General features: G+C 48.8%; 2 protein-coding genes across 2 annotated transcripts; both read left to right on the top strand.

The window, feature by feature from the left end:
- Positions 1-17909: 17909 nt before the first annotated feature.
- On the top strand, positions 17910-38913 carry LOC144491789 (uncharacterized; the record flags this gene model as incomplete). Its single annotated transcript, XM_078210085.1, has 8 exons — positions 17910-17986; positions 25371-25445; positions 26792-27130; positions 27216-27765; positions 28360-32432; positions 33977-34274; positions 34408-35076; positions 36019-38913. Coding segments are annotated over exons 1-8 (8976 nt in total), but the record flags the coding sequence as incomplete, so codon positions are not given.
- Positions 38914-40434: 1521 nt separating this feature from the next.
- LOC144491788 (uncharacterized) lies at positions 40435-46884 on the top strand. The gene is made up of 3 exons (XM_078210084.1): positions 40435-43016; positions 44478-44953; positions 46766-46884. Exons 1-3 carry the CDS (start codon positions 40435-40437, stop codon positions 46882-46884), a joined length of 3177 nt encoding a protein of 1058 aa, XP_078066210.1.
- The last annotated feature ends 25205 nt before the right edge of the window (positions 46885-72089 follow it).

Raw genomic sequence — 72089 nt, 5'->3', positions numbered from 1 at the left:
TAATCGCATCATAATTACCTCTCCCCCAATTGTAAACCTTGCCCTGCCGTACGGCCCTATCCCTCTCCATTGCAATAACAAAAGACACCAAATTATGGTCACTATCTCCAAAGTGCTCTCCCACAACCAAATCTAACACTTGGCCCGGTTCATTTCCCAGTACCAAATCCAATGTGGCCTCACCTCTTGTCGGCCTATCCACATATTGTGTCAGGAAACCCTCCTGCACACACTGCACAAAAACTGCCCCATCCGAACTATTTGACCTACAAAGGTTCCAATCAATATTTGGAAAGTTAAAGTCCCCCATGACAACTACCCTGTGACCCCCACACATATCCATAATCTGCTTAGCAATTTCTTCCTCCACATCTCTATTACTATTTGGGGGCCTATAGTAAACTCCTAACAACGTGACCGCTCCTTTCCTATTTCTAACCTCAGCCCATATTACCTCAGTGTGCAGATCCCCCTCGAAGTGCCTTTCCGCAGCCGTTAAACTATCCTTGATTAACAATGCTACTCCTCCACCTCTTTTACCAGCTTCCCTACTCTTACTGAAACATCGATACCCCGGAACGTCCAACAACCATTCCTGTCCTTGTTCTACCCACGTCTCCGTAATGGCCACAACATCGTAGTCCCAAGTACCAATCCACGCCCCAAGTTCATCTACCTTGTTCCGGATGCTCCTTGCATTGAAGTAGACACACTTCAACCCACCTTCCTGTCTACCGGTACCCACCCTTGACCCTGATACCTTCCCCAATACCTCACCACCCTCACTGACCTCTGGACTACAATTCCTTTTCCCACCCCCCTGACAAATTAGTTTAAACCTCCCTGAAGTAAAGCTGCACTTTCAAAATGAATAGAAAATGAAACTTCGAAGAACGCATTGACATGAAGCAAGCAAACCTGAAATCACACCAATACCTTGTATAAGCTAATTTTTAACCAGATTAAATGAATATATTACAGGAGAAAGTCCATTTAGATGTTTGAATAAATCAAGTCAATATCTATTAAAAGAGCATAATAAAAACATATTTATCTGGCTTTTGAAAGGCAACATTCAATGCGCATTTACTCGACCATGGCTTGACTGTTCTGTCTGTAACAGCAATAGCTTTGGAAACACTTCTTTAGGAAGACCTCATGCTGAAACACTGCAATGGCGACATATCCTAAACATTTCTGTGTGCTGACCTTGCAATTTCTGGTAAGATTGCTCATTTTTGTTCAGTTGAAATACTTAACTATTTTTGCTTTCATTAATGCTCTAAACACTAAACATTATACAAGTATATGTTAATTTTCCTTTAATATGCTTTGCAAGTGGGTTTAAAGTTAAGCTCCCTTGAAATGCTTTAGATGGTTTATTGTTGGTTCTTTCACTTCTTAAATTCTTTCAGGGAATGTTGTTGTTGGTGGCAATGCCGACCCTTATACCCATTCCCTTCTTTCAGAAGGTGGTGATGGGCCACCTTTTTGATCCAGTGCAATCCAAGTAGTATAGGTCCAATCAGAGTGCTATTCGGAAGTACGTTTCAGGATTTAGACCCAGAAACACTGAAGGAATGGTGGTGTAGTTCCAAGTTAGGATGATTAGCGGCTTGAGGGCAACTTACAGGTGTTGGTGTTGCCATGTGTTTGCTGCCCTTGCCCTTCTAGGTGATAGAGATCATGGAGGGGGGATTTTCCACGCACCTGCTGCATGTTTCTGGTCCATGGGGGGCACTTGCTGTTGGCAGGTGGGGGTCCTGCTGCTGTCAATGGGATTTTTCCATTGATTCCGCTCCACGTCTTCGGGAAATCCATGGCGGGTGTGGGCCTTCGGCGGGACTGGAAGATCCTGCTGGCATGAACAGACAGAAGATTTTGCCACATGGGTTTGGAAGGAGCTATCAATGGAGTGTTGAGGGTTCCTATATTATGTCTTGTACTGCAGTGCCATTGTGCGCTGATAGCAGAGGGAGTAAATATTTAAGATATTGGGTAGGATGTTGATGAAGTGGGTGCATTGTCTTGGATGGTGTTAAGTTCCTTGAGTATGTTTGGAGCAGTAAGAGTTTTAACAACACCAGATTAAAGTCCAACAGGTTTATTTGGTAGCAAATTTTAACCTGGTGTTGTTAAAACGCTTACGGTGTTTACCCCAGTCCAACGCCGGCATCTCCACATTATGTTTGGAGCTGCATTCATTGAGGCAAATGGAGAGTATTCCATCATACTCCTGACTTGTGTCTTGTAGACGTGAACAGGCTTTGGGGATTCTGAAAGTGAGTTACTGGCCGCATGATTCCTCAACTCTGACCTGTTCTTGTAGCCACAGTATTTATATGCCTGATCCAGTTATGTTTCTGGCCAATGGCAACCCCCAGAATGTTGATGACTGAAACATGGCTAAGGGAGGGACAGGACTGGCAGCTCAATGTTCCAGGGTACAGATGCTACAGGAAAGATAGAACAGGAGATAAGTAATGGTATCAGGCAGGAACTTTCAAAAGTTATTTGGGGGAGTCTGTGGGAAGGCAAAGGGATGTCTGGTAAGTGGCAGGCTTTCAGAAGTGTGTTAACCAGGGTTCAGGGTAAGCACATTCCTCTTAGAGTGAAGGGCAAGGCTGGCAGAAGTAGGGAACCCTGGATGACTCGGGATATTGAGGCCCTGGTCAAGAAGAAGAAAGAGGCACATGACATGCATAGGCAGCTGGGATCAAGCGAATCCCTTGAAGTGTATAGGGGGTGTAGGAGTAGAATTAAGAGAGAAATCAGGAGGGCAAAAAGGGGACACGAGATTGTTTTGGCAGATAAGGGAAAGGAGAATCCAAAGAACTCCTACAAATACATATAGGGCAAAAGAGTAACAAGGGAGAGAGTAGGGCCTCTTAAGGATCAACAAGGTCATCTACGTGCGGATCCACAAGAGATGGGTGAGATCCTAAATGAATATTTCTCATCCATATTTACGGTTGAGAAAAGCATGGATGTTAGGAAACTTGGGGAAATAAATAGTGATGTCTTGAGGAGTGTACATATTACAGAGAAAGAGGTGCTGGAAGTCTTAAAGTGCATCAAGGTAGATAAATCCCCAGGACCTGATGAAGTGTATCCGAGGACATTGTGGGAGGCTAGGGAGGAAATTGCGGGTCCCCTAGCCGAGATATTTGAATCATCGATAGTCAGGTGAGGTGCCTGAAGATTGGAGGGTGGCAAATGTTGTGCCTTTGTTTGAAAAGGGCTGCAGGGAAAAGCCTGGGAACTACAGGCCAGTGAGCCTCACATCTGTGGTGGGTAAGTTGTTGGAAGATATTTTGAGAGACAGGATCTACAGGCATTTAGAGAGGCAAGGACTGATTAGGAACAGTCAGCATGGCTTTGTGAGTGGAAAATCATGTCTCACAAATTTGATTGAGTTTTTTGAAAGGGTAATCAAGAAGATAGATAAGGGCAGTGCAGTTGATGTTGTCTACATGGACTTTAGCAAGGCCTTTGACAAGGTACCGCATGGTAGGTTGTTGCATAAGGTTAAATCTCACGGGATCCAGGGTGAGGTATCTAAATGGATACAAAATTGGCTTCTTGACAGAAGCCAGAGGGTGGTTGTAGAGGGTTGTTTTTCAAACTGGAGGCATGTGACCAGCGTTGTGCCTCAGGGATCAGTGCTGGGTCCACTGTTATTTGTCATTTATATTAATGATTTGGATGAGAATATAGGAGGCATGGTTAGTAAGTTTGCAGATGATACCAAGATTGGTGGCATAGTGGACAGTGAAGAAAGTTATCTCTGATTGCAACAGGATCTTGGTCAATTAGGCCAGTGGGCTGACGAATGGCAGATGGAGTTTAATTTAGATAAATGCGAGGTGATGTATTTTGGTAGATTGAACCAGGGCAGGACTTATTCAGTTAATGGTAGGGCATTGGGGAGAGTTACAGAACAAAGAGATCTAGGGGTACATGTTCATAGCTCCTTGAAAGTGGAGTCACAGGTGGACAGAGTGGTGAAGAAGGCATTCAGCATGCTTGGTTTCATCGGTGAGAATATTGAATACAGGAGTTGGGACATCTTGTTGAAGTTGTACAAGACATTGGTAAGGCCACACTTGGAATACTGTGTGCAATTCTGGTCACCCTATTATAGAAAGGATATTATTAAACTAGAAAGAGTGCAGAAAAGATTTGCTAGGATGCTACCTGGACTTGATTGTTTGAGTTATAAGGAGAGGCTGGATAGATTGGGACTTTCTTCTCTGGAGCATAGAAGGCTGAGGGGTGATCTTATAGAGGTCTATAAAATAATGAGAGGCACAGATCAGCTTGATAGTCAATATCTTTTCCCAAAGGTAGGGTAGTCTAAAACTAGAGGGCATAGGTTTAAGGTGAGAGGGGAGAGATACAAAAGTGTCCAGAGGGGCAATTTTTTCACACAGAGGGTGGAATGTCTGGAACAAGCTGCCAGAGGTAGTAGTAGAGGCGGGTACAATGTTGTCTTTTAAAAAGCATTTAGACAGTTACATGGGTAAGATGGGTATGGAGGGATATGGGCCAAATGTGGGCAATTGGGATTAGCTTAGGGGTTTGAAAAAAAAGGGCGGCATGGACAAGTTGGGCTGAAGGGCCTGTTTCCATGCTGTAAACCTCTATGACTCTAAGTTAAAAAATTTCTTCAGAGTTCCAGGTTACTGGCCTGGCCTCCTGAATGTATTTCACATCTTCTATTGCGGAGATGGGAATGCCTCATCTCACTGTCATTTACAGATCCATTGGGCCAGATTCTCCAACCTCACCTGCAGCTGGGATTCTCCAGTCCTGCTGCAGTGAACCGTGGTTTGGCCAAATTCACCATTCTCGCTGGTAATGACGGGGCGTGAATGGCCAGAGAATTCTGGACATTGGCTGCCGACTGATCCTTTCGAGTGGAAAATCTTGGCAAAACGAATCCACTATCTTGACTCCTTTACCATTTGCCTTGTAAAAGATTGATGGCGTTTCTGTAGCGTGTGTATTCATATACATATGGCCATGACCTTTACACAGGAAGTGATACGTTAGTGCGGGAGTGGCGACAGGAAGGGTGTATAAGAGTAGCTGAAGAGCTTATGGTGAACAGTTTCAGTTGTAATCCTTGCCATTACTGCTACACAACCCAGCAACTTTACAATTTCCATACCTTATATGGTAAATAGGAAAGTAACAGAACAGGCAGAGAGATGCAGTGCAACTGTATCTATGCCATATCTGCAGTATTGTGGGTGGGTGGGGCAGTGCAGTGAGGTGTGGTTGGGCTGGGGAAGCTGTGTCAGGGAAGAGGTTAGTTCCATTGGTTTCCTGCTGAAGTCGGCTGGATAATAAGAAGGGGATGATGTGGAGATGCCAGTGTTCGACTGGGGTAAACACAGTAAGAAGTTTAACAACACCAGGTTAAAGTCCAACAGGTTTATTTGGTATTTGCTACTTTGTTAAACTTCTTACTGTAATAAGAAGGGGAGCAGGCCATTCAGCTCCTGAAGCTTTTTCTGCCATTGCAGGAGACCATGGCTGAAGTGCATCCTAAATCCATTACACTCCTTGTCTCCATATCCCTGAATACTCTTGTCTAGTGAAAATCTATCAATCTCAGATTTAAACTTCTTCATTGAGCTCGCATTTATTGGTTCTTGTTGGGGTGGTCCCTGTTAGGAATGGTGTTGCCGCATTTGCCGCACTGTCTGTTTTAACCCTTATAACCCTTATAAAGTGGACAAAGAATTGTGAGTAGACCATGATAGTAAAAGTTTTTACAAGTATATGAAAAGGAATAGAGTGGCTAGAGTGAATGTTGGACCCTTGGAAGATGAGAAGGGGGATTTAATAGTGGAAAACGAGGAAATGGCTGAGACTTTAAATAAGTTCTTTGTGTTGGTCTTCACGGTGGATGACACAAATAGTTTGCCGAATATTAGAGATCGAGAGTTGGTGGGAGGGGAGGTCCTTAATACAATTACTGTTACTAAGGAGGTGGCGCTTGGTAGACTAATAGGACTGAAGGTAGACAAGTCCCCGGGCCCGGATGGAATGCATCCCAGGGTACTGAAAGAAATGGCTGAGGTAATAGCAGATGCGTTAGTAGTAATTTATCAAAATTCGCTGGACTCTGGGGTAGTGCCGGCTGACTGGAAAACAGCGACTGTTACACCGCTGTTTAAAAAAGGAAGTAGACAAAAGGCGGGTAACTACAGGCCGGTTAGCTTAACGTCCGTAGTTGGGAAGATGCTAGAGTCCATTATTAAAGAGGAAATAACAGAGCACCTGAATAAGAATGGTTCGATCAAGCAGACGCAGCATGGATTCATGAAGGGAAAGTCGTGTTTGACGAATCTACTGGACTTTTATGAAGATGTCACTAGTGCGGTTGACAGAGGGGAACCGGTGGATGTGGTGTTTTTAGATTTCCAGAAGGCGTTCGATAAGGTGCCTCATAAAAGGTTGCTGCAGAAGATTGGGGTACACGGAGTTAGGGGTAACGTGTTGGCGTGGATTGGGGATTGGCTATCTAACAGGAAGCAGAGAGTTGGGATAAATGGGTGCTTTTCTGGTTGGCAGTTGGTGACCAGTGGCGTGCCGCAGGGATCGGTGCTGGGGCCTCAATTGTTTACCATTTACATAGATGATCTGGAGGAGGGGACTGAATGTAGGGTATTCAAGTTTGCTGATGACACGAAGGTGAGTGGGAAAGCGAATTGCGTGGAGGACGCGGAAAGTCTGCAGAGAGATTTGGATAGGCTGAGCGAGTGGGCGAGGATCTGGCAGATGGGATATAACGTTAGCAAATGTGAGGTTATCCACTTTGGAAGAAATGATAGTAAATTGGAATATTATTTAAATGGAGAAAAATTACATCGTGCGACTGTGCAGAGGGACCTGGGGGTCCTTGTGCACGAATCGCAAAAACTCAGTCTGCAGGTGCAGCAGGTGATCAAGAAGGCGAATGGAATGTTGGCCTTTATCGCGAGGGGGATAGAATATAAAAGCAGGGAGGTCTTGCTGCAACTGTACAAGGCACTGGTGAGGCCGCAACTGGAGTACTGTGTGCAGTTTTGGTCCCCTTATTTGCGAAAGGATATATTGGCCTTGGAGGGAGTGCAGAGAAGGTTCACCAGGTTGATACCGGAGATGAGGGGTGCAGCTTATGAGGAGAGATTAAACAGATTGGGTCTGTACTCGTTGGAGTTTAGAAGGATGAGGGGTGATCTTATAGAGACATATAAGATAATGAAGGGGCTGGATAGGGTAGAGGTGGAGAGATTCTTTCCACTTAGAAGGGAAACCAGAACTAGAGGGCACAGCCTCAAAATAAGGGGGGGCCGGTTCAGAACAGAGTTGAGGGGGAACTTCTTCTCTCAGAGGGTAGTGAATCTCTGGAATTCTCTGCCCATTGAAGTGGTGAAGGCTTCCTCGTTGAATATGTTTAAATTACAGGTAGATAGTTTTCTGATCGATAAGGGAATTAGGGGATATGGGGAGCAGGCGGGTAAGTGGAACTGATTCGCTTCAGATCAGCCATGATCTTGTTGAATGGCGGGGCAGGCTCGAAGGGCCAGATGGCCTACTCCTGCTCCTATTTCTTATGTTCTTATGTTCTTATGTTAGTACACTAACATTTATTCACACAAAAATTATTAATCACTCACCCAATCGATACTAAGTTATCTTACAGAATACTAATGTTCAAGTCCAATACTAGGCCTTGACGTAACTTTTGCGTGACTGGCAAGTACCCAGGCAGATATTGGCCTTTATCCGTGTGTTGGTCTCCGTAGTCCTCTGTGTAGTCTGGTCCTTCGGTCTGGTCTGATATTCTGCCTCTGGTCTTCCTTCCTTCCTTTGGTGTGGTGGCTCTCCTCGTGCTGGTCATTGCTGAAGAAGCGTCATCCAGACTTGAAACGGGCTCTTTTCTCTCTCCACAGATGCTGCCAGACCTGCTGAGTTTCTCCAGCATTTTCTGTTTTTGTTTCAGATTCCAGTGTCTGCAGTATTTTGCCTTTGGCTTTCTATTATGTTAGTTAAGTCATTAATAAATATGCTGAGTAGTTGAGGCCTTCTGACACACTGCTGGTTACTCCCTTTCCATGCAAGGATTTGCAGCATTTCAGAGTCATTGTCTGTGTATGAATTAACATCTACTGGTTTCCTTTTACAGATCTGGGTTACAACAGCAACAATTCAAACTGAGCCTGTCACCACTAACCCAGCTGTTTACATGAACATGACTATAGAACATGTTGATATGTTTAATTCTGAGAAATCTTCATCAACCCGTCTGTCAACATTTTCACAAAAGCCAGGGTACACAACAATAAAGCAAAAGTTAAAAGCAGAGAGGACTGGTATCTATTCATTACTAGGTCATTCAAAGAAAACTGAATTTCAAACAAGAAGGGGTAAAGAGAATAAAGCTTTCCTGATAACTACAGCACCATCAACACTGCAAGAAAACCAGAAAACAACGATTAAACCTTTTGCACCAACCCCCCGAACTAATACACAGAGAGAAAACCAGACATCAGTGAATACAACTTTCCCATCAACCAACGAAACAACTGAACAGAACAGAAACCGAACTTCACCATCACCATCACTTAATGTTACAACATCAGCTCCCACCACCAAAATGCAGAACAAGACCTCGCCCAATACAGCAAAGCCTGTAACCTCCGGAGGCCTGACAGGTACAGTAAGAAATTTGAGCAAGGAGTGAAATATGTATTCTAGGATATGCACTTATTTCATCTGTTCTTTTTTTCTTTCCAACAGAATGCCAGTTCTTGTGTTTTGCTGAATGTCTATTTGTAGAACAATCTGTACCTGTGCTGTCTGATGTTTGGCCAAGTTTTAACTTAGCAAATGTGCACCTTCTTTCTATTTCCTCTGCTGTTCATTTTACTCCTTTTGAATCACTCAACATCCATTTCTTGTGATTAAAATCTCTTTCACATCACTTTTTCTTGACAACTTTGTAGAACGTTTCAGACTTTTGTCAGTTAGTGCCAACTTAGCCAACATTAAACCATCCTCTGTTGAGAACAGCACCCTCGAGAACTTTAATTGTGTCCATTTTATTTCTATAGGATGGGTTGGTGTTCACATTGATTATTTTACTGTTGTATTTGCTCCTGGAAAACACATCAATAAGATTATCCACCCCACTATGATCCTGGTATTTCAATGGATTCTAGATTGTTCTAACACAAGCTGCACGTTATTCACATCACCTCAAATCCATACCAGATAATTGAATGAGAATTGCAGAGTCTTTGGAGTTCTGAAGAAGGCATTCAGCCCATCAAATGGCACTGGCTCCCTGATAGTCATAGAGACAAATAGCACAGAAAAAGGCTGCGCCGGTCAAAGATAAACCACCTAACTATTCTAATCCCATTTTCCAGCACTTGGCACATAGCCTTGTGTGCCTTGGCATCACAAGTGCACATCTAAATAATTCCCTGAAAGAGCATTCTACTTAGCCCCATTCCCGTTCCTTATCCCCATAACCTTGCACGATCTTTCTTTTCAGATAGCACCCAGTTCCCTTTTGAATGCCTCCATTGAAGCTTCCCTCCATCACCCTCTGAGTGAAAACAATTTTTTCTCAGATTACTTCTACTCCTTTTGCCAATTATTTTGAATCTGTGCCCTGTGCCCTGTGCCCTCTTATTCTTGACGCTGTCTTGAAAGGGAACAGTTTCTCACTATTTTCCCTGTCCATACCCTTCAGGATCTTGAATACCTCTATCAAGTCTGTTCCCAGTGTTCTTTTCCCCAAGGAAAACAGACCCAACCCCTCCAATCTATCCTGATAGCTATAGTCCTTTATCCCCGGGATCATTCTTGTAGTGAGCCGACAGGTAAGTGGAGCTGAGTCCACGAAAAGATCAACCATGAGCTTATTGAATGGCAGAGCAGGCTTGAGGGGCCAGATGGCCTACTCCTGCTCCTAGTTCTTATGTTCTTATGTTCATATCATCTCCTCTTTTCTCTCTCCAATCCCTTCACATCCATCCTCAAGTTGGGGACAAAGCAAGCAGTCCTCAAGCCATTAATTTTGCCAGATTTTCCACTCAGACAAGAAGGTAACACCCAACTCTTAAGCTGGGTTGCTACCTGGAAGTGTTGGTTTACTTGTAATTTTCTTTGTTCTTTAGTGACTTTTAAGGGGCGTCTATGCAAATACATGAATAGGATGGGAATAGAGGGAAATGGTCCCCGGGGGAAGAGTAGGGGGTTTTAGTTCAGTCAGGCAGCATGGTCAGTGCAGGCTTGGAAGGCCGAAGGGCCTGTTCCTGTGAAATAATTTTCTTTGTTCTTTGTATGCTGCCCAAAACTGGATGCAGTATTCCAGATGAGGCCTAACTAGTGTCTTATACAAGTTCAACATGACCTTCTTACTCTTGTACTCAGTGTCCCTATTAATAAAGCCTAAAATAATATATGCTGTATTAACTGTTCTCTCAACATGCTCTACCACCTTTGAAAGAAGCCTTGCTGTAGTTAAATGAGGATACCACTTTAAACTGACAAAAATTAAAGCTGTCACTATACAAGCAGGAACAGCAGAACTAAATCGCTGAGATTCTTACATAGATTTCCACACAGTATGAAGCCACGAACAGGCCATTCAGTGAAACCAATTCTGAACTGTTTGTGCTCCACATACGCTTCCTCCCACTCAACATCTTCTCCCTTTATCAGCATATCCTTCTCTTCCTTTCTCCCTCATGTACTCATCCAGTTTCTCTTAAACGCATCAATGTTATTCACCTGATCTACCCCATGTGGTAATTAGTTCTATATTCCCATTGCTCTCTGGGTAAAGACGTATCTCCTGAATAACTTATTGGATTTTTAGTGTCCATCTTATATTTAAGTCCTCAGGTTTTATACTCCTTCATAAGTAAAACTATACTACTTTATCAAACCCCTTTATAATTTTAAAGACCTCTATTAGGTATTCCCTCAGCCTTCTCTTTTCTGGAGAAAATGCACTAGCCTGTTCAGTCTTTCTTTTCTGTTCAGACATCTTCCAGTTCTCTGGCTCCTTTACCTTGGTCTTGTGGTACCAAGACCAATAATATGCACTGTACTTGAAGTATGGTCTGCCCAAGGTTCTATGTAAGTTTAATACCGTAAGAAGTCTCACAACACCAGGTTAAAGTCCAACAGGTTTATCTGGAATCACAAGCTTTCAGTTGAGTCTCATCTGATGAAGGAGCAGTGCTCCGAAAGCTCGTGATTCTAAATAAACTTGTTGGACTTTAACCTGGTGGTGTGAGTCTTCTTACTGTGTCCACCCCAGTCCAATGCTGGCATCTCCACTTCTTATGTTTAACACAACTAGCCTGCTTTCCAATTCTATTCCTCTAGAAATTAAAACCAGTGCTTTGTTTGTGTTATCACTCTGTCTGCCTGCTTTGCTACTTTAAGTGATTTGTGTATCTGAATCTTTAGATCCTTCAACCAAATTTAGGCTCTTATTTGCCAAGGAGAATATTGCTTCTACGTTCATCATACCAAAATGTACGATTTCGTACTTACTGAAATTGAAATTAAATTGTCATTCTACAATGACAAACCCATTCTACAATGTGGGTACCTAATTAGTAATCTTTTGAAATCCACTTCATCTGCTCCAATACACAGGTCTACTATATCTGTTCCCTCTTGAAAGTATTTGATAAGTTTGGTCAAGTATAATCTTCATTTTTGGAATCCATGCTGACTATTCTTTATTCATTTTTTCCACAACTGCTTTGAAAGTTGTGTGTGTTATAATGATATAAGTGCACCAATCGCTCATAAGGGATTATACAAAAAGTTTGTGGGTTCATTTATTAATTTGAGACACATGTGAACAGATGGACAGAAGGACATGGACAGAAAGCTTGAGGACATCAGAGCTGTGTGCATGTGCTCTGCTCCAGGCCAAAGTGAAACTGAAGCTGAATTACATGAAAGTGATTTCATGCTGCTATCCCTTAAAGGCATGTTTATAACATTGAGTAAATCTATAATTATATTTTCTACCACTAATATTAATCTAACTAGTTTATAATTCCCTGAACTTGTTTTATTTCCCTTTTTAAATATAGGAATAAGATTAACTGTCCTTTGACAATATTCTTTTTTCTAATGAACTAACACCTCTGCTAGCTTTTCCTTGACATATTTGAAAGAATTGGCCATGCACCCATTCACCATTGTTCAACATTTGGTTCCATTCTTATTTATTCAGTCATATCCAAAGGGTCATTTGCAATGGTTTCTCTTTCTGCTCCCACACTGTTACTTCTGACATTTCCAACGATCTTTTCTTATTCATGGCGAAAAGATTCAAGTACAGAGCAAGGATGTATTGCTGCAATTATAGATGGCCACACCTGGAATATTGTGTGAAGATTTGGTCTCTTTATCTGAGGAAATATGTTCTTGAACTAGAGGGAGTGCAGAGAAGGTTTACCAGACTGATTCCTGGGATGGCAGGACTGACGTATGAGGAGAGATTGGGTTAGTTTGGATTATATTCGCTGGAATTTAGAAGAATGAGGTGGGGGGGTGGGGGGGTGGATCTCATTGAAAACATAAAATTCTAACAGGACTAGACAGGGTAGTTGCATGAAGCATGTTCCCAATGGTGGGGGTGTCCAGAACCAATGACCACAGTCTGAGGATACATAGAAAATAGGAGCAGGAAATGGCACTGAAATACCTCCAGAAACACAATGCTGATTCTACCTGTGGCGAGCCATAGCCTACTAACACCAAAGCTTTGTCATCTCCTACAGCTCTCTTCGTTTCATTATTTGTAGAACTCCATCTCCTTGCAAGCTCAGGATTTTCAGCATTACTGTTCCTCTTGTTGTGGGAAATTTACCACTACGGAGTCAGACGTGGAGGTTCAATAAAACAGTTTTATTTCGGACAAAGCTTTGGGAGAAAGCACTGGTACTCCGCAGTACTTGGCAGCTACCTTCTCAACTACACAATGGTAGTTGAGCATCTTTTATACTTTTTAGATAATAGACAGTATGGACATTAGCCATTAACACATTAACACGTTAACCCAAGTTGAGTAGACAGATATGGACATCGTTACAAGCAGACAGGTACGGACATTGACAGTTAACACATCATTGTACATAGAGTGGATATATTTATGCAGTTATGTCCTCTATCAATGACTGGTTTCGATATGTACATTTATGCATTTATGTCCCCATCAGTGGCTGATCTTGTTATCAAACTCATTGTTCTGGATCTGCTCTTATCTCAAGTCTTAAAGTGCCTCAAGGTCTGACCAGTTTCCTGCAGCAATTCAGATACTGCAGGTTTTAACTCTTTGTGTAATGTCTGTGCCCAAAGTCAGTGCCTGTTAATGTTCCTTCCCAGAGTCCTTTTTGTGTGCCAGGTAACCATTTTGTGTCCATCATTTTAATTTCACCATAACAGCTCCCCCTTTTGGTCAGGAATATTATTTAATAATCCACAGACCAACAACAGCATCATCTTCACAGGCAGCTGTTCATCGTCTTCTTTCTTTCCTTGTAGCTTTCGATGTCTTCAGGGGTTCCCATCATGTATTCTTCCTCGATGGTTACACTGGCTCCTGGCACAATTCGTGTCACCATTACTTTGCAACAGACATTAAGGCATCCAACAATTAGGCAACAGACAATTACTATTGCAATGAGAATGATCAGTCCATGCATTAAATAGGATCCCCAGGATCCCCCCACTAGCCATTCCAGCCAGCTACTGCCTTTCTTGGGTCCTTGTCTGAAATGATCAAGCTGTTTTCTGATGTTATTAATGACTTGGGTAATGTTATAGGATTCGTCTGTGACATGGGTTATGCATTTGTCTCCTATGATTCTACATACTCCCCCTTGTTGTGCTAACTGATAGTCTACTGCATATTGTGTCTGCTGTGCGTACAATCTCAATTCAGCCATTTCTTGGTTGACAGCCTCCAATGCTTTTGATGTGCTGTTTCCCAGGACTGTTAGTCCACAGATTATATGATTCCTATTTTTTGCACGAATTACTCCTGCTGCCCCCCCTCCCCAAGAGATAGGGCTCCAAGGAACCCGTATCCCAGTGATGAACCAATTGTGCCTGGGGTTTCCCAATCAGCACAGAATTCTTTGCTGATAGCCCGGGTTACTATCTTTCTCCAGATATGCCCCTTCTGAGGGCATGGAACAGTGAGTGGTCCTATTGTTCCTACTGCAAAAAGGATCGGGAGGGCTGGTGTTGCTGTCGTGTAGGTACCGTTGAAGAGGAATACAAATCCTTTCTTTGCCCGGTAGCATTTAGTGTCCTGATTATGAGTTTGTGTATACCGCCAATTGCTTGGTTTACTTGACTCCCCGTTTGATCCCACCACCTAGTAAGTATCAAACGGGTGTGTCCATTCGGCTGAGCTGACATGAGTCCCATTACACTGTCCACAAATGAGCTGCCTCCCCGCGGTTACATTCAGGCATTTCTGCTCATCACAGGTGCAAGTAAACTGACCTCTATTTACCCGACAATGCTGACGGACATACTGCGTCTGTACGCAGGAATCATTCTTGGGGACCAAGGCATGTGCACATCCTCACCCCTGCCCCGAAAAACAAAGCGGATAGCTTGCATTATCCGAGCAAGCTCTTCCTCCCACCTGTTGGAGCCCCCTGCACACAGGATCTGTGGGATTTACAAGTTCCACACATCTTCCCTGTATACCCCTTTTATATTTGCCAATTTGTCCCTTACAGGGTGCGTCTAATGTATCTACTGTATATAAGTCATGGGGGGTCCACCCAGGGGTGGCCACAAATAGGGCTTCTACGGATTGGGCTAACGGGTAACATACAGTTCGATTCCCGTGTAAGTGTATATGAGCCTTGTAAAATAGGTTATCCTCCAGCCCAGTCAAGCTTACAGTCGCGACAACGCAAAGTAATACAGTTACATACGCGATTTCATACATGTCCGCAACAAGCAAGTATCAATCCTAATACTTTAAGTTATACAATTTTCCAAAGTTATACTGTTAACCCGAATGCGTCACTTACTCTTGCTTGCAGTCTTCACCTGTTTTGGGGAAAGCAATCTGGTCACTTTAATTCATAGAATCATAGAATCATAGAAACCCTATAGTACAGAAAGAGGCCATTCGGCCCATCGAGTCTGCACCGACCACAATCCCACCCAGGCCCTACCCCCATATCCCTACATATTTACCCACTAATCCCTCTAACCTACGCATCTCAGGACACTAGGTAATTTTTAGCATGGCCAATCAACCTAACCCGCACATCTTTGGACTGTGGGAGGAAACCGGAGCACCCGGAGGAAACCCACGCAGACACGAGGAGAATGTGCAAACTCCACACAGACAGTGACCCAAGCCGGGAATCGAACCCAGGTCCCTGGAGCTGTGAAGCAGCAGTGCTAACCACTGTGCTACCGTGCCGCCCTTAAAGGGGTGTCTGATCTCACTCAGTATCCACACATACAATCCTATATAACAGCCAGCACCTTGTAGTTCATTTATTATTGCCCATCCCCTAGTTGCCCGAGGGCAGTTCTGAGTCAACCACATTGCTATGGCTCTGGAGTCACATGGAGGCCAGACCAGGTAAGGATGACAGATTTCCTTCCCTAAAGGACATTAGTGAACCAGATGGGTTTTTCCGACAATGGTTTCATGGTCATTTCAATTCCAGATATTTTTTTTTTATTGAATTCAAATTCCACCATCTGCCGTGGCGGGATTCGAACCCCGGGTCCCCAGAACATTAGCTGAGTTTCTGGATTATAGTCCAGCGATAAAACCACTAGGCTATCACCTTCATTCATTCATTTCTTTGTGTAATTTCAGCTGGGTCCAATGTTTCCATATACCTTACCCTCTAATGTCTAGACAGGCACAGGTGTCTCCACTAATTATAACTTCATATGGCCCATTCCATTTTGGTGCAAACCCTGGTTTTTCGGGTAATGTTTTTACTAGGACACGACTTCCTACTGTTGGGACGTCAGGGAGCATTTCAAGCTCTCTATGTGCGTCTCTTTCTTCCTGATTATCTTTTACCAATTTGTGCATCCCTTTTAGTTGGGTGCTTAGTTCCAAAGCATATCTTCTGATTTTGTCTTTTCGTGAACCTACATCGGTCTCACCTGTTATGATGCTTTCTGGTAATTGCATCGTCCATCCTGTCATTAGTTCATAAGGGGTTAATCCGGTTGTCCGGTTTGTGGTGGCTCTTAGCCTGATTAATATAGTGGGCAATACCTCTGTCCACATTTTTCCTGACGATTGTATGGCTTTAGCCAATGCATTCTTAAGTGTTCTATTCATATGTTCCACCATTCCAGAACTCTGTGGGTGGTAAGGGATGTGGAATTTTTGTTTTATCCCCATCAATTGGCACACTGTTTTTACCACCTTTCCGGTGAAGTGCATCCCTTGATCTGAATAGATTTGTAGGGGTACTCCCCATCTAGGGATTATCTCTTCTGCCAATATTCTAGCCACCGTGGTAGCAGTACAATTTGTAGTAGGGAACGCTTCTACCCACCTGGTGAACTGGTCTATAATAACCAGACAATAGGTTTTGCCGTGGGATTGTGGTAGTGTCCCTGTGAAATCCATTTGCAGATGTTCCCAGGGTCCCTTTGGTCGGGGCTGGTGTCCCATCTTAATTTTTATGGGTCGACCAGGGTTGTGTTGCGCGCACGTCACGCATCGGTGACAGTGTCGGGCTATGTCCCTTCCCATTCCTTTCCACCACCATTCCTTTCCTATATTAGTTATCATGGCCTCTCTTCCCGCATGTGAGAGTCCATGGTGTAGTTTCAATAGAGTGTTTTGTATGCACTCTGGTGCCATTACCTTATCTTCTCATCTTCAGACATTATCAGTCCCTTTGCTCGCTCTCTGTGCTTCCCACTTCCCCTTTTCCTCTTTCGAGGTATCCTCGTGTAAGTCCCGAATATCTATTTAGTCTCCTGTCTGTTCCGTTACTGCTATTGGCAGCTCGCCAACTGTCTCCTCTTCTAAGGCTAACTGTGCTGCTCTATCTGTGGCTTGGTTCCCTTTGAAATTTAACCAGTCTGGGTTATCTCTTCCTGGTTCTTTCTGGTGCGCTTTAATTTTTATTACTGCGGCTTCTCGGGGTTTCTCACTAGCTTTTAGCAATGCCTCAATTTTTTGTTGGTGTTTAATAGGAGTTCCTCCCGTGGTTATGAACCCCCTTCTACCCCATGCTGTCATATAATCGTGTATTACCCCAAATGCGTACCGACTATCTGTATATATGTTTACCGTCTTGCCTCCAGATAACTCTAGTGCCTTTGTGAGTGCCACTAGTTCTGCCACTTGCGCAGATAAACCTCCGTCAATCCTTTCTGACCTTACTGTTTCTAATTTGTCATTTACTACTACCCACCCTGTCTGGGGTGATCCTTCCACATATTTGCGTGAACCATCTACAAAAAGGGTCTCCTCAGCTGTTGTTAAAGGTATATCCTTTATCCTACCTTCTTCTACATCCATATCTATTGTGTGGCTCTCCTGTGTCCAAAATCCCTTCTGCTGGGTTATTTCCTGTGTCCCTTATTATTATTATGGATTTGCTTGGAGGTAGGAGGACAGTTTCCCAATTAGCCCTTCTCATGTTTGAGACGGACCTTAACTTTCCCGTGTTCAGCATTTCCACCAAGGTGTGTTTGGTGTGGAGGATTATATTCCCTGTCATTATTATTGGCTCGCTAACCTTTACAGCCCAGCCGGCGCAATCCAAGGCGGCTATGCACCTTGGCAGTCCAGTGACTACCAGCCCTTCTGCTGTTGAATAGTAACCCATGGGTCTCCTTTTGTCGCCATGGTCCTGTGTTACTACTGCGGAATAGAATCCTCCTTCATTACTACAATGGATGTGGAAGTCTTTATTGGAATCTGGTAATCCTAGTCCAGGGGCTGATATCAGTTTGGTTTTTAATTTGTTATAAGCCTCTTCCTGCTCGGGTTCCCATTCTACGGGATTTAAAGCTAGTTTTCCCCTTTGACGAGTCGTTGTATAGGTTCTGCCAATTTTGCGAATCCCGGGATAAAACTTCGGCTATAGTTAAACAGTTCCAGCACCTTCCTGACCCCTCTTACGGTGACTGGCCGCGGCATTTGTTGTACCGCCTTCTTTCGGTCTGTTGGCATTTCTTTAAGCCCTTGGGATATAAGATGTCCTTGGTACAGGACTTGTGTTTCCCGATTTGTGCCTTTTTGGGGCTTACCTTTAACCCTGCGGTTTTTAGTTCGTTTAATACTAGATATAGTGCTTCCTGATTTGGATTCTGAAGCTATTAAGATATCATCTACATATTGTAGGATGGTGCTACCCTCTGGCGGTTCTACCCTGTTCAGGATGTCACTCATTACTCGATGGAAGATAGCGGGGCTGTTGTGGAATCCCTGTGGTAGGCGAGTCCAAGTGTACTGTTTGTCTCCAACTGTAAAGGTGAATTTGTCTTGGGATTCGAGATCCAAGGGTATATCCAATACTGTAAATATTTTGTGCTCCTGTGACAGTCCATTCAGGATTGTCGAGGGGCTTGCTACAATGGGGTGCAGCTTGGACGTGATTTTATTGAGTCCGGTGTAATCTATCGTGAGCCTATAGCTTCCGTCAGGTTTGCTCACCGGCCAGGTTGGGGAGATAGTGGTACTCGTGGTTTCCCTCAGAATCCCTCTTTCCACGAACCCTTTAACTATCTCCACTACAGCTTTCTCTGCCTCTGGTTTTATTGGGTATTGTCGGTGGGGCTTATGCTCCGGTCCAGGTACCTTTATTGGGTCCATTTTAGTTAAGCCGGTATCTAACTTTGTTTTAGCCCATACTCCGGGGACGGAGGCACAGATGGCTCCGAACCCTTCTGTCTCTAATTCCCAATTTCTGGTGGTGGTGTGGCCACCTTAATAGTTTCGAGGTGACTTGTGAGTTTCCCTATTCTAGTTTTCCAACCATCCTGTCTTGGACAGATTAATTCTCCCTTTCCACAGTCTATCAAAATCTCATATTCTTTCATTAAATCATTTCCCATTATTGTACCCTCGTTATTTTTACACACATAGAACCTCATTGGTATCTACAGATTATTTATTTCTACTAACGTGGTCTCGCTCAGGTAGGCGGGTGTTTTGTTCCCTCCTATCCCGGTTAGGGAAACCATCCTACTTGTAGTGGGTAAGGGTAGGTTGGTGACAGATCTGGATGCTCCTGTGTCCACCAGCATCTCACATTGCCTGCCCCCTACTAGTGCAGACACATAAATCCTTCCCTCCTTCTTATCCTTATGAATGGGGGCTGCAGACCGTCAATCTTGCTGACCCCGGAGGTTCCTTGGTTCCTCCGGTTCTGCTGTGGTCATGGATCGGGTCGGGGTCTCCCATGTTTGTCCCAAAACACTGCTTCTTATTACAGTGACTACAATGTTTCCCACTTCTCCCAAATTTGTTTCCTTTCCTTGGGACCTCGCAATCCCTCGCAAAGTGCCCTTGTTGGCCACAATTGTGACAGGTCTGTTTGGACTTAATTCCGTTCCCGTTACTGTAAGCGGCTGCTCTTTCTTGTGTTACTCTTGTCTGGGATTTCTCCTCTCCACCTCCCGGTACGCCACTAGCCCATTCTGCTTGTTCATCATAATCCTGGGACATAATCACTCTCATTTTTAGGATGGTTTGGTGAGCACTAGAGAGCCCATCCTTGAAAGCCTGGATGAACGCTCGATCCCCGCGACCTGGGTTTCCTTGCCCTGAGCATTCCTGGTATACTTGGAACAACCGTTCCCCGTACTCAGAAGCTCCTTCCCCCTTTAGCTGCTTTGTCGTAGTAATTCTGCTCCAGTTAGTAGGAGCATTTCCTAAAACTCTCTGAATTTCTGTTTTAAACTGGGTGAAGGGTGCCTGTTGGGCATCTATTTCTGCTGTTAGGGCGACTACATGTGTCCAACGTCCCCCACTATAACCTTGTGCTGGAGGAGCGGCAGGTCCACCTGCTACCTGTCTCCACTTATCTGCTGGACAGACTGCCCTGACCGGTTGGTGTATGTCCCTCAGGTGTAATTGGTGGCCGACCGAAATTGTATCTAATTCTTCCCAGAATTCAGTGTTTACGCTTCTAGGTTGTAATTTACCCCGGGAAGCCATTATCTGCTGCCTTTCGCCTGGGGTGAATGGTTTATAATTTGCTTTTGGCTGCGCATCTGTTCCCCCTCGGGTTACTGGCACTAAGTTGTGTTCTAGCGCTTCCCACTTCTCTGGAGGAGCGGTTGGTCCCTGTCGTGTGGACTCAAAAGGGGGTAGAGGAACAGTTTCCCCTCCCCATCGATTCTCTTCTAACACTTGGTTTCGTTTCTCCAGTTCCCTTACTCTGGATTCTAACTCTCTAATCTTCTCTTTATCTTCACTCCACTTTTTAGTAGAGGCGACTACTTGCTCAATTAGTCCAGCTAACTGATATATTAATAATACCCCTGTCTTCTTTGTCTTGTTTCTCTTTTCCCCATCTATCCACTTTCTCTGCTGTTCTAAGGTCTGAGAAGCATCCTTACCATCCCTTTGCATTCTCTTTATTAACGCTCGTCTGTCTATCATGTACACTTCAATAAGAGATCCTGCAGGTCCTCTCTTAACTTCTTTATCTGCCATCTCACAGACTTCACTACCCCCGGTCACTATTGCCTCCTTGGCAACGAGTTTTAGGCACCGTACGGCCATGATTACTTCCTAGTAATGTGTTCTCTCTACCGTAGGGACTTCATTACCCCCGGCCACTATTACTACTCCAGCACAGTGTTTCACTACCATCTCAGGGTTTCAATTTATACTCACGGCTCCACTATTACCGTCTCGGCAATGTGTTTCTCCACCGGAGTCCGGCTCTAGGTCAGAGTTGATCAGCTCCTTTTCCGCACCGCTTTGACAACATTGACAGTCCAGTACCCAACTATACAAACTTTCATGCAAACAGGTGGCAGAGTCTGCGTTTGTTCGCCACTACAGAGTTTGATGTTAACCGAACTTTGCCACTTGTGCTTCACAATCCTAAGTGCCCTTGGTGCCTCTACGCCCACTTCAGGGTCCTGACCTTCGCATGGGGAATTTCCCCTCTTAACAACCGGTCTAAGGCTGTACGTTTGAGACAGGCACTTCCTTGTCCTCTAGTCGGTCAGCACAAGTAACAGTCAAGCAATACTTATCACTATATCATCAGCAGTTAGTACTTATCACTATAATACCATATACAATCAATACTTATCACTATAAATACCCCTTAATTTTGCCCCTTTTAAACTGTATTGCTGACCTCGTCTGACTCCGACAGATTCAGTGATCTCTAGCCCGGCTTTCCGATCGTGGCCAATCGATCAAACTTACCAGCAATGAGATCCTGCCGACTACGCCAATTGTTGTGGGAAATTTACCACTTCGGAGTCAGACTTGGAGGTGCAACAAAACAGTTTTATTTCGGACAAAGCTTTGGGAGAAAGCACTGGTACTCCGCAGTACTTGGCAGCTACCTTCTCAACTACACAATGGTAGTTGAGCATCTTTTATACTTTTTAGATAATAGACAGTATGGACATTAGCCATTAACACATTGTTACAAGTTGAGTAGACAGATACGGACATCGACAGTTAACACATCGTTACAAGCAGACAGGTACAGACATTGACAGTTAACACATCATTGTACATAGAGTGGATATATTTATGCAGTTATGTCCTCTATCAATGACTGGTTTCGATATGTACATTTATGTATTTATGTCCCCATCAGTGGCTGATCTCGTTACATTTATGCATTTATGTCCCCATCAGTGGCTGATCTTGTTATCAAACTCATTGTTCTGGATCTGCTCTTATCTCAAGTCTTAAAGTGCCTCAAGGTCTGACCAGTTTCCTGCAGCAATTCAGATACTGCAGGTTTTAACTCTTTATGTAATGTCTGTGCCCAAAGTCAGTGCCTTTTAATGTTCCTTCCCAGAGTCCATTTTGTGTGCCAGGTAACCATTTTGTGTCCATCATTTTAATTTCATCATAACACTCTCATAGTCACATTCCTTTCACAATATTTTTGATTTTTCCGTGGTATAACTGGCAAGATCAACATGTATTTCTCACCCATATCATCTTTGAGAGGCTGGTGGTGAGCTCCATTCTATGTGATGTAGGTACACCCACAGTGCTGGCAGGGAGCCTGTTCCAGGATGTGTATCCGGTGCCTCGGTCCATCGAGGGTGTTTTATCCATTCAGAAGGCAATTAAGAGTCAGCCACATTGCTGTGGGTCAGGGAGTCAGATGTAGGTAAGGTCAGTAAGGATGATAGATTTTCAACCCCAAAGGACATTAGTGAACTGGATGGGTTTTTATAGCAACACAGTAGTTTAATGAGATTTCGCCAGCTGCCTTGGTGGCATTTGAACTCATGTCTCTGGAGCATTATTCTGACCCCTTGGATTATTAATCCAGTAAAATTACCACCATCCAATATTCCTGTTACTGGTTATGCATGACTTCTTAATTTACAAGTACAGAACACAATATTAAAGAACTTGCAATCAGGTGGATGTAACTTTTTCCTAAATGACTGCATGTACTTCACAATGATAAGATCTGAGGGTGCACTGACCCTTTAAATCAAATATTCTCCACTACCCAAACTCTTAATAGTTTGAGTTCTCGCAGTGCGAATGAGTTAACATGGTAGTCACTCTTGAGAGGTCATTGAATCTTATCCTGAACTGCAATAGTTCTTGGATTTGTGGAGATTTCATGAAGTCTCTCTTCAGATGCCTGAACCTCTTATAGCTGGGGGAAAGGAAATTATGATGGGATTAGGCGAGATTTAGCTGGCATAGGTTGGGGAAGGAAACTGCAAGGGATGGGCACAATTGTAATGTGGAACCTGTTCAAGGAACAGCTACTACGCGTCCTTGATAAATATGTACCTGTCGGGCAGGGAGGAAGCAGACGTCTGAGGGAACCATGGTTTACTAAGGAGGTTGAATCTCTTGTGAAGAGGAAGAAGGAGACTTATGTTAAGATGAGACGTGAAGGCTCAGTTAGGGCGCTTGAGAGTTACAAGTTAGCCAGGAAGGACCTAAAGAAAGAGTTAAGTAGAGCCAGGAGGGGACATGAGAAGTCTTTGGCAGGTAGGATCAAGGAAAACCCTAAAGCTTTCTATAGGTATGTCAGGAGTAAAGGAATGACGAGGGTAAGATTAGGGCCAGTCAAGGACAGTAGTGGGAAGTTGTGCGTGGAGTCTGAAGAGATAGGAGAGGCACTAAATGAATATTTTTCATCGGTATTCACACTGGAGAGGGACAGTGTTGTCGAGGGGAGTACTGAGATGCAGGCTGTTGGACTGGATGGGATTGATGTTCATAAGGAGGAGGTGTTAGCAATTCTGGAAAGGGTAAAAATAGATAAGTCCCCTGGGCCGGATGGGATTTATCCTAGGATTCTCTGGGAGGCTAGGGAGGAGATTGCAGAGCCTTTGGCTTTGATCTTTGTGTCGTCATTGTCTACAGGAACAGAAGACTGGAGGATAGCAAATGTTGTCCCCTTGTTCAAGAAGGGGAGTAGGGACAACCCTGGTAATTATAGACTGGTGAGCTTTACTTCTGTTGTGAGCAAAGTATTGGAAAGGATGATAAGAGATAGGATTTATAATCACCTGGAAAGGAATAATTTGATTAGGGATAGTCAGCACGGTTTTGTGAAGGGTAGGTCGTGCCTCACAAACCTTATTGAGTTGTTTGAGAAGGTGACCAAAGAGGTGGATGAGGATAAAACGGTTGATGTGGTGTACATGGATTTCAGCAAAGCATTTGATAAGGTTCCCCATGGTAAGCCTTTGCAGAAAATACGGACACCTGGAATTGAGGGTGATTTAGTGGTTTGGATCAAGAATTGGCTAGCTGTAAGAAAATGAAGAGTGGTGGTTGATGGGAAATATTCATCCTGGAGTTCAGTTACTAGTGGTGTGCCGCAGGGATCTGTTTTGGGGCCACGGCTGTTTGTCATTTTTATTAATGACCTGGATGAGGGCGTGGAAGGATGGATTAGCAAATTTGCGGATGACACTAAAGTCGGTGGAGTTGTAGACAGTGCGGAGGGAAGTGGCAGGTTACAGAGGGACATAAATAGGCTGCAGAGCTGGGCTGAGAGGTGGCAAATGGAGTTTAATGCGGAAAAGTGTGAGGTGATTCACTTTGGAAGGAGTAACAGGAATGCAGAGTACTGGGCTAATGGTAAGATACTTGGTAGTGTGGATGAACAGAGGGATCTGGGTGTCCATGTGCATAGATCCCTGAAAGTTGGCACCCAGGTTGATAGGGTTGTTAAGAAAGCGTACGGAGTGTTAGCTTTTATTGGCAGAGGGATTGAGTTTCGGAGCCAGGAGGTCATGCTGCAACTGTCCAAAACTCTGGTGCGGCTGCACTTGGAGTATTGCGTACAGTTCTGGTTGCTGTATTATAGGAAAGATGTGGAAATGTTGGAAAGGGTGCAGAGGAGATTTAGCAGGATGTTGCCTGGTATGGTGGGAAAATCGTATGAGGAAAGGCTGAGGGGCTTGAGGTTGTTTTCGTTAGAGAGAAGAAGGTTAAGAGGTGACTTAACAGAGGCATACAAGATGATCAGAGGATTAGATAGGGTGGATAGTGAGAGCCTTTTTCCTCAGACGGTGATGGCTAGCATGAGGGGGCATAGCTTTAAATTGAGGGGTGAGAGATATAGGACAGATGTTCGAGGTAGGTTCTTTACTCAGAGAGTAGTGAGGGCGTGGAATGCCCTGCCTGCAGCAGTAGTGGACTCGTCAACATTAAGAGCATTCAAATGGTTATTGGATAAACATATGGATGATATTGGAGTAGTGTAGATTAGAGGGGCTTTAGATTGGTTTCACTGGTCGGCGCAACATCGAGGGCCAAAGGGCCTGTACTGCACTGTAATGTTCTATATTCCATGTTCCTCTCATGGGTTTTTCTGCTCTCATCGAGCTAGTTATTGTTTCCTTTTGGCCAATAACATCCATAGATGATCGGAGAATCTGGAAGCCCTTTGTGTTGTAGAACCTCCATGGCTGCTGATTCTTTGGAATTTCTTCATTGCGTCTAATGTTCTCAAAAATGGCACATCCCCGAGGAGCAGTAAATTGATTGAGTTTATTATTGCTACTAAACCATCTCACTTACACAATTAGAATCACTGGTGGATAAATTGATGCTTTAGCTCCGGAGTCATGTGGCCAGTTGTAAGTTGCTGATATCTTGGCGGCTGAAGGAAAATCCAGCCCCCTATCTCCTCTGAAGTGGACCGAGTTCACTTCTTTAGTATTGCTGCTGAGATTCGATATAAGTAAGCTTCAATGTGCAACATGCATTACAATTGGACAGGCCATCGGAATATTGAATATTACAGAGTGCTGCAATACACAACAGGAGGATATTATGCACAATTGTCATTTGGTGCATGCTGCATCATTTTGCATTTTGGAAGCGACTCACAATTGATGCACAGGAGAAGGATGAAGAAAAGGAAAGTAAAGAAAAGTAGCAGTTTTTTAAGCAGCTACTGGAGGTCCTGCCTCATGCAGAAGCCAATCCAGGGGAAGCCACTGGAAGCTGCCAGACAGTGGTATGAGCAGCAATAAGAAACAGACTCCCAAACAAAAGCTCCTTGCTCATCTGCAAATTAATCTGACTATCATGTTCCTCTTTTGATTATCTGTCAAGCTCTTAACAGAATTTCTCCTCCGCTCATCTTTCCTGTATACTTTTCCCCAGCCTGACCTAATTCAATTCACACATATTGAATCAATGTTAAACAGAATTTGATGACAGTATTTGTTAGATTATTGATTCAGAAGAGGTGATTGGAGAGATACAGTGAATGCAGGCAGATGTAATGTATGTGAAATTTAAGAAGGTGTTTGATAATAAATACTTTCTTCAGCCCCCTAGGTTTAGTTAAAAATTGCAAGAGTATTCATAAAGCTAATCGGTATCCCAATTATCAGAGGCTTATTATAGAAATAGGAAGAAAACGCTTGTCAAGTACAGTAACTTATTTAAAAACCATCAGTAGCTTCAGGTAAAGTTGCTGAAGAAACCACATGCAAGTTTACAGACTATGAAATGGAGACAGAAATACCTAGGCATTGGTTCAGTAACAAACTTAAGGGTAGATTTTAATATCTTCCTTCCCTGCCACCCATCTCATCTCCACACATATGATTGGGCAGGCGATGTCCTAGTGGTATTATCGGTGGACTGTTAATCCAGAAACTCAGCTTCTGTTCTGGGGACCTGGGTTTGAATCCCGCCATGGCAGGTGGTGGAGCTTGAATTCAATAAAAAAATCTGGAATTAAGAATCTACTGTTGACCATGAAAACATTGTCGATTGTCAGAAAAATCCATCTGGTTCACTAATGTCCTTTAGGGAAGGAAATCTGTCGTCCTAACCTGGTCTGGTCTACATGCGACTCCAGAGCCACAGAAATGTGGTTGACTCTCAACTGCCCTTAGGCAACCAGGGATGGGCAATAAACGCTGGCCAGCCAGTGATGCGCATGTCCCATGAATGAATAAAAACAAAAGTGGAGTGAAAGAGGAATTAAAATGGCAGAGGTGGAATGGCGGGCAACTACTCAGTTATTCATTATGCTCAGTAATCCTTACATTTTTCCATGTTGTCTTCTAGAAGCTACATCAGCACAAGCTCCTACAATAATGACAACTCCAATGCTAGCAGCTCCAACGTCAACAACTCCAAAGCCAAAACCTCCAAAACCACCAATTATAAAGACGACAGCCCCGGCAACGACAGCCCCGACGCCAGAAATTACAACAACATCCTCAGATACAACAACTCCATGGCCAGCAAATACAACAACAACGACTCCATGGCCTCCGACTCCATGTCCGCCGACTCCATGTCAGCCGACTCCATGTCCGACGACTCCATGTCACCCGACTCCATGTCCGACGACTCCATGTCTGCCGACTACATGTCCGACGACTCCATGTCCGACGACTCCATGTCCGACGACGACGATCCCAACGATGACCCCAACAACAACCCTAACGACGACCCCAACGACAACCACCCCAATGACGACGACCCCAACGACGACGACCCCAACGACGACCCCAACGACGACCCCAACGACGACGACCCCAATGACGACGACCCCAACGACGCCCACCCCAACGACGGCGACCGCAACAACGTCGACCCCAACGACGACCCCAACGACGACAACCCTAACGACGACGACCCCAACAACGTCCCCAATGACGACGACCCCAACGATGACCCCAACGACGACGACTCCAAAAACGACACCCCCAACAACGACGACCCCAACGACAACCCCAATGACGACCACCACAACGACGTCGACCCCAACAACGACCCCAACGATGACCCCAACAACGATGACCCCAACGACGACCCCAACGACGACCACCACAACGACGTCGACCCCAACGACACCAACGACGACCCCAACAACGACGACCCCAACGACGACGACCGCAATGACGTCGACCCCAACAACGACCCCAACAACGACCCCAACGTCGACGAACCCAACGACAACCCCAATGACGACCCCAACGACAACGACCCCAACGATGACCCCAACGACAACGACCCCAACAACGACAACCCCAACAACGATGACCCCAACGACGATGACCCCAACAACGACCCCAACGACGACCCCAACGACAACCCCAACAACGTCGACCCCAACGACGACCACCCCAACGACGACGACACCAACGACGACCCCAACGACGTCGACCCCAACGACGACCGCAATGACGACGACCCCAATGACGACCCCAACGACGACGACCCCAACGACGACCCCAACGACGATGACCCCAACGACGACCCCAACGATGACCCCAACAATGACAACCCCAACGACAACCCCAACGACGACCACCACAATGACGTCGACCCCAACGACGACCCCAACGACGACCCCAACAACAACGACCCCAACAACGACCCCAACGACGACGACCGCAACGACGTCGACCCCAACGACGATCCCAACAACGACCCCAACGTCGACCACCCGAACAATGTCCCCAACGACGACAACCCCAACAACGACCCCAACGATGACCCCAACGACAACGACCCCAACGATGACCCCAACGACAACGATCCCAACAACGACAACCCCAACAACGATGACCCCAGCTACGACGACCCCAACAACGACCCCAACGATGACCCCAACGACAACCCCAACAACGACGACCCCAACGACATCGACCCTAACGACGACCCCAACGACGACGACACCAATGACGACGACCCCAACAACGATGACCCCAACGACGACGACCCCAACAACGACACCAACGACGACCCCAACGACAACCCCAACGACGTCGATCCCAACGTCGATCCCAACGACGACCCCAACGACGACGACCCCAACGACGATGACCCCAACGACGACCCCAACGATGACCCCAACAACGACGACCCCAATGACGACCCCAACGACGACCACAACAACGACGTCGACCCCAACGACGACCCCAACAACGACGACCCCAACGACGATGAACCCAACGACGACCCCAACGACGACCCCAACGACGTCGTCGACCCCAACGACAACCCCAACAACGACCCCAACGATGACTCCAACGACAATGACCCCAACAACGACAACCCCAACAACGATGACCCCAACGACGATGACCCCAACAGCGACCCCAACGACGACCCCAACGACAACCCCAACAACGACGACCCCAATGACGACGACCCCAATGATGACGCCAACGACGACGACCCCAACAACGACGACCCCAACGACGACCCCAACGACGACGAACCCAACGACGACGACCGCAACGACGTCGACCCCAACGATGACCCCAATTACAACGACCCCAACGACAACGACCCCAACGACGACGACCCCAATTACAATGACCCCAATGACAACCCCAACGATGACCCTAACGACAACCCCAACGACGACGACCCCAACGACGACGACCCCAATGACGACCCCAACGACGACCCCAACGACGACGACCGCTACGACGACCCCAACGACGACCCCAACAACGACGACCACAACGACGTCGACCCCAACGATGACGACCCCAACGACGACCCCAACGACGACCCCAACAACGACGACCCCAACGACGACGACCCCAACGACAACCCCAACGACGACCCCAACGACAACCCCAATGACGACCCCAACGACGACCCCAACGACGACGACCGCAACAACGTCGACCCCAACGACAACCCCAATGACGACCCCAACGACGATGACCCCAACGACGACGACCGCAACGACATCGACCCCAACAACAACAACCCCAACAACGACGACCCCAACGACGACGACCCCAACAACGACGACCCCAACAACGACGACCCCAACGACGACGACCCCAACAACGACCCCAATGACGACCCCAACGACGACCCCAACGACGACGACTCCAATGACGACGACCCCAACGACGACCCCAACGACGACGACCCCAATGACGACGACCCCAACGTTGACGCCAACGACGACCCCAACGACGACAACCCCAATGACGACCCCAACGACGACCCCAACAACGACCCCAACGACGACCCCAACGACGACCCCAACGACGACGACCCCAATGACGACGACCCCAACGACGACCCCAACGACGACGACCCCAATGACGACGACCGCAACGTCGACGCCAACGACGACCCCAACGACGACGACCCCAATGACGACCCCAATGACGACCCCAACGACGACCCCAACGACGACCCCAACAACGACACCCCCAACAACGACAACCCCAACGACAACCCCAACGACGACCACCACAACGACGTCGACCCCAATGACGACCCCAACGACGACCCCAACAATGACAACCCCAACGACGACCCCAACGATGACCCCAACGACAACGACCCCAACAATGACGACCCCAACGACGACCCCAACGACGACCCCAACGACAACGACCCCAACAACGACGACCCCAACGACGACCCCAACGATGACCCCAACAACGACGACCCCAACGACAACCCCAACGTCGACCCCAATGACGACCCCAACGACGACGACACCAACGACGACCCCAACGACGACTACCCCAATGACGACGACCGCAACGACGACCCCAATGACGACCACAATGACGACCCCAACGACGACCCCAACGACGACGACCCCAACGACGACGACCACAACGAATTCGCCCCCAACGACGACCCCAACAACGACCACCCGAACAACGTCCCCAACGACAACGACCCCAACGATGACCCCAACGACGACGACCCCAACAACGACCCCAACGACAACCCCAACGACGACGACCGCAATGACGACGACCCCAACGACGACCCCAACGACGACGACACCAACGACGACGACCCCAACGACGACCCCAACGTCGTCCCCAACGACGACGACCCCAACAACGACGACCCCAACGACGTCCCCAACGACGACGACCCCAACAACGACGACCCCAATGACGACCCCAACGACGACGACCGCAACGACGTCGACCCCAACGTCGACCCCAACGGTGACCCCAACATCGACGACCCCAACGACGACCCCAATTACAGCGACCCCAACAACAACCCCAACGACGACGACCCCAACGACGACGACCCCAACGACGACGACCCCTACGACGATGACCCCAACAACGACGACACCAACGACGTCGACCCCAACGACGACGACCCCAACAACGATGACCCCAACGACGACGACCCCAATGACAACCCCAACGACAACCCCAACGACGACGACCCCAATGACGACGACCCCAACGACGACGACCCCAACGACAACCCCAACGACGACGACCCCAATGACGACGACCCCAACGACGACGACCCCAACGACGACGACACCAACGACGATGACCCCAACGACAACCCCAACAACGATGACCCCAATGACGACGACCCCAACGACGACCCCAACGACGACGACCCCAACGACGACGACCCCAACGACGACGACCCCAATGACGACCCCACTGACGACGGCCGCAACAACGACGACCCCAATGACGACAACCCCAACGACGACGACCCCAACGACGACGACCCCAACGACGACGACCCCAACGACGACCCCAACGACGACGACCCCAACGACGACCCCAACGACGATGACCCCAACGACGACGACCCCAACGACGACCCCAATGACGACCCCAACAACGACGACCCCAACGACGACGACCCCAACAACGACCCCAACGACGACGGCCCCAACGACGACCCCAATGACGACGACCCTAACGACGACCCCAACGACGACGACTCCAACGATGACCCCAACAACGACCCCAACGACGACCCCAACGACGACCACCCCAACGACGACGACCCCAATGACGACGACCCCAACGACGACCACCCCAACGACGACCCCAATGACGACCCCAACAACGACCCCAATGACGACAACCCCAACGACGATGACCCCAACGACGACGACCCCAACGACGATGACCCCAACGACGACCCCAACGACGATGACCCCAATGACGACGACCCCAATGACGACCCCAACGACGATGACCCCAACGACGACGACCCCAATGACGACGACCCCAACAACGACCCCAACGACGACCCCAACGACGACGACCCCAATGACGACGACCCCAACGACGACCCCAACGACGACCACCACAACGGCGCCGAGCCCAACGACGACCCCAACAACGACCCCAATGACGACAACCCCAACGACGATGACCCCAACGACGACGACCCCAACGACGATGACCCCAACGACGACCCCAACGACGATGACCCCAATGACGACGACCCCAATGACGACCCCAACGACGATGACCCCAACGACGACGACCCCAATGACGACGACCCCAACAACGACCCCAACGACGACCCCAACGACGACGACCCCAATGACGACCACCCCAACGACGACCCCAACGACGACCACCACAACGGCGCCGAGCCCAACGACGACCCCAACAACGACCCCAATGACGACAACCCCAACGACGATGACCCCAACGACGACGACCCCAACGACGGCCCCAACGACGATGACCCCAACGACGACGACCCCAACGACGACCCCAACGACGATGACCCCAATGACGACGACCCCAATGACGACCCCAACGACGATGACCCCAACGACGATGACCCCAATGACGACGACCCCAATGACGACCCCAACGACGACGACCCCAACGACGACGACCCCAACGACGACAACCCCAATGACGACGACCCCAACAACGACCCCAACAACGACCCAAACGACGACCACCACAACGACGTCAGCCCCAATGACGACGACCCCAACAACGACCCCAACAACGACCCCAATGACGACCCCAACAAAGACGACCCCAACGACGACGACCCCAATGACGACGACCCCAACGACGACGACCGCAACAACGTCAACCCCAAAGACGACCTCAACGACGACCCCAACGACGACCCCAATGACGACGACCCCAACGACGACGACCGCAACAACGTCAACCCCAACGACGACCCCAACGACGACCCCAACAACGACGACCCCAACGACGACCCCAACGACGACCCCAATGACGACCCCAACGACGACGACCGCAACAACGTCAACCCCAACGACAACCCCAACGACGACCCCAACGACGACCCCAATAACGACGACCCCAACGACGACCCCAACGACGACCCCAAAGACGACCCCAACAACGACACCCCCAACAATGACGACCCCAACGACGACCCCAACGACAACCCCAACGACGACGACCCCAATGACGACGACCCCAACGACGACGACCCCAACGACGACAACCCCTACGACGACGACCCCAATGACGACCCCAATAACGACGACCCCAACGACGACAACCCCAAAGACGACCCCAACAACGTCGACCCCAACGACGATGACCTCAACGACGACCCCAACGACGACGACCCCAACGACGACGACCCCAATGACGACCCCACTGACGACGACCCCAACAACGACAACCCCAACAACGACGACCCCAACAACGACGACCCCAACGATGACCCCAACGACGACGACCCCAACGACGACAGCCGCAACAATGTCGACCCTAACGACAACCCCAACAACGACCCCAATGACGACAACCCCAACGACGATGACCCCAACGACGACGACCCCAATGACGACCCCAACGACGACGACCCCAACGACGACGACCCCAACGACGACCCCAACGACGACCCCAACGACGACGACCTCAACGACGACGACCCCAACGACGACGACCCCAATGACGACCCCAACGACGATGACCCCAACGACGACGACCCCAACGACGACCCCAACGATGACAACCCCAATGACGACCTCAACGACGACGACCCCAACAACGACCCCAACGATGACCACCACAACGACGTCAGCCCCAACGACGACGACCCCAACGACGACCCCAACGACGACCCCAATGACGACCCCAACAACGACGACCCCAACGACGACGACCCCAATAAAAAAATCTGGTATTAAGAATCTACTGTTGACCATGAAAACATTGTCGATTGTCAGAAAAATCCATCTGGTTCACTAATGTCCTTTAGGGAAGGAAATCTGTCGTCCTAACCTGGTCTGGTCTACATGCGACTCCAGAGCCACAGAAATGTGGTTGACTCTCAACTGCCCTTAGGCAACCAGGGATGGGCAATAAACGCTGGCCAGCCAGTGATGCGCATGTCCCATGAATGAATAAAAACAAAAGTGGAGTGAAAGAGGAATTAAAATGGCAGAGGTGGAATGGCGGGCAACTACTCAGTTATTCATTATGCTCAGTAATCCTTACATTTTTCCATGTTGTCTTCTAGAAGCTACATCAGCACAAGCTCCTACAATAATGACAACTCCAATGCTAGCAGCTCCAACGTCAACAACTCCAAAGCCAAAACCTCCAAAACCACCAATTATAAAGACGACAGCCCCGGCAACGACAGCCCCGACGCCAGAAATTACAACAACATCCTCAGATACAACAACTCCATGGCCAGCAAATACAACAACAACGACTCCATGGCCTCCGACTCCATGTCCGCCGACTCCATGTCAGCCGACTCCATGTCCGACGACTCCATGTCACCCGACTCCATGTCCGACGACTCCATGTCTGCCGACTACATGTCCGACGACTCCATGTCCGACGACTCCATGTCCGACGACGACGATCCCAACGATGACCCCAACAACAACCCTAACGACGACCCCAACGACAACCACCCCAATGACGACGACCCCAACGACGACGACCCCAACGACGACCCCAACGACGACCCCAACGACGACGACCCCAATGACGACGACCCCAACGACGCCCACCCCAACGACGGCGACCGCAACAACGTCGACCCCAACGACGACCCCAACGACGACAACCCTAACGACGACGACCCCAACAACGTCCCCAATGACGACGACCCCAACGATGACCCCAACGACGACGACTCCAAAAACGACACCCCCAACAACGACGACCCCAACGACAACCCCAATGACGACCACCACAACGACGTCGACCCCAACAACGACCCCAACGATGACCCCAACAACGATGACCCCAACGACGACCCCAACGACGACCACCACAACGACGTCGACCCCAACGACACCAACGACGACCCCAACAACGACGACCCCAACGACGACGACCGCAATGACGTCGACCCCAACAACGACCCCAACAACGACCCCAACGTCGACGAACCCAACGACAACCCCAATGACGACCCCAACGACAACGACCCCAACGATGACCCCAACGACAACGACCCCAACAACGACAACCCCAACAACGATGACCCCAACGACGATGACCCCAACAACGACCCCAACGACGACCCCAACGACAACCCCAACAACGTCGACCCCAACGACGACCACCCCAACGACGACGACACCAACGACGACCCCAACGACGTCGACCCCAACGACGACCGCAATGACGACGACCCCAATGACGACCCCAACGACGACGACCCCAACGACGACCCCAACGACGATGACCCCAACGACGACCCCAACGATGACCCCAACAATGACAACCCCAACGACAACCCCAACGACGACCACCACAATGACGTCGACCCCAACGACGACCCCAACGACGACCCCAACAACAACGACCCCAACAACGACCCCAACGACGACGACCGCAACGACGTCGACCCCAACGACGATCCCAACAACGACCCCAACGTCGACCACCCGAACAATGTCCCCAACGACGACAACCCCAACAACGACCCCAACGATGACCCCAACGACAACGACCCCAACGATGACCCCAACGACAACGATCCCAACAACGACAACCCCAACAACGATGACCCCAGCTACGACGACCCCAACAACGACCCCAACGATGACCCCAACGACAACCCCAACAACGACGACCCCAACGACATCGACCCTAACGACGACCCCAACGACGACGACACCAATGACGACGACCCCAACAACGATGACCCCAACGACGACGACCCCAACAACGACACCAACGACGACCCCAACGACAACCCCAACGACGTCGATCCCAACGTCGATCCCAACGACGACCCCAACGACGACGACCCCAACGACGATGACCCCAACGACGACCCCAACGATGACCCCAACAACGACGACCCCAATGACGACCCCAACGACGACCACAACAACGACGTCGACCCCAACGACGACCCCAACAACGACGACCCCAACGACGATGAACCCAACGACGACCCCAACGACGACCCCAACGACGTCGTCGACCCCAACGACAACCCCAACAACGACCCCAACGATGACCCCAACGACAATGACCCCAACAACGACAACCCCAACAACGATGACCCCAACGACGATGACCCCAACAGCGACCCCAACGACGACCCCAACGACAACCCCAACAACGACGACCCCAATGACGACGACCCCAATGATGACGCCAACGACGACGACCCCAACAACGACGACCCCAACGACGACCCCAACGACGACGAACCCAACGACGACGACCGCAACGACGTCGACCCCAACGATGACCCCAATTACAACGACCCCAACGACAACGACCCCAACGACGACGACCCCAATTACAATGACCCCAATGACAACCCCAACGATGACCCTAACGACAACCCCAACGACGACGACCCCAACGACGACGACCCCAATGACGACCCCAACGACGACCCCAACGACGACGACCGCTACGACGACCCCAACGACGACCCCAACAACGACGACCACAACGACGTCGACCCCAACGATGACGACCCCAACGACGACCCCAACGACGACCCCAACAACGACGACCCCAACGACGACGACCCCAACGACAACCCCAACGACGACCCCAACGACAACCCCAATGACGACCCCAACGACGACCCCAACGACGACGACCGCAACAACGTCGACCCCAACGACAACCCCAATGACGACCCCAACGACGACGAACCCAACGACGACGACCCCAACAACGACGACCCCAACGACGACCCCAACGACAACGACCCCAACGACGACGACCCCAATTACAATGACCCCAATGACAACCCCAACGATGACCCCAACGACAACCCCAACGACGACGACCCCAACGACGACGACCCCAATGACGACCCCAACGACGACCCCAACGACGACGACCCCTACGACGACCCCAACGACGACCCCAACAACGACGACCACAACGACGTCGACCCCAACGATGACGACCCCAACGACGACCCCAACGACGACCCCAACAACGACGACCCCAACGACGACGACCCCAACGACAACCCCAACGACGACCCCAACGACAACCCCAATGACGACCCCAACGACTACCCCAACGACGACGACCGCAACAACGTCGACCCCAACGACAACCCCAATGACGACCCCAACGACGATGACCCCAACGACGACGACCGCAACGACATCGACCCCAACAACAACAACCCCAACAACGACGACCCCAACGACGACGACCCCAACAACGACGACCCCAACAACGACGACCCCAACGACGACGACCCCAACAACGACCCCAACGACGACCCCAACGACGACCCCAACGACGACGACTCCAATGACGACGACCCCAACGACGACCCCAACGACGACGACCCCAATGACGACGACCCCAACGTCGACGCCAACGACGACCCCAACGACGACAACCCCAATGACGACCCCAACGACGACCCCAACAACGACCCCAACGACGACCCCAACGACGACCCCAACGACGACGACCCCAATGACGACGACCCCAACGACGACCCCAACGACGACGACCCCAATGACGACGACCCCAACGTCGACGCCAACGACGACCCCAACGACGACGACCCCAATGACGACCCCAATGACGACCCCAACGACGACCCCAACGACGACCCCAACAACGACACCCCCAACAACGACAACCCCAACGACAACCCCAACGACGACCACCACAACGACGTCGACCCCAATGACGACCCCAACGACGACCCCAACAATGACGACCCCAACGACGACCCCAACGACGACCCCAACGACAACGACCCCAACAACGACGACCCCAACGACGACCCCAACGATGACCCCAACAACGACGACCCCAACGACAACCCCAACGTCGACCCCAATGACGACCCCAACGACGACGACACCAACGACGACCCCAACGACGACTACCCCAATGACGACGACCGCAACGACGACCCCAATGACGACCACAATGACGACCCCAACGACGACCCCAACGACGACGACCCCAACGACGACGACCACAACGAATTCGCCCCCAACGACGACCCCAACAACGACCACCCGAACAACGTCCCCAACGACAACGACCCCAACGATGACCCCAACGACGACGACCCCAACAACGACCCCAACGACAACCCCAACGACGACGACCGCAATGACGACGACCCCAACGACGACCCCAACGACGACGACACCAACGACGACGACCCCAACGACGACCCCAACGTCGTCCCCAACGACGACGACCCCAACAACGACGACCCCAACGACGTCCCCAACGACGACGACCCCAACAACGACGACCCCAATGACGACCCCAACGACGACGACCGCAACGACGTCGACCCCAACGTCGACCCCAACGGTGACCCCAACATCGACGACCCCAACGACGACCCCAATTACAACGACCCCAACAACAACCCCAACGACGACGACCCCAACGACGACGACCCCAACGACGACGACCCCTACGACGATGACCCCAACAACGACGACCCCAACGACGTCGACCCCAACGACGACGACCCCAACAACGATGACCCCAACGACGACGACCCCAATGACAACCCCAACGACAACCCCAACGACGACGACCCCAATGACGACGACCCCAACGACGACGACCCCAACGACAACCCCAACGACGACGACCCCAATGACGACGACCCCAACGACGACGACCCCAACGACGACGACACCAACGACGATGACCCCAACGACAACCCCAACAACGATGACCCCAATGACGACGACCCCAACGACGACCCCAACGACGACGACCCCAACGACGACGACCCCAACGACGACGACCCCAATGACGACCCCACTGACGACGGCCGCAACAACGACGACCCCAATGACGACAACCCCAACGACGACGACCCCAACGACGACGACCCCAACGACGACGACCCCAACGACGACCCCAACGACGACGACCCCAACGACGACCCCAACGACGATGACCCCAACGACGACGACCCCAACGACGACCCCAATGACGACCCCAACAACGACGACCCCAACGACGATGACCCCAACAACGACCCCAACGACGACGGCCCCAACGACGACCCCAATGACGACGACCCTAACGACGACCCCAACGACGACGACTCCAACGATGACCCCAACAACGACCCCAACGACGACCCCAACGACGACCACCCCAACGACGACGACCCCAATGACGACGACCCCAACGACGACCACCCCAACGACGACCCCAATGACGACCCCAACAACGACCCCAATGACGACAACCCCAACGACGATGACCCCAACGACGACGACCCCAACGACGATGACCCCAACGACGACCCCAACGACGATGACCCCAATGACGACGACCCCAATGACGACCCCAACGACGATGACCCCAACGACGACGACCCCAATGACGACGACCCCAACAACGACCCCAACGACGACCCCAACGACAACGACCCCAATGACGACGACCCCAACGACGACCCCAACGACGACCACCACAACGGCGCCGAGCCCAACGACGACCCCAACAACGACCCCAATGACGACAACCCCAACGACGATGACCCCAACGACGACGACCCCAACGACGATGACCCCAACGATGACCCCAACGACGATGACCCCAATGACGACGACCCCAATGACGACCCCAACGACGATGACCCCAACGACGACGACCCCAATGACGACGACCCCAACAACGACCCCAACGACGACCCCAACGACGACGACCCCAATGACGACCACCCCAACGACGACCCCAACGACGACCACCACAACGGCGCCGAGCCCAACGACGACCCCAACAACGACCCCAATGACGACAACCCCAACGACGATGACCCCAACGACGACGACCCCAACGACGGCCCCAACGACGATGACCCCAACGACGACGACCCCAACGACGACCCCAACGACGATGACCCCAATGACGACGACCCCAATGACGACCCCAACGACGATGACCCCAACGACGATGACCCCAATGACGACGACCCCAATGACGACCCCAACGACGACGACCCCAACGACGACGACCCCAACGACGACAACCCCAATGACGACGACCCCAACAACGACCCCAACAACGACCCAAACGACGACCCCCACAACGACGTCAGCCCCAATGACGACGACCCCAACAACGACCCCAACAACGACCCCAATGACGACCCCAACAAAGACGACCCCAACGACGACGACCCCAATGACGACGACCCCAACGACGACGACCGCAACAACGTCAACCCCAACGACGACCTCAACGACGACCCCAACGACGACCCCAATGACGACGACCCCAACGACGACGACCGCAACAACGTCAACCCCAACGACGACCCCAACGACGACCCCAACAACGACGACCCCAACGACGACCCCAACGACGACCCCAATGACGACCCCAACGACGACGACCGCAACAACGTCAACCCCAACGACAACCCCAACGACGACCCCAACGACGACCCCAATAACGACGACCCCAACGACGACCCCAACGACGACCCCAAAGACGACCCCAACAACGACACCCCCAACAATGACGACCCCAACGACGACCCCAACGACAACCCCAACGACGACGACCCCAATGACGACGACCCCAACGACGACGACCCCAACGACGACAACCCCTACGACGACGACCCCAATGACGACCCCAATAACGACGACCCCAACGACGACAACCCCAAAGACGACCCCAACAACGTCGACCCCAACGACGATGACCTCAACGACGACCCCAACGACGACGACCCCAACGACGACGACCCCAATGACGACCCCACTGACGACGACCCCAACAACGACAACCCCAACAACGACGACCCCAACAACGACGACCCCAACGATGACCCCAACGACGACGACCCCAACGACGACAGCCGCAACAACGTCGACCCTAACGACAACCCCAACAACGACCCCAATGACGACAACCCCAACGACGATGACCCCAACGACGACGACCCCAATGACGACCCCAACGACGACGACCCCAACGACGACGACCCCAACGACGACCCCAACGACGACCCCAACGACGACGACCTCAACGACGACGACCCCAACGACGACGACCCCAATGACGACCCCAACGACGATGACCCCAACGACGACGACCCCAACGACGACCCCAACGATGACAACCCCAATGACGACCTCAACGACGACGACCCCAACAACGACCCCAACGATGACCACCACAACGACGTCAGCCCCAACGACGACGACCCCAACGACGACCCCAACGACGACCCCAATGACGACCCCAACAACGACGACCCCAACGACGACGACCCCAACAACGACCCCAACGACGACGGCCCCAACGACGACCCCAACGATGCCAACCCCAATGACGACCTCAACGACGACGACCCCAACAACGACCCCAACGATGACCACCACAACGACGTCAGCCCCAACGACGACGACCCCAACGACGACCCCAACGACGACCCCAATGACGACCCCAACAACGACGACCCCAACGACGACGACCCCAACAACGACCCCAACGACGACGGCCCCAACGACGACGACCCCAGCGACGACCCCAACGACGACCCCAATGACGACCCCAACAACGACAACGACGACGACCCCAACAACGACCCCAACGACGACGGCCCCAACGACGACGGCCCCAACGACGACGACCCCAACAACGACCCCAACGACGACGGCCCCAACGACGACGGCCCCAACGACGTCGACCCCAACGACGACGACCCCAACGACGACCCCAACGACGACGACCCCAACGACGACCCCAATGACGACGACCGCAACAACGTCGACCCCAACAACGACCCCAACGACACCCCCAACAACGACGACCCCAATGACAACCCCAACGACGACCACCACAACGACCCCAATGACGACAACCCCAACGACGATGACCCCAACGACGACGACCCCAACGACGACGACCCCAACGACGACGACCCCAACGACGACCCCAACGACGACGCCCCCAACGACGACCCCAATGACGACGACTCCAATGACGACCACCCCAATGACGACGACCGCAACAACGTCGACCCCAACAACGACCCCAACGACACCCCCAACAACGACGACCCCAATGACAACCCCAACGACGACCACCACAACGATCCCAACGACGACGACCCCAACGACGACGACCCCAACGACGACCCCAACGACGACGACCCCAACGACGACGACCCCAATGACGACGACCCCAATGATGACCCCAACAACGACGACCCCAACGACGACGACCCCAACGACGACAACCCCAATGACGACCTCAACGACGACGACCCCAACAATGACCCCAACGACGACGACCCCAACGACGACGACCCCAATGACGACGACCCCAATGATGACCCCAACAACGACGACCCCAACGACGACGACCCCAACGACGACAACCCCAATGACGACCCCAACAACGACGACCCCAACGACGACGACCCCAAAGACGACCCCAACGACGACGGCCCCAACGACGATGACCCTAACGACGACGACCCTAACGACGACCCCAACGACGACGACTCCAACGATGACCCCAACAACGACCCCAACGACGACCCCAACGACGACGACCCCAATGACGACGACCCCAACGACGATGACCGCAACAACCTCAACCCCAATGACGACCCCAACGACGACCCCAACGACGACCCCAATGACGACGACCCCAACGACGACGACCGCAACAACGTCAACCCCAACGACGACCCCAACGACGACCCCAACAACGACACCCCAAACAACGACGACCCCAACGACGACCACCACAACGACGTCGACCCCAACGACGACCCCAACGACGACGACCCCAACAACAACCCCAACGATGACCCCAATGACAACCCCAACGACGTCGACCCCAATGACGTCCCCAACGACGACGACCCCAACGACGACCCCAAAGACGACGACCCCAACGACGACCCCAACGACGACGACCCCAACGACGACCCCAACGACGACCCCAACAACGACAACCCCAACAACGACGTCCCCAACAACGACGACCCCAACGACGACCCCAACAACGACGACCCCAACGACGACCCGGACAACGATGACCCCAACAACGACCCCAACGACGACAACCCCAACGACGACGACCCCAATGACAACCCCAACGACGACAATCCCAATGACGACGACCCCAATGACAACCCCAACGACGACAATCCCAATGACGACCTCAACGACGACGACCCCAACAACGACCCCAACGACGACCACCACAACGACGTCAGCCCCAACGACGACGACCCCAACAACGACCCCAACGACGACCCCAATGACGACCCCAACAACGACGACCCCAACGACGACGATCCCAACGATGACGACTCCAACGACGACCCCAACAACGACCCCAACGACGACCCCAACGACGACGACCCCAATGACGACGACCCCAACGACGACGACCGCAACGTCAACCCCAACGATGACCCCAACGACGACCCCAATGACGACGACCCCAACGACGACGACCGCAACAACGTCAACCCCAACAACGACCCCAACGACGACCCCAACGACGACCCCAACAACGACACCCCCAACAACGTCGACCCCAACGACAACCCCAACGACGACCCCAACAACGATGACCCCAACGACGACCCCAACGACGACCCCAACGACAACGACCCCAACAACGACGACCCAAACGATGACCCCAACGACGACGACCCCAACAACAACACCAACGATGACCCCAACGACAACCCCAACAACGACGACTCCAACGACGACGACCCCAACGACGACGACCCCAACGACGACCCCAACGACGACCCCAACGACGACGACCGCAACGACGACCCCAACAACGACCCCAACGACGACGACCCCAACGACGACCCCAACGACGACGACCCCAACGACGACCCCAACAACGACCCCAACGTCGACCACCCGAACAACGTCCCCAACGACAACGACCCCAACGATGACCCCAACGACAACGACCCCAACAACGACGACCCCAACAACGATGACCCCAACGACGACGCCCCCAACAACGACCCCAATGACGACCCCAATGACAGCCCCAACAACGACGACCCCAATGACGACGACCCCAATGACGACGACCCCAACGACGACCGCAATGACGTCGACTCCAACGACGACCCCAACGACGATGACACCAACGACGACCGCAATGACGACGACCCCAATGACGACCCCAACGACGACGACCCCAACGACGACCCCAACAATGACCCCAACGACGACGACCCCAACAACGACGACCCCAACGACGACCCCAACAACGACCCCAATGACGACCCCAACAACGACGACCCCAACGACGACCTCAACGACCACCACCACAACGATGTCGACCCCAACGACGACCCCAACAACGACCCCAACGACGACCCCAACAACGACCACCACAACGACGTCGGCCCCAACGACGACCCCAATGACGACCTCAACGACGACCCCAACGACGTCGACCCCAACGACGACCCCAACAACGACGACCGCAACGACGTCGACCCCAACGACGACCCCAACAACGACCCCAACGTCGACGAACCCAACGTCGACCCCAATGACAACCCCAACGACGACGACACCAACGACGACGACGCCAATGACGACCCCAACGACGACCCCAACGACGACCCCAACAACGACGACCCCAACGACGACCCCAACGACGACGACCCCAATGACGACGACCCCAACGACGACGACCTCAACAAAGACCCCAACGACGACGACCCCAACGACGACCCCAACGACGTCGACCCCAACGTCGACGACCCCAACGACGACGACCTCAACAAAGACCCCAACGACGACGACCCCAACGACGACGACCTCAACAAAGACCCCAACGACGACGACCCCAACGACGACGACCCCAACGACGATGACCCCTACGACGATGACCCCAATGACGACCCCAACGACGACAACCCCAATGACGACCCCAACGACAACGACCCCAACGACGACCCCAACGACGACCCCAACAACGACCCCAATGACGACCCGAACGATAACCCCAACGATGACGACTCCATGTCCGACGACTCCATGTCCGACGACTCCATGTCTGCCGACCCCATGTCCGACGACTCCATGTCTGCCGACTCCATGTCCGACGACTCCATGTCTGCCGACCCCATGTCCGACGACTTCATGTCTGACGACGCCTCCAACGACGACGACCCCAACGACGACCCCAATGATGACCCCAATGACGACCCCAACGACGACCCCAACGACGACCCCAATGACGACCCCAACGACGACCCCAACGACGACCCCAACGACAGCTCCTCCAATGACAACAACTAAAAGTGATCCATGTGACTCTAATCCATGCAAAAATAACGGGAGATGCATGCAGACGACGTATGATTATCTTTGCATTTGCCATTCAAATTGGACAGGAAAAGACTGCAGTGAAAGTAAGTGTATGAACCAATGGCCGGGATTCTCCAAAATAAAATCTAAATTCTCAATGTGCGGGAAGATGGGAGTAATTCCTGTCGTTTTTTTCAGCATACTTACCAGAGCGAATGACTGACAGTCTGTGCATTGCAGAATGCCTCAGCGAGATTCACTCGAGAAAGTAGGGAGTGGGGCCTGTTCCCACGTGAGAGGCTGACAGCATAGGGCTGAGCGAACCACTGCGCATACGCTGATATGTCAGAGTAGAGATTGGCGCATGCGCAGTGGCCCCCCATTGCTGGCCTCCTGATCGCTGGTCAGCCCGACCTCCCCCCCCCAACCCACCTCCAATCGGTGGCCTCCCCAACCTTCCTGGGTGAGCCACTATGTACCTACCTCCCCGGCCAGCCCTAAACTTTACAAACCCCTCACCCCGGACAGTTCCGACCCCCCCCCCCCCACCCCCCGCCGACCCTGATAACCAGCCCCGATATCCCCACCTGCGACCAGCCCCAATTTTCACCCAACAGTGCTTGCCCCCTCTCCCACCGATGACCAGCCCTGACCCCTTCCCCCGGCAGCCCTGACATCCTCCACCCTAATGACCAGGCTCAATTGCCCTCACTCCCCTCCTCCCACACCGGTCCTTTTGCAGAGTGCCCCCTCCCCCTTGGCCCTGCCCCCTCGGCCCTGCCCGGTGCCCAGTGGGCAGAGCCCAGAGGCCCAGTGGGCTGTGCCACTTTTCCCCTTGGGCAGTGCTAGGGTTCCAGGCTGGCACTGCCCAAGGGGCATCCTCCTTACCCCCGACCTCCCTCGCGGGGCCTCAATGGCCTCTGTTCCCTTCAGCGGGGTCAGGTGCCTGTTTCCTGTTTGTGGGAACACTGGAGGGAACCACTCCTTGCGGGGAGGTGGGGAGAGACACTAGCAGGCCTGGAGAATACCGTCCCAGCCCCCTAATCCTATTGAAATGCTGATTTCAATATGATAATCAGCTCCGTGCCGATTTCTGACGCAGAGGCCGTAGCGTCCAATGTGAATCCGCTGTGCTACTCGAGCAGCGCGGCAGGCTGGGAGAATCACCCCCAATATGTTTCATCAAGAAGACAGGTTTTGTGATCGCTTGCATTTAAATTGTTTTGCTCTTTCAGGTAAGTTGATTTCAATTTGTAAATGTACAATTCCACTGTTAAAGCTATAACCATGACCTACATCTTTTGGAAGAAAATGAATGACATATTATTGAAAACATTAATCCTTATGTTAATCACAAAAAGTCTCATCCTGTAAATTTCTCTCATTCCTCTCTGCTCTCCGAATTTGTTCTTGGCTGCTCTCTTTTCATCTTCCTATTTGCCATTCTCTTGGGAGGCCCCTTGCAGTTTTCTCATTGTGATGTTTCTCTGCTTGTCTCTGACTGTTTTCCCATTTTGTTCTCTTAGTCTTTGTGTCATTTTACTTCTCTCTTCTTCCATCGAATGCAGGACTGCAGTCTCCACAGTGCACTGTGACAAAATCGCCTGCATACTATGCATTGTCTCCCTATACGGCTGCCCTGTGACAAACATACCTGTGCTATCAATTCAATATCCATGCCAGGCAATGAACATAGACATAGAACAGTACAGGCCCTTCGGCCCTCGATGTTGTGCCGAGGTTTGTCCAAAACCAAGATCAAGCTATCCCACTCCCTATCATTCTGGTGTGCTCCATGTGCCTATCCAATAACCGCTTGAAATTTCCTAAAGTGTCTGACTCCACTATCACAGCAGGCAGTCCATTCCACACCCCAACCACTCTCTGAGTAAAGAACCTACCTCGGACATCCCTCCTATATCTCCCACCATGAACCTTATAGTTATGCCCCCTAATAACAGCTACATCCACCCAAGGAAATAGTCTCTGAACGTCCACTCTATCTATCTCCCTCATCATCTTATAAACCTCTATTAAGTCGCCTCTCATCCTCCTCGGCTCTAAAGAGAAAAGCCCTAGCTCCCTCAACCTTTCCTCACAAGATCTACCCTCCAAATCAGGCAGCATCCTGGTAAATCTCCTTTGCACTCCCTCCAATGCTTCCACATCCTTCTTATAGTGAGGTGACCAGAACTGCACACAATATTCCAAATGTGGTCTCACCAAGGTCCTGTACAGTTGCAGCATAACCCCACGGCTCTTAAACTCAAACCCCCTGTTAATAAATGCTAACACACTATCGGCCTTCTTCACGGCTCTATCCACTTGAGTGGCAAGCTTCAGAGATCTGTGGATATGAACCCCAAAATCTCTCTGTTCCTCCACATTCCTCAGAACCCTGCCGTTGACCCTGTAATCCGCATTCAAATTTGTCCTACCGAAATGAATCACCTCGCACTTATCAGGGTTAAAATCCATCTGCCATTTTGCGGCCCAGCTTTGCATCCTATCAATGTCTCTTTGCAGCCTACAACAGCCCTCCACCTCAGCCACTACTCCACCAATCTTGGTGTCATCAGCAAATTTACTGATCCACCCTTCAGCCCCCTCCTCCAAGTCATTGATAAAAATCACAAATAGCAGAGGACCCAGCACTGATCCCTGTGGTACACCGCTGGTAACTGGTCTCCAGTCTGAAAATTTTCCATCCACCACCACCCTCTGTCTTCTATGAGATAGCCAGTTACTTATCCAATCGGCCAAATCTCCCTCTATCCCACACCTCCTTACTTTCTTCATGAGCCAATCATGGGGGACCTTATCAAACGCCTTACTAAAATCCATGTATATGACATCAACTGCTCTACCTTCATCTACATACATAGTTGCCTCCTCAAAGAATTCAATCAAATTTGTGAGGCACGACTTGCCCTTCATGAATCTGTGTTGACTATCCCGGATTAATCCGCATCTTTCTAAATGTTCATAAATCCTATCCCTCAGGACCTTTTCCATTAACTTACCGACCACCGAAGTAAGACTAACCGGCCTATAATTATCAGGGTCATTCCTATTTCCTTTCTTGAACAGAGGAACAACATTCTCCACTCTCCAGTCCTCTGGCACTATCCCCGTTGTACCTTTAAGACTTTATTAACCGTAAAGACTGCATTCTAATCATTATTCTGTAAATTGAGTTTGTGTCTCTATATGCCCTGTTTGTGAGCATTTCTCCACTCCACCTGATGAAGGGGCAGCGCTCCGAAAGCGAGTGGCATTTGCTACCAAATAAACCTGTTGCACTTTAACCTGGTGTTGTTAAACTTCTTACTGTGTTTACCCCAGTCCAACGCCGGCATCTCCACATCATGACTATCCCCGTGGACAGTGAGGACCCAAAGATCAAAGCCAAAGGCTCTGCAATCTCATCCCTTGCCTCCCAAATAATCCTAGGATATATCCCATCTGGCCCAGGGGACTTATCGACCCTCAGGTTGTTCAAAATTGCTAATACATCTTCCCTCAGAACATCTACCTCCTCCAGCCTATCAGCCTGTATCACACTCTCATCATCAAAACATGGCCCCTCTCCTTGGTGAACACTGAAGAAAAGTATTCATTCATCACCTCTCCTATCTCTTCTGACTCCATGCATAAGTTCCCACTACTGTCCTTGACCAGCCTAACCTCACCCTGGTCATTCTTGTATTTCTCACATAAGAGTAAAAAGCCTTGGGGTTTTCCCTGATCCGACCCGCCAAGGACTTCTCATGCCCCCTCCTAGCTCTCCTAAGCCCTTTTTTTAGCTCATTCCTTGCTACCTTGTAACCCTCAAGCGACCCAACTGAACCTTGTTTTCTCATCCTTACATACGCTTCCTTTTTCCTCTTGACAAGACATTCAACCTCTTTTGTGAACCATGGTTCCCTCACTCGGCCATTTCCTTCCTGCCTGACAGGGACATACCTATCAAGGACACGCAGTATTTGTTCCTTGAACAAGCTCCACTTTTCATTTGTGCCTTTCCCTGACAGTTTCTGTTCCCATCTTATGCTCGCTAATTCTTGCCTAATCGCATCATAATTACCCCTCCCCCAATTATAAATCTTGCCCTGCCGTATGGCACTATCCCTCTCCATTGCAATAATGAAAGACACCGAATTGTGGTCACTATCTCCAAAGTGCTCTCCCACAAACAAATCTAACACTTGGCCCGGTTCATTACCCAATACCAAATCCAATGTGGCCCCACCTCTTGTCGGCCTATCCACATATTGTGTCAGGAAACCGTCCTGCACACACTGTACAAAAACTGCCCCATTCGAACTATTCGACCTATAAAGGTTCCAATCAATATTTGGAAAGTTAAAGTCACCCATGACAACTACCCTGTGACCTCCACACCTATCCATAATCTGCTTTGCAATTTCTTCCTCCACATCTCTATTACTATTTGGGGGCCTTTAGAAAACTCCTAACAACGTGACCGCTCCTTTCCTATTTCTAACTTCAGCCCTTATTATCTCAGTCGGCAGATCCCCCTTGAACTGCCTTTCTGCAGCCGTTAAACTATCCTTGATTAACAATGCTACTCCTCCACCTCTTTTACCACCTTCCCTACTCCTACTGAAACATCTATATCCTGGGACTTTCAACAACCATTCCTGTCCCTGTTCTAACCATGTCTCCGTAATGGCCACAACATCGTAGTCCCAAGTCCCAATCCACGCTCCAAGTTCACCTACCTTATTCCGGATGCTCTTTGCATTGAAGTCGACACACTTCAACCCACCTTCCTGTCTGCCGGTACACTCCTGCGACCTTGATACCCTCCTCAGTACCTCGCTACACTCAACACTGGCTTCTAGACTACAGCTCGTTTTCCCATCCCTCTGACAATTTAGTTTAAACCCCCCCCGAAGAGCCAGAGCAAATTTCCCTCCCAGGATATTGGTGCCCCTCTGGTTCAGGTGCAACCCGTCCTGTTTGTACAGCTCCCATCTTCCCCAGAATGTGCTCCAATTATCCATGTAACTGAAACCCTCCCTCCGACACCATCCCTGCAGCCACGTGTTTATCTGCACTCTCTCCCTGTTCCTCAACCTGCTGGCACGTGGCACCGGCAACAAACCAGAGATGACAACAGGGTTTGTCCTGGCTCTCAGCTTCCACCCTAGCTCCCTAAATTCCTGTTTTTATCCCCGTCCCTTCTCTTACCTATGTCGTTGGTACTGATGTGCACCACGACTTGTGCCTGATCCCCCTCCCCCTTAAGGATCCTGAAAACACGGTCCGAGACGTCACGGACCCTGGCACCCGGGAGGCAACATACCATCCGTGAGTCTCTTTCGCTGCCACAGAACCTCCTATCTGTCCCTCTAACTATCGAGTCCCCAATAACTACTGCTCTCCTGCTCTCCCCCTTTCCCTTCTGAGCCACAGGGACGGACTCAGTGCTGGAGATCCGGTCACTGTGGCTTACCACTGGTACGTCGTCCCCCTCAACAGTATCCAAAGTGGTATACTTGTTGCCGAGGGGAATGACTACAGGGGATCCCTGTACTGACTGCTTCCTCCCAGTCCCTCTCACCGTCACCCATCTATCTTCATTCTTCAGAGTACCTACATCCCTGAAGCTTCTATCTATGACCACCTCTGCCTCCCGAATGATCCGAAGTTCATCCAGCTCCAGCTCCAGTTCCCGAACGCGGTTTTTGAGGAGCTGGAGCTGGGTGCCCTTCCCACAGGTGAAATCAGCAGGGACACTGACGGCGTCGTCCCTCACCTCAAACATACTGCAGGAGGAACCGCCCAACTTATATACAGGTAAAAATAAAACACTTAACCAGCAACCACTGCAACCCGCATTATAAAAGCAAACTACAAACCTTCCCAGAACTCCCCACGGCCGACTTCCGGTTTCCTGCTGCTCTGAAAAAAAAGTAAGTTAGTTTCATACTCACAGTTACGCTCAGCTCCGCCCTCTGACCGCTCCCCGCAGACTCCAATGATTCCCAGTGTGTTGCCAAAGTTGTACTTGGTATAATGAATTAGCCAGATCTCCAAGAGTGTCAAACAAGTTACAAGCACATTTGTTTGAGAGCTTTGCTTGTTTCATACTTAGATCTAACAGCCCTGAGATTTTGATGGCTTGATTGGATGTAAATTCTAAAGTTGTTTGGAATTTTGAGTTACTCAGGTTATGACAGTTTTATACTTCATTTAATAACACGCCAAATATGAGGGAGAATGTAAGGAATGGCCATACAGATTCACTTTTTAAAATTCATTCGTGGTTTACGGGTGTTGCTGGCTGGCCAGCATTTATTGCCCATCTCTAGTTGCCCTTGGAGGGCAGTTGAAAATCAATCATATTGCTGTGGCTCTGGAGTCACATGTAGGCCAGACCAGGTAAGGACGGTAGATTTCCTTCCCGAAGGGATATTAGTGAACCAGATGGGTTTTTCTGACAGTAAATTTCGGATTATTCCAGACATTTTTTATTGATTTCAAATTCCATCATCTGCCGTGGTGGGATTTGAAGCTGGTTCCCCAGAACATTAGCTGCGTTTCTGGATTAATAGTCTAAAGTTTGTACCACGAGGCCATTGCCTCCCCTCTAGGATATTATAATCTAAAATTTCATTATTACCCTCCTAGGATTTGATCATTTTATGTGAAAGAGAGATTGGGGCCAGAGTGAGGGAATTATCGTATTTGGGATAAGATTTGAACAAGACAGATAAATGCCTCCTGCCATTGGCTGTTACGAGAATGGCTGTCTAGAACTTCCTTCCTGCCCCCTCTGCTGGGTGCCTCACTCATGCCCAGTGTAACACAGACACCCACCACACTCAGTTCAGGCGATCTCTCCCTGATATTGGGCAGGATCAGAAGTGAACGTCACCAGTATTCACTTTGCCAAGGTTTCACCAGATGATGCGTCTTTGGAGTTTTGGATCCATCCCCTTTTATTTCATGACGTGGAGTTGCTGGCGTTGGACTGGGGTGTGCACAGTAAGTAGTCTTACAATACCAGGTTAAAGTCCAATAGGTTTATTTGGTAGCACGAGCTTTCGGAGCGTTGCCCCTTCTCACTCACCTGATGAAGGGGCAGCGCTCCGAAAGCTCATGTTACCAAATAAACCTGTTGGACTTTAACCTGGTGTTGTGAGACTTTTACTTCATTGACTAAGATCTCAGCGAAATGTATAGACTGTGAAGCATAAAATAGTCCATTAACATTTACTTTCTAGATTCCCATTTCAGCAATACCCACTTGGTATTGAGGGGTAGCTGCTGCCCATGGCAACATACCACAGAATGAATTTGTACCTTCAGCAGAAGGAAGCAAAGGTGATGAAAGTAAAACCTATTTAATTCTCATCCAGCACGATCGAGGATATAGGTCAGAAATTACTGAAAATCTTACTGAGGAATTATTTTCTCTCCCCAGATGCAGTCTGCAATCAATCTGAATATCAATTTAAAAGTGATATTAAAGTGACGTTTGACAAAATTCTTTTGGGATCAATTGGATTTTCAAAGGAGGTGTGTACGGGAAACACTTCAAATGGTATGTAAATTGAATTCATTACCATTTATCCTTCACAGTATTTATTACTTTCTTCTATACTGTGTACAATGATCCATTTACTTGATCGCTGTATAACTTGCTATTATACCCCCCATTTTATGTGGACAGTCCTTGGGCAGAATTTTCCCAAACAATTTCTAAGTATCATGGTGAGAAAACAGGAGTCCTCCATGTCAGTCTCTCGGGCACACTCCACATCACAGTTTTTTGACACTCAGTGCAATGGAAGAGCCTCCATGCGAATCACATCATTATGGAGGCTCAAGGTGCGTGATTCGCCCAAAATGGCCACAGCTCTGCGTCGTTAACAAGGGGGAGCTGCATTTAAACACTTACGATACACCCACTGTCAGTCACGCCAGGAAGATGGCACCGTGTAAAGCAGCCCCGCGCTCACAGAGGGAGAACTGGGTTGGCTGCTTGACGTTGTAGGGGAGAGGAGGGCCATCTTCATTCCCCGAGATGCCCGATGATTCAGGGATTGGGCCGGCAAGGGGACTTGGGAAGCGATGGCAGCAGCTGTGAGTTCCCACGCACTGACATGGAGGATCGGAGTCCAGTGCAGAAAGAAAATTAGCAACCTTATTCGGGCAACAAGGGTGAGTGTCCATCCTATCCAGGCATCAGTCCCGTTGTGTCATCCATCGCACCTGATATCTTCACTTCGATGCACTCCCTGACACTCTGTGGCTTTCCAGCAGCTGCCTCCAACCCCACTGGCCTCCCCCCCCTTCAAAACCCGTGCCTGCCAAGGCACGGTGTCGACATACACCACCCGATTACCCCTCCCCCCAATATCCCCTGACACCCTGCACCCGAGTAAGAAGTCTCACAACACCAGGTTAAAGTCCAACAGGTTTATATGGTAGCACAAGCCACTAGCTTTCGGAGCGCTGCTCCTTCATCAGGTGAGTGGGATTTCAGTTCACAAACAGGGCATATAAAGACACAAACGCAATTTACAAAATAATGGCTGGAATGCGCCCTTCCAGCCATCAGGCTTTCAATTCCCCCTTTGGTCCCCACAGGAGAAGATGGCCCATAATAGGAGGAAGCGGGAGAAAGCCAGTGTTAGGGTCCCTAAGCTGCGTCTCCTGACTCCCTTTGAGGAGCGTGCCATGCAGCTGTCAGGGGAGTCTGAGGATAGAGCCATGATTGACAGCCAGGTCAGCTTGCACCACAGAACTGGGGATCCACAAAACCTTCATTCAGGTGACTTAACTCAAGTAAGTTACAATCTGCCCAGATACTTGTCCCTCCCGTGCACTGAATCATGTGCCTGCTTTTGCAGCAGATGACCCCAGTGAGGCCAGGCCTTCGGGGGTTGGCACCGCCCCACCCATTCCCACCCCCATGGCCCGTGCTATTACCCTTGTTGATACCTCTGGTAAAATCTCCGAGGAAAGCACCTACCAGTCAACACAGGTATCACACGTAACATCCACCGGCGCAGATACAGTCACCACGCTGGGACATGTTAGTGGTGAGGTTTCTGGGACTCTTTCTGGTGTGCACCACATGGCCGTATGTGCGCATCAGGTGGAGCAGGAACCTCCGAGGGACCAGGCAGGTGGAGGGCCCAATGGCTCCAATGATGATGAGAGCCTCTCTCACTGTCCTTCCCTGCCAGACCCTTGTCGCTGCCTGTCCTCCATCCCCCGGCTCCTCCTGGGCCCCATCCTCCTCCTCCTTGGCCCAGTCCGTATCTTCCTTCTCCTCCCCCTCCATTATGTCTCTCCACTGCTGCGCCTGGTTGTGGTGTGCACAGCAGATCCCGATGATGGGGGAGACTCTCAGGGGGCTGTACTGGAGGGCACACCCAGAACGGTCCAGGCAGCGGAACCACATCTTCAGGAGCCCGATGCAGTGGGTAGCAGCGTGGGCCTCATTGTAGTGGGTATCTGAACCGGTCTTGGGCCTCCGCACTGGCATCATCAGCCATGGCTCAGCAAATAGCTCTAGTCCCCCACGAGTCATTCAGAAGCATAGGGTGGTCCTCAAAGATCTTGGGGATGTCTGAACTCTGCTTTTGTGCACGCTGTCTGGCTGCCATGCTCATACATTCATGATGTTAGCCACGTGGTCACAGACATCTGCTGTACAGGGAATGGAACCCCTTTCAATCAATAAAGGGCACCCCTTAATCATACGGGCCACGCAGGGTGAGGTGCGTGCCATTGACAGCACTCTGCACATGGGGCATCCCGGCGATGGCAGCGAAGCCTGCAGCCCGGACATGCTGTTGGACCTGAGCCATGTCAAAGTGAATGTAGTTGCCTGTCCAGGCATACAGGGCTTCCATCATCTCATGAACGCACTTGTGTGCTGAGGACTGGAAAGTGCCGCAGCGGTTATCCACTCCGAGCGCCTCACTCCCTCCCAGCAACCCGTGTCCCCATGACTCTGGATGCTGGCAACCCGACACCATCCCCGGTGCCGAGTGCCACCTCACTGGGCTGCTACATCCTCGCCATGGAGACTGTAAGGGTGGCTGCATGGAGGGTCCCATTGGGAACCCATGAAGCATAGACCTGTGTGTGCACACCTGCATGTCTGGGCATTGGCTGGAAATTCGGACAGAAGGTGGAGGAGCACCCTCGTGACTTTCATATGATGGGTAGCCATTGTAGGGAGCACTGCAAAGTCCGTGCAGTGTGAGGAGTCGTGCTAACACCTGCCAAGCTCCCTTGACTGTTAGTGAGGCCTGGGCTGGAATGTCAGCAATAAACCACAGAGCCTGTCCGGCAGACAGATGGCAGGGTAACCAGTGTGACATTAGTGGGGTTGGGACTCCACTTGGGTTGTTCGTCGGCCAGGGGGAATGCATGTAACGGGAGCCCCAAATCTGAACACCCTCAGACTGGCATGAGCCCCCCGAAACCTCTGCACCCATGCAAGCCCCTAACCCCATTCAGCAGCTGCCACCCTCCCCTGCAGGTTGGTGCTCAGCAGCACTCACCTCCTCACTCACCTTCACTATTGCTGTGCCTGAACCGCACTTTTAAAGAGCAGTACTGACAGCGCTGGCGTGACATCCCACCAGAGAAGTGGGAAGCCTCTGGGAGATGGGGCGATTACACTTTGAACTCGCAAATAATATTGAAATCCAGTCAATCTCATGCTAATAAGCTTTGTGCCCTTTCTGGGTGTGAAGCATTTGGTGCCATTAAAGAGGGACAGGGAAGATAGCAAACCGTTTTGGATTTTTAGCTTTGCGCACTATTTTCCCAGCTTGCCAAACACACCACAGGGCACGGTGAAATGGTAAAATTGCGTCCAGATTTAGCACTCCTTTTATCCATGCTTCTGAATTAAAACTGATCTCTGTTCACTGATTCTCTCATTTTTAACTGGGGTTGCTTCTCTGATAATCAGATCCCTGTTTCCTGATGTAGCTGAGAATTCCTGATCTCTGACGCTGGCAAGCATTATTGCCTCACAGCGCCAGGGACCCGGGTTCGATTCCGGCGTTGGGTGACTGTCTGTGTGGAGTTTACACGTTCTCACCGTGTCTGCGTGGGTTTCCTCCGGGTGCTCCGGTTTCCTCCCACAGCCCAAAGATGTGTAGGTTAGGGATTAGTGGGATAAATGTGTGGGCTTATGGAGATAAGGCAGGAGGTGGGCCTGGGTGGGATGCTCTGTTGGAGACTCGATGTAATAGTAGATGTAATTCAAAATGCCAAACGACATCGTTCTGCACTGTGGGGATCCTATGACCGCTTTGTGAGATCTGTAGTTTCTGCTGGCAGCACTGAGTTTTAATTAAGTGGGGGTGAAGGGAAAATCAGATGATCAAATTTAATAAAAATCTGCAGGTAACCCACAACTTCAAAGAATGCCATGTCATAATTGCTTTATTATTTGCTGCCTTTCAAAATAAGGAAAAGTCAAAAGCATGTCTCCTGATTTTTGTGAATGTTTTTGCCAACAATTTCAAACGGTTGTATCACATTTAATGAACAATTACATTTATTACCTTTCGTTGTTTATCAGCTGGTTCACCACTTGCATCACGATCTTGTTTGTACAATGGAACCTTGAATCTGACTACGCCGAAGCGATTTAATTGTGGTATGGATCTGTCTGACCTCATGGTAAGTCAATGTCAAGCCATGAGCAATAAATTAATATAAACAAGATTAAACCTAATGGGCAGAAATTTTCCCCCTAAAATTTCGAAGTGTCATAACGGCGAGGAAACAGGAATGTTCGCGCCAGTCTCTCAGGCGCGCTCCGCATCACAATCTTTCGACACTCAGTGCAGTGGAAGAGCCTCCATGCAAATCACACAGTTATGGAGGCTCCAGGTGTGTGACTCACCCAAAGTGCATCGTCCACAAGGGGGAGCTGCATTTAAACACAAACGATGCACTCAGTCAGTCACGCCAGGAAGGTGGCACCGCGTAGACTAGTTCCATGATTTATGGAGGAACAGTTGGAGAGGAGAGGAGGGCCATTATCTTCTCGTGAGATGGTCAATGACCAGGAGTCAGGCAGACAATGTGCCCTGGGAAGCAGTGGCAGCAGCAGTCAGTGCCCACGCACTGACACAGAGGACCAGTGGCCAGTGCAAAAATGAATGATCTCCTTTGGACAGCAAGAATGAGTGTCCATCCCATCCAGGCATCAGTCTCATCTGTTGTGCCTGGAGTGTCCACGTCGATCCACTTCCTGACACCTCACGGCCTTCCAGCACCCGAACCTTTAGCTCTAGGGCGGCATGGTGGCACAGTGATTAGCACTGCTGCTTCACAGCGCCAGGGACCCGGGTTCAATTCCGGCCTCTGTCTGTGTGGAATTTGCACGTTTTCCCCGTGTCTGTGTGGGTTTCCTCCGGGTGCTCCAGTTTCCTCCCACACCCCAGAGATTCGCGGGTTAGGTTGATTGGCCATGCTAAATTGCCTCTTAGTGTCAGGGGGATTAGCTGGGTAAATACCTGGGGTTATGGGGATAGGGCCTGGGTGGGATTGTTATTAGTGCAGGCTCGATGGGCTGAATGGCCTCCTTCTGCACTTTAGGGATTCTATGATTCTTCTAACCCTTCTGGCACCCCCTATCAAAACTCTGCCCTGCTGAAACACAGACCAGACATATGCCACCCAATTGCACCCACCCCCAATGCCCCAAACATTCCACACCCTTCCAGCCATCAGCCTTTCAAACTCCCCTTTGTCCCCACAGGAGAAGATGTCCCACAACAGGAGGGAGCAGGAGAAAACCACTGGTAGGGTTCCTGAATTGCATCTCCTGACTTTGTTCGAGGAGCGTGCACTGTAGCTGTCAGGGGAGGCCAGGGATGGAGCTATGACCTATGGCATGTGCCAAGGGAGTGAGGAGGCACAAAACCTTCATTCACGACCTATCTGTTATGTATGTAGTTGGGCATATGTCCCTTTAAGAGAATGGATCAGGTGACCCAGGGCACAAGCTTCACCCTGAGTGGAGCTTGCTAGGTCATTCTTGTACTGACTGCGCTACTGACACAACATTGAATGAACCATTCCTGTTTCTTTTACACCTACTTGCTTCGTGGTCTCTTCGTTCAATATTAGATCTCATATTTAACACTATCTCAAGTAAGTTGCAATCTGCCCAGATGCATGTCCCTCCCTTGCACTGAATTAAAATAAATCCCACATGTCCCTTCACCAAATCCAGATTTATTAAAAGTTAGTAATAATCAGACAGGTATTTCCCAGTACAGAGTATGCACCCTGAATGCCAGTAATCCAGACACTCCACATTATTTGCGGGGCTCCCGGGTTGGACAGCATTAACTGCCTCAATCAGCAAGCTGATATTCTAACAGGTCCACCTCATGAACCTCGTTAAAGTCATTACATCCCTCCCCCTCTCGGTCTGAGGTGGGGTATAGGGGACCGGAGCTCGCTTCTTTCATTTCAAGCATCGACGCAAGGATCCACTCTCCATCGGGTGGTAAGGGTGTCGACGCAGCTAAGTATGCTTTGGACTCCAAGGTTCCAATGACCAGAGATGGAGAGCGAGAGCTGGCAGGTCCCGGAATTTCTTCCGAGGCTCCCAATGTGCTTGGTATAGATTGTTCCAGCGCAACCTGGGGCTTATTATGGCTTTTAAATGGTCTGAGTGTTTTTGTAGGATCGTATCTCTCACACAGACTTTGTAGGAAATTGGTCCTGTCTTTGAGTTGACCGTGCTTTGTAACCACATGGGGCCATTACCATGATTCTTTAATAACACCCTGTTGCCCGCCCGCCTTTAGGTGTCTCTCCCACTTGCTGCCAGCACTGGGCTCCTTGATGCCTTTCCACTGGGGTTATTCCCACAGTTGCATGCGGGATTGTCCTGTAATCGAAAAGGAATCTGGACAGTTTGGTGTCTAAGGAGGCACCGGGCTGTTTCTTTAAACCTGCTTCTAACATTTGGACTGCTCTTTCCACCGGGCTGTTAGACGCTGAGTGATATGGTGCAGTCTTAATGTGTTGAATTTCATTTCACTTCATAAAATAAGCGGATTCTTGCTGATAAAGGATGATCCATTGTTGGAAACCAGCACCTCTGGTCGTGAAAGAGGCACAAAGTTTCTCCACTGTCGTTTTTTGTGTTTGATGTATTCACCCTGTGGATGTCCATCCATTTTGAGTGATATCTACCATTACAAGGAACATTGAATCCATGAATGAACCGTCATGGACAACATGTAGTTGGGTCCACGGCCTTTCTGGGTGCAGAGGAGATGCTGGTGATAGCTTCTGCCTTTGCTGGCTTTGCGGGCAGTGAACCACGAGTGTGGCTATGTTTGTACCCATTCCTGACCATCAGACATAACTCCTTGCGAGTATTTTCATTTTTGTCACTGGAAAATCTCACCCTCAATCAAATGGCTTTGACGCCAATGGATGTAACTCTCACTTCAACTCTCAGATTCAGTTCTTTCATCCATGTTTAAACCAAAGCTGTAATGATGTCTGGAGGTGCATGGCCCTGGTCAAACTCAGACTGATAATTGGTTAGCAGGTTATCGCTGAGTAAGTGCTGCTTGATAGCACTGACAATGATACCTTCCATCATTTTGGTAATGATTAAAAGTAGAATCGACTGATGGGACAGAAATTAACTGGATTGAATTTGTGCTGCTTTTTGTGAACAGTACATACCTGGGCAATTTTGCCGGGTAGATGCCAGTGTTGTGGTTGTCCTGGAACAACTTGGCTAGGGGTGTAGCTAGTTCCTGAGCACAAGCCTCCAGTGCTATAGTTGGAACATATCAGGGCCCATATCCTTTGCGGTGCCCAGTGCCTTCAGCTGTTTCTTGAAATCTTGTAGAGTGATTGAATTGCCTGAAGATTGGTGTCTGTGATGCGGGGGATCAGGTTTGATCATCTACTTGACACTTTGGGTCGAAGGTCATTGCAAATGCTTCAGCCTTGTCTCTTGGTCTCCACCATCATTCAGGAAGTTCGTAGAGTCTGTGATTTGTTGTTTAATTTACCACTGAATGTGACAGGATGAAGGACTCATCATGTTATTAAACTTTACTTTCATCATGTCTCAGTTGTGATGGAAATTGTCTCCTGAAACGTTAATATTTTAATTTCTATTTGCTGGTAAGCCAGCCGTGTGTTTCTAGAATGTTATGATTTTTTTCTATTTTCTGTTATTTTTATACAGCGAAATTTGGATAACAATTCCCTAGTTAAAGAGACAGCTGCAAGTCAAGTTGTGATTCTGACAAGAAATCCACAAAACTTAACCATCGAAAATGTTACCTCAGCCACAGAAATTCTCACAGAAATAATGATCAATCCAAAGTCATTAAAAATAGAGGTCAGTTCTACATAGTTAAAGTGTAAAAAGATCTTTTGTTTGCTTGCTACATCAAGATAATCCTGACTATTGGCTCTCAACCTGGTCTTTCAAGTTTGATGCCACCGTTCTAAGCTCCCTGTAATTTTAAAGTTAAAGTTTATGAGTCACAAGTAAGGCTTACATTAACACTGCAATGAAGTTACTGTGTAATTCCCCTAGTTGCCACACTCCATCGCCTGTTTGGGTCAATGCACCTAACCAGCACGTCTTTCAGATTGTGGGAAGAAACCAGAGCACCTGGAGGAAATCCACATAGACACAGGGAGAACATGCAAACTCCACACAGACAGTGACCCAAGCCAGGAATCGAATCCAGGTCCCTAGTGCTGTGAGGCAGCAGTGCCTACCACTGTGCCGCCCTTTTCTGGATGGTATGCTGTTGATTTAAATTGCTTTACCCCTAGGCTATCTGTAACTTCCCTGAATAACTTCAATGCAATATTGGATCCTTGATCTGTTTGGATTTCTGTGAGCAGTCTATATCTGGTGAAAAGCTTAAGTAACTCCTCTACAATCCTTTTAGTTGTAATATTATGTGATGGAGTGGCCTCAGGAAATCTAGTAGACAGATCCATTATGGTTAACAAATTCCAATTCCCACTTTTTGTTTGAGGGAAGGATCCCCCACAATCAATTAGGACCCTCGTAAAAGGTTCCTCAAATGCCGGAATGGGTATTAAGGGTGCTAGTTTGCTCACCGCTTGAGGTTTCCCTGTTACCTGACATGAGTGAGATGTATGGCAAAATTCTATTACACTCTTATGCAGTCCACGCCAATAAATATGTTTTTTAAATTTTTGCTTGAGTTTTCCTTACTCCTAAATTACTTCCGGCTGGAGCCTCATGCCCTACACGTAATTACCTCCTTCTGTAACCCATCAGTAATACAACTTGATGAACAGTTACATGCGTCAGATGGGTTTAGCGTGATATGGGCCAAACCCAAGTAATTGGGACTAGCTTAACGGTAAAAGCTGGGCGGCATGGACAAGTTGGGCCGAAGGGCCTGTTTCCATGCTGTAAACCTCTGACTGTGTGACTCTATAACTTCTGCCTATTTTTCATCTGCCTGAACATATAAAGATCTCCACGTCCTCAATAAAACATCATTTTTAATGTAATATCACTCTGGTATACACTCAGATTCTTCTTCTGTGTATGCTTTCTGATGTAGCTGCTTTATCTCTACATTTTTCTGTTGTAATTCAACTTTCCCAAACTAATGATATCCACTTTGTCCTCCACCTGTTCTTGTTCTTTCTTAACCATCTGGTCAAAAATGTTTTCTGATAATTAAAACTCAGCCTCCTTGTGAAATAATTATTCAGAGGCTGCTGTCCCTTCACCAGATTTCTTTTATTTGCAAATATATCTCCACGCCTAAGAGTGTTTCAGGTACAAAGTCAGAACCCGGAGTACAAGTAGGTCTGAGACTCATTATATACGCAGGTGAGATGTCCTGGTTGTGCAGGCAATCATTACATCAGTCAGGGAGCTCATAATCCAAGAGGCCCACCTCATGGGCCTCGTTGAGGCCATTAAACCTTGGGCACGATCTTATTAGCTTGCTGCACCCATTGATCAGCATGGCGAACTGGGAAGATGGTGTGAGTGGCCAATAATCTGATTCACCCCCGGCGCAAATCGGATAGCTATCTTCCTGGCCCTGTTTTACTGGTGAGAGCAACTTTGCTTCCTTTCTGGCTACAAAGCTCATTTACATAGGATTGCCTGCATTTAAATGTACTTACCAAGTTTGGCACAGCTGCTTCCCCACTCCCGGGTGCTTCCCACCTAATCTACGAGAAGTCAAGCCGGCGAGAATCACTACTTCTCTGCAGTAGTGGGGATTAGATGCCTTGGCCACGCTGGGGGGATTGGAAATCATTGAAGCCCCTAAGTGGTCAGGGGCATAGCTGAGTTGTGCCTGTTAGGCAGTGCCCACCTGGCACCCTGGGCATGCCTGGTTGGCACCCTGGAAGTTTCCGGTTGGGCACCATGTGTGCCAGGGCAGTGCCAAGTGGGTGGGGCCTGAGTAGGGTTTGTGCCTTAGTGAGGGGTGGGGCTATGATTGGGGGGGGGGGGGGTTGTACATAATGACGGGGGCTATGCAAGGGGTAGTGGTCTTGCAAGGGAGGACTATGCAAGTGGGGTGATGCAAGGGGCAAGGTTGGGCCGTGGAGGGGATTGTGACGAGGGGCATATCGGAGATCCACCAGGGGACTCATTGGGGGGTTCCTGATGCCGGTGACCTGTGTTGATGGGGGGAGGGGGGGTGACAATACTGCCGATGATGACAGGGGAAGTCCGATGTTTGTATGGAGGGGGTGGGAGGAGGTCTCCTGATTAACTGGCAGATTTGCGTGCCCTGTACAATGGCGCAAGAGTGCTCCGAAGCTGGCTTTCACGGCTTATTTAACCTCTGCCCCCCCCTCCCCATCACTGTGAGGGGAATCTTACTGGTTTGTCCCGGGTTCACAGCCGGTTTTCCGGGCCTCGCGATTTTACCAGCCCTGTTTTAGATTTAAATTTCCACTCTCTGCAGTGCATTCTTCTCTCACAGTGTTAGTATGAAATGGAGAGTTTTGCCAGATACATTTATATTTGTAATTTTTGTGATTTTTCCACAGACTGCCAAGAATGCAATACAGATATTCTGTAATATGCTAGGAACGAAAACTGACATTGTTAATCAAGTACTGGCAAAACTGTTACGGTAACGTTTACAGAATATGGTCTTACGTGTTTCACCTGTGTTTCTTGAAAATCCATAATCCAATTCTTAAGTAGTTCTTTGAAAGCTTGAGCTAAAATATTAAAATTGCAGATGTTTCAATCATGTAAGCTTCACAATCTAGTTAGCTTAATTGTAACCTGGCTAGCCAGAGACACTGCGACAAGTTGGTGCATGCTGACACACATGGGAGACTACAACTAGGGGACACAGTTTCAAAATAAGAGGCCTCCTATTTAGGCCAGAGGCAAGGAGAATTGTTTTCTCTCAGATGGTTGTTAGTCTGTGGAATTCTCTTCTCCAGAAAATAGTGAAGGTTGGGTCACTGAATTTATTCAAGGCAGAGTTAGATTGATTCTTGATAGACAAGGGAGTCAAGGATTATGCAGGGCAGACTGGACAGGGGAGTTGAGGCAACAGTCAGATCAGTCACGATCTTATTGAATGTCAGAATTGGCTTGAGGGCCGAATGGCCTATGCCTGCTCCTTTGTCCTGTGTTCTCTCTCCAGCCCCAGACAGCTACAAAGAAAAGCTGGTTGCTTTGATTATGCAGCTTTAATCAGAGATTCTGTTATATCAAATCTGTAATGTGTATTTGCTTGGTGTATCTTATTAAATCACATCAGTGAGTATTCTACCAGCTCTGGTAAAGCTGACAAACATTCCTTCGCAATATATCTTGAATATATCAAGGACATGCATATCCCATCTCATGCCAGTTCAAGCCCCAGTCCAGGACAAGTATGCATCAATTTCGGTTAACACTTCAGTGCAGTAATGTGGGGTTACTATTACTTTCAGATGAGGCATTAAATAATGGGATCCTTTCACTATCTTATTATGAATGCCCCTATGGACTAAGGGTGCACGAAGAATCAGGAGATACCTTGATAACTTGAACACTGGGAGCTCTTTGTTGAAGGTGTGCACTGATTCACAGAGAGGTCTAAGTCTGCCCAACAGGGTCCTACAATGGGCGGAGCTAATTGCCCAGGGTCACCTGACCCACACTGGTAAAGGAGCAGTCTGCACCCCCAACCCCAACATATTTTATATATATATATATATAGATTGCATGGGATCAGTCGAAGAAGAGCAGGGTGTTCCTCCTGGTTTCCCAGTCAGCATTTATCCCTCATTCAACTCGTCCAAAGCTGATCATTTATGTCAACACTGTTTGCCGAACCTTGTGTACTTATTGGAGCACATTTGCCTACAAACTGACAGTGACTACAATTTAAAATTGACTGTTGGGTGCTTTGGAACATCCTGTGGATATAAAAGTTGGTGTATAAATAGAAACTCTTATTTATTTTTATATTGGCCTATACCTCCGCATACGCAACCATCATAATCTTCAGCCCTAAAATGTAGCTCTTTTCAGGGCTGACGTATTCCATGCCAACAGTTTCAAAGTACGTGTGTAGAGGAAGCAAGTAGGGTGAGTGCTTTACACAAATATTCTGACCCTCAAAAACGTCAGGGGATTTTAATCTCGGTGTAAATGCCTTCAGCCACATCGCAACCTTACTTACAGCGTGAAGTTACATAGAAACTCAGGACCATGTTTCCTAAAACTCATAGTCCAAAAATGTGGTGAATAATTATTATAGTCACTACACTTAATGTGAAAAGTGATTTTATTTAATAAATTGCTTTACCATTTCAGATTGACTGAATACCTTGAAAACATGATAATTTTTCATAGCCTGGATCAAGTGTGTCCACAAGTGGCAGTGAAATCAAATGGAATCAATTCTACTAGTAATCAGAATGGCTCGGGACTAGTTTCATATCAAAGTAAGATTTTATAACAATAAATCACACAATAATCATCATTATCAAGTGATATGAATTACACATGATTTAGTAATACATTGCCATACTTTGTGAGTTTTAACCACACATCATCGCTATGGACCAGCTCATGTAAATAAATCATGTGTATTTTCTTTGTGGTGATGCAGTTAACAAATCCAATGAACAGCAATCACGATGGAACGGATCAACTAGATTGAAATTCTAGTAGAGATCCTGAAATGGAACAACATTGCCAATTCTAACCTCGCATTGATAAAATATCCGGAAACAATTCTTATATCCATGTTTGATATATCATTTGTACACGCATCAATGAACTCTGTTTAATAGTGTTATGATTAATTAAACTGGGGAGAGATGATTTCCATTGAATTGATAATGAAAAGATATAAGTTTAAACCATAACCAAGTGAGCCAAGAGAGAATTTCAGAAAAACCTTTAAAGGGTGACAGCAGGGAATAGTCTACTGGAAACAAAAATGCATAAAAGTTTTTAAAAGGAAGGAGGCTTAATATTTGAAAATTAATTTTTTTAACTTGTTCCCAAAAAGCAGGGTATTCGTTAGGTGGAGAACTCTTTCAGAGAGTGCAGTGGGCTGAATGGTGTCCTATAAAATTGCAACACCAGTCTGTCTACTTTACCAGTGCTAATGCAGCAGAACTCAATCCCTCCTCATTTTAACGAATTCTGTCTCAAATCCCATTGCAGATGTCATTTACAAGATAGAAGAAGGTGTAATATACGTCTGAGTGTGTGCCAGCCATACACAAACATTGTACTAAACTAAGTGGCAGAGCAGGCTCAAGCTTCTGTAATCTTCTGATCTGTGGAGGAATGGCCACGAAGAATATCTCCTCTTCTGTCCTTCTGCTCCCAGTGGCTCGAGCTGGCATCTTTTGAAAGCTGGAATCAAGGACCTTCCTCCAAGATATTTTTGGCACCTTTTAGCAGGCATCAGTGGGAATCATTCTCCACAACATGAATTCTGCTGAGACATGGAGATCATAAGGAATGGAAATCTTAGAGAAGCCACAGGGGATTCTCCAGTCCTGTCCACGGAATGCCTATAATCACTCCTCTCAGGACGATAGTACAATGATAAAACAGAGAATTATTGGATTCCACCTTGCTCCCACTCAGAATTTCAGGACCTTTAATTTCTTCCCGATAGTTTTTAGACGGAAGCAACCATGGATTTCTATGATTTTCATTACAGTTTAATTATCAGAGAAGTACTGGTAACACAGTGTGCTTTCACTTTGAAAAATGACAACACAATAATTATTTTGTCTTTGCATGTCATCCAGTAAAGTAGACGTTCCTCAAAAATTCAAGGTTCCCCCAACTGCCTTGTGTTTGTCTAATTAATGCTGACTCACTAAGACAATAACATTTAAACACATGTATAATTCCTTAATAAGATACCTATGAATTTGTGTTTTGAATATGAATAACCAGTCTGATCAATCCAGTTAGTAGAGCTCAGAATTTTCTTCCACAGGCAGTGAATCCAATTGCCTGCAAATATTTCAGTCAATCAATAAAACCTGTAAAGAATTAAGAACTCATTTATAAATGTGCTCGCAGATCATTTCTTGACTTGTGGAAACACAATTTATATAATCCTGCAAACTGCAACATATTTATTTTAGTTTTGCAGAAATACAAACCCTAAAAATGGTTTGTTTGGGACATCTGTCCACCAGGATTATATGAAATGGAATAGTCAAACTCACCTCTTGAGTCCGTTCTACCTCTGTCATTCAATAAGATCATAGATGACCTATGACTGAACTATGGGGCGATCTTACTAAAAAAATAATTTCTTTAAATGATTATTTTTCCATTATACCTCAACAGATACTGCCACCGACTTGAAGAGAGATGCAATTAAATCTATTTCCAGGGTAGATGACAGCAGTAACAACTTTGAGGCATACATCTTCATACCTAACAACTCTTTCAGTAAGGATTTTTCTGATCAAATAGTTTTAGTTTCTGTGTTTGAAAATATAAGACTTGCAATCAGAATTTATTGTAATAAGTGGAAATGTTTGGATTTGGTAATGGAGACTATGGTTGGTGGACCGCTGAAATTGTTTGTCATGCATGTTGCATGTTCATGGTTAATGTGTTTTTGAAGACTATATTTTGTTTTGGGAATTGAAGTTTTGACTGTGGAGAATGGGGTCATCCGGTTGGGAAACTGATGAGCAACCCTGAGGTGAAAGCAACTCAAACAAGCTTGGAGTTTAAAAGGTTGGGTTGCTCATCTTACAATGTTGACTTCAGAGGTCACAGCTAGAAAGATAATATTATAAATAGTAGGATAATTAATCTGAGCTTTATAATGGTGTCAGTAAGTCTGGGAAGCTTTGTTGTGTCTTTATTAGAAATATGAGTTATTTTAGTAAATTATGTGGTTTGCCAGAGTCAAGAAATTATTTTGGAATTAAAAGGTTGTAAAAGCCATTTACCTCTTCAGATCAAAGGAAAAAAATAAAGTTAGGGATAATTAACCTAAAGGCCGATGTGAGGAAATTCACTGGAGGAAGAAGCTCCACGTAAATCCTCATCCTCAATTGTGGAGGAGCCCAGCACATCAGTGCAAAAGGCTGAAGCATTGGCAACAAACTTCAGCCAGAAGTGCCAAGTGGATAGTCCATCTTCAGCCAATTCGAATTACACCATGTGATGTCAAGAAATGGCTGAAGGTACTGATTCCTGCATTGCAATGAGTCCTGACAATGTTCCAGCAATAATACTGAAGACTTGTGCTCGAGAAATTACTGCACCCTTAGCCAAGCTGTTCCAGTACAGCTACAACACTGGCATCTACACAGCAATGAAGAAAATTTGCTAGGCATGCCCTGTACAAAGGAACAGGTCAAATCCAACCCAGTCAAATACTGCCCCATCAGTCGACTCTCGATCATCAGTAAAGTGATGGAAGGGGTCATCAATAGTGCTATCAAGCAGCACTTGCTTAGCAATAACTTGGTCACTGACGCTCAGTTTGGGTTCTGTCAGGGTCACTGAGCTCCCAACATCATTACAGTCTTGGTTCAAACATGGACAAAAGAGCTGAATTCCAGAGGAGATGTGAGAGTGACTGCCCTTGACATTAAGGCAGCATTTGTCCAAAGATGTGTGTGTTAGTTTAGTTGGCTATGCTCAATTTCCCATTGGAGTCAGGAAGATTAGCAGGGTAAATACGTGGGGTTACGGGGATATGACCTTGGTGGGATTGTTGTTGGCAGGCTCAATGAGCCGAATGACCTTTTTCTGCACTGTAGGAATTCTATCATTCTATGATTCTATGACTGAGTATGTTATCAAGGATCCCAAGCATGACCGAAGTCGAAGGGAAGCAGGGAGAAATCATTCCACTGGTTGAAGGAAGGTTGTTGTGGTATTGGAGGTCAATCATCTCAGGTCTAAGACATCATTGCAGGAGTTCCTCAGGATAGTGTCGTGGGCCCAATCATCTTCAGCTGTTTCATCAATGACCTTCCTTCCATCAATTGAGTCAGAGATTGGGGTGTTCGCTGATGATTGCTCAATGTTCAGCATCATTTGCGACTCCTAAGACACTGAAGCAGACCATTTAAAATGTAGCATGACGTGGACATTATCCAGGCTTGGGCTGACAAGTGGTAAGTAATATTTGTGCTTCACAAGTAGCAGGCAATGACTATCTCCAACAAGAGAGAATTTAACTATCACCTCATGACATTCAATATCATTATCATTACTGAATCTCCCACTATCAACATCCTGGGTTTAGCATTGACCAGAAACTGAACTAGATTAGCCATTTAAAAACTGTGGCTACAAGGGTGGTTAGAAGCTAGCAATCCTGCAGCAAATAACTCACCTCCAGACCTTGTCAATCCCAAAGTTGTGTTTTGGGGCGGCACGGTAGCACAGTGGTTAGCACTGCTGCTTCACAGCTCCAGGGTCCCGGGTTCGATTCCCGGCTCGGGTCACTGTCTGTGTGGAGTTTGCACATTCTCCTCGTGTCTGCGTGGGTTTCCTCCGGGTGCTCCGGTTTCCTCCCACAGTCCAAAAATGTGCGGGTTAGGTTGATTGGCCAGGTTAAAAATTGTCCCTTAGAGTCCTGGGATGCGTAGGTTAGAGGGATTAGCGGGTAAAATATGTAGGGGGAGGGCCTGGGTGGGATTGTGGTCGGTGCAGACTCGATGGGCCGAATGGCCTCCTTCTGCACTGTAGGGTTTCTATGTTTCTATGTTTCTATGTAAAGCCTGTCCCCCATCTACAAGGAGTGTAATGGAATGCTCTTCACTTGCCTGGATGAGTTCAGCTCCAACAGCACCTGAGAAGATCGACACTATTTAGGGTGCCTATTTGATTGGCACCCTAATAACAAACTTTCAATTCCTCTACAGTGTGTACCATTGACAAGATGCACTGTAGGAACTCACCTTCCAAACCCATGACCACTACCATCTAGAAAGACAAAGGCAGCAGACACGTGGGAACACCACCAGGACGTTCCCCTCCAAGCCACTCATTTGGAAATATAGCACAATTTCTTCATTGTTGCAAGACCAAAATCCTGGAACTCCCTCACTAACAGGGCTATGACTGTACCTACAGCTGCAGCAGCTCATTACCACCTTCTCAAGGGAAATTAAGGATGGACGATAAATGCTGGCCTAAGTCATTTACGGGATGTGAGGTAATGGTAATTACTAGGATATTGATATCAGCGGATACAGCAATGGCAATGCCATTGCATGTCAATGTCCTGATTTTTTAAAAAATCTGCCATGGTGGGATTAGAAGCCAGGTCACCAGAGCATTACCCTAGATCTCTGAGGATTACTAGTCTAACAACAATATCACTGCACCACTGCAATCCTGAGGTTGAGTGGCCCTCATTTAAAATTCCTCTTGGATCTGAAGAAAGTAATTGATTTACAATCCTTCATTGTTTGCAGAATGCTTCTAAACTGGCTGTCATTCTCTAAACAAAACTTCTTTCTGGTCTGCCCTTACTTCAAGGATTGGAGAGGTCATGTCTCCAGTTCTTTAGCTAAGTAAGATCACCTGCTGTTATGATCTTGTCTTTTTAGCCTCTTAAGTCAACATGGCCCCAACATTTTAAGTGTAATAAACTCCAAGCTTGTTTTAAATACATTTATCCCATTTTCTATTGTTAACTTTTAGCTTTAGGTATTAAAGTTATGTTCTAAAACACTGCAACCATGATCGAGATATTTGCAAAAACAGTAAGACGTCATATATGAAAACTGATATGATTTGAATTGTACATCTTAAGCAATATCACATTTTGGAAGGGGGAACAGAATTAGCAACATTCTGCCTTTTATGATGAATGTAAAAAATGGTCTGTTGAATCCTAATTATTAATCATTACTTCTCAATTCAATTATAACTTTCTGCTTGTTTCTTATTCTTAATTCAGATGCTGATGCTCGCTTTGGATTTGTGCTCTATGAGGACTCTTCATTGTTTCCAATCCCTAAAAAGAAAGCCAGTATTATGTTGAAGACTCCAGTAATAAGTGGCACTGTGGGTAATCACACTGGTACCCTCAAGGAACCAGTAACAATAAAATTAAGGAAAAAAGTAAGATCATTATTAGCTATAAAAGCTTATAATGCAAAAAGTGTTGGACTTTTAACAGTGCAATTTGCCTTTCATCTAACTTAGAAAATTACTTTATGAATAGAAGTGGATGTGAACTAGAGACTTTAAATAGATTGTTCATTGGTTGGGCAATTTTATATCAAGGAGGGGAGACTTTCATTTATAAAGTATCTGATTTATGCATAGCAAGCTCCCACAAACGGCAATGTGATAATGAGGAGATATTCTGTTTTAGTGATAATGATTGAGGGATAAATATTGGTCGGCACATCCTGGATAACTCCTCTAATCATCTTTGAAATTCTACCATGGGATCTTTCACATTTACCTGAGAGGACAAACTCATCCTCAGTTTAATGTTTTTTTACCCAGAAAATAGTCGCTCCAACCGTGCAGCCCCCACTCTGTATTGCACCGGAGTGTCAGCCCAGACATTTATACTCAATTCTCTGGAGTGGGACTTGACTCAGAGTTAATCTTGTGCTCTCGCTGGTGATGGGCTTAGAAGTAGGAGCGGGATTTACATAGGAAGAGTAGTGGTGTACCTGAACCCATTGCCCTTCTACTGCTGCCAAAATTACGTTTTGAGTGGAAAGGTCCATAGTGAGCCCTCCCATCTCGCTGCCTAATGAGGCCTCATCCCATTGCCATTGGTATTATCTCTTTTGTGGGGGGGGGGGGGGGGGGCGGGGGGGCTGTTGTGTGACGTGCAAAACAGGTATAACTGTACGGTCAGCTTGTCACCTCCAGGGGAACCATTCCTATGCTCTGTTTTGTTCCACAAAATTGCCAAAGAACTTGTGTTTCAAGTGCTAATTTAGGTGAGTCACCTCTGTCACCTGTCACCTTTGAGTTAGGCCTTGGGTTCAAATCCTGTGCCAGATTAAATAGTAGTAGCGATTGAGTGGGTGCTGCAGTTCCAGGATCACCATCCTTCAGATGAGACTTTAAACTGAGGCCCCTATCTGCCTGTCCAGCCGGATGTAAAAAATCCTGACTAATATTCAACAAAACTTCAACTTCAAAACAGTTCAAATGACCGTTCATTTCATTGTTCATTGTGCAATCTTGCTGGCTCAAGTTGGTTGTTGTGTTTGCCTGAAAAATAACCATACCTGAAGTTCAAAAATAACTCATAGGTTGTGAACCACTTTAGAATAGTCACTAATTGTGAACAGAACAATAGAAAAACAAATTCTTTCTTATTCATT

Source organism: Mustelus asterias, chromosome 3, assembly GCF_964213995.1.
Source record: "Mustelus asterias chromosome 3, sMusAst1.hap1.1, whole genome shotgun sequence".
Taxonomy (NCBI): Eukaryota; Metazoa; Chordata; class Chondrichthyes; order Carcharhiniformes; family Triakidae; genus Mustelus; species Mustelus asterias.
Note: the sequence above shows the minus strand (reverse complement) of the source record. Positions and strands in the feature narration are given on the sequence as shown.

Bases quoted from the DNA above. Each gene is read 5' to 3' on its own strand.
- LOC144491788 (XM_078210084.1), top strand. From the start codon at position 40,435: ATGACGACCCCAACGACGACCCCAACGACAACCCCAACGACGACGACC. The intron at 43,017-44,477 runs GACCCCAATGAC...GTCGACCCCAAT, and splicing joins ACGACAACCCCAACGACGAC to GACAACCCCAACGACGACGA. The intron at 44,954-46,765 runs GTCCGACGACTC...TTGTTCTCTTAG, and splicing joins CCCAACGATGACGACTCCAT to TCTTTGTGTCATTTTACTTC.